The sequence below is a fragment of the Zosterops lateralis genome, assembly GCF_965231275.1.
Source record: "Zosterops lateralis genome assembly, chromosome: 5".
Lineage (NCBI taxonomy): Eukaryota > Metazoa > Chordata > Aves > Passeriformes > Zosteropidae > Zosterops > Zosterops lateralis.
This window is the reverse complement of record NC_139766.1, coordinates 43,681,599-43,742,546: the sequence shown is the minus strand read 5'-3', so window position 1 is coordinate 43,742,546 and position 60,948 is coordinate 43,681,599. Positions and strand designations below refer to the sequence as shown.

The 60,948-nt window shown below is 42.3% G+C and overlaps 3 protein-coding genes across 10 annotated transcripts; 2 read left to right on the top strand and 1 right to left on the bottom strand.

Moving 5' to 3' along the window:
* Window positions 1-1,732: 1,732 nt before the first annotated feature.
* On the top strand, window positions 1,733-15,176 carry LOC310909823 (toll-like receptor 2 type-1). 6 transcript variants are annotated; one of them, XM_083862045.1, is made up of 5 exons: window positions 1,733-1,911; window positions 3,776-3,832; window positions 6,683-6,784; window positions 9,898-9,967; window positions 11,743-15,176. In XM_083862045.1, exons 4-5 carry the CDS (start codon window positions 9,954-9,956, stop codon window positions 14,126-14,128), a joined length of 2,400 nt encoding a protein of 799 aa, XP_083718171.1. In that variant the 5' UTR covers window positions 1,733-1,911; window positions 3,776-3,832; window positions 6,683-6,784; window positions 9,898-9,953; the 3' UTR covers window positions 14,129-15,176. The 6 variants fall into 6 exon arrangements, with proteins under 6 accessions (XP_083718171.1, XP_083718173.1, XP_083718174.1 ...); XM_083862047.1 differs by lacking the exon at window positions 6,683-6,784; XM_083862048.1 differs by lacking the exons at window positions 3,776-3,832; window positions 6,683-6,784 and having other exon boundaries at window positions 1,890-1,911.
* On the top strand, window positions 14,815-21,831 carry LOC310909821 (toll-like receptor 2 type-2). 3 transcript variants are annotated; one of them, XM_083862041.1, is made up of 2 exons: window positions 14,815-14,882; window positions 19,404-21,831. In XM_083862041.1, exon 2 carries the CDS (start codon window positions 19,409-19,411, stop codon window positions 21,761-21,763), a length of 2,355 nt encoding a protein of 784 aa, XP_083718167.1. In that variant the 5' UTR covers window positions 14,815-14,882; window positions 19,404-19,408; the 3' UTR covers window positions 21,764-21,831. The 3 variants fall into 3 exon arrangements, with proteins under 3 accessions (XP_083718167.1, XP_083718166.1, XP_083718165.1); XM_083862040.1 differs by lacking the exon at window positions 14,815-14,882 and adding an exon at window positions 15,500-15,859; XM_083862039.1 differs by lacking the exon at window positions 14,815-14,882 and adding an exon at window positions 15,500-15,871.
* Window positions 21,832-53,463: 31,632 nt separating this feature from the next.
* SFRP2 (secreted frizzled related protein 2) lies at window positions 53,464-58,420 on the bottom strand. The gene is made up of 3 exons (XM_083862049.1): window positions 57,771-58,420; window positions 56,615-56,695; window positions 53,464-55,203 (listed from the first exon to the last, which is right to left on the bottom strand). The coding sequence occupies exons 1-3, from the start codon at window positions 58,261-58,263 to the stop codon at window positions 54,899-54,901; spliced, it is 879 nt and encodes a 292-aa protein (XP_083718175.1). The 5' UTR covers window positions 58,264-58,420; the 3' UTR covers window positions 53,464-54,898.
* Between the last annotated feature and the right edge of the window lie 2,528 nt (window positions 58,421-60,948).

Sequence of the window (60,948 nt, the reverse complement as noted above, 5' to 3'; positions counted from 1 at the left end):
CAAGTCTGGGTTCTGAGAGAGAGCCTGTTAAGGAAGCCTTTCCTGAGAGGAAGGAGTAGGAAGCTTTTGGAGCCTCCCAGGTCTCCTGACGTGTCTGAGTATGTCAGCATCTACCGGTGTTTAGATCAGTCTGCTTACTGATGAGTATTTGCATTAATTCCTAGAAAAATACAGGCAGAAGACAGACCATAGCATGCCCAACATAGATTTGCACAAGCAGGCTCTACACTGCAGCAAAGTCTCTCAGACAGGTTGTATGTATGATGTCTGAGATGACTAAACCCACAGGAACTGCAGCACTGCCTAGTAGCAGGTGGAAATGCTGTATGCTGCAAACTCCAACAACTAGCCTAAGCTGTACAATTTATTCTGAAAGCTGTTTTCCAGTTATATAATTTATTCTGATGGCAGAGGAGGCCATTTGTCACAAGCTGGAATAAACCTTTTGGAGTTCACACTGTGTGGAGTTACAGTTGAGCTAATGCTTGCCCTTGTGCAAGATTCTGACTTTGATTAGTTTGTCTGCACAACAGCTGCTTCTGCTTTCTACAAACACTGCACACTAGTTTACAGTCTGTGTCTCTGGTGCCTTGCTGCTCTGCTTTGAGAGCCAAACCCCATGCCACGGGAGGGGAATGCTGCTGTGTGTGCTGGGACTATTGGCTCGTTTTACCTTACTAAAACTTGCCTTTCCAGGACATGGGTTTCTCTTTTGTTTGCCTGGTTTGTGTGTTACATGAATGGTTGTTTTTAAAAAGTCTAACCTTTTACTTAGCTTGATTGAAAAGCATATTTTTGGCACTGGAGATGGAAATATAAGCACACTTGAGAAATCTCTAGATCTGGTAATGGTACCCTTCCCCTGCATTCCCATCAAAACAGCCTGGAGTTGAGTTTCTGAAAGGTCTATGTATGAAGCTGAATGTCAATGTCACCTCAAAAAATCATGCAAAAAGTCTGTCACAGGGATTTTTCCTTGAATTTCATCTTACACATTAAACTTTATTGTATCTGATGAAACAAAAAGCAAAGAATGTCAGCTCTCTTTTGGTAGGTAGGTGTAGGTTATAGTAGATATCAGCAAGTCAAAGTTAGTGACATTTGTGCAGAGCTTCAAGAAAACAGTCCTACCACATTGACAAGCAAGGGAGAGACTTGGGCAAAATTTGGGATCCCCTGCCTCTTTAGACACATAAGCATTTAGCATTTAGTTCTTGTGTCTCATGTTCAACTGACAACGGTATCTGCAGATCCTGGAGTTTAGATACAGTAATTCCTGTTGGATTTCTGTGTCTGCTTCTGAGTATGCTCAGGATGTCTCAGCACAGCTGGTGCTCTGACAGTATCATCCATCTCTCACAATATCCTGTGGTTAAGCGCTCGCTCGTATCTTCTTCGCCCACATTTTTTGGAAGGCTTAATCTAGTTCCTAATCACCTGGCTCCTTCAGAAGGTTTGTCCAGAAGAAGCACCTCTTTTTGTTCTGTGTCTCAGCTGGAGCAGCATTTACAGAGGTTTAGGGAGCCCATAAAAAAATTTCTCTCTCCCTGCTATGAAACTGGAGCAGTCATAGTGTATGTTCCTTGAATTTCCTTATTGTCCTTATTTGCAGGAAAAGGAGGAGTGGTGACAGTTTGTCTCGGTGATTTCCCCCTGCCACAGGCCTCTGGAACAGAAGGTTACAGCTTCCCAGAGCCAGGCAAAGCCAGTCCCTCTCTGTGCAGGAGTGGTCTTGTCCTGCTGCCCGCAAATATGTAGGGGAGATTGGATGTATGCAATTGTAGGGACCCAGCTCTCAGTTACTTCCTCTGGTCAGGAATTAGAGGATCTTCTTGCCCTTCTGGCTTTCCACCCTGGAAGAGAGGGAACAAGCAAGCCCTGCTCCCAGACAGGCAGCCCTGCAGTGCCTCAGTAAGTTCACTATCTGATTTTCCCTTTAAAATGCATTAGGGGTTCATCTAATTCTAATTCTACTAATTCTAATTCTACTTTAGCAGAGTACCTGCACCTGCTAAATGTGTGGCTGTATCTACAAAGTTGTTTTCTTTCACACCAGAAGTTGTAAGGAAAAGCAAAAGTTGGAGGGGAAGGAAAACTTCTGGCTGAGCTCTGAAGTGGGAAGTACAACCTTTTTGGGACAAACCAGCTCTGAGGCACGATGGTGGGCTTCCCAATTCCCCATGCCTCCAGGGCAGCTGGGTGAGGCTCTTGTTCTGCCTGTGATTTCCAAAGGCTTGCTGAGCTGGTCCTAGCATGGTTGCACGAGACCAGCTGCTTCCTCATCTCTTCCTTCCTTGCTAGTGGTGTCATTCACTCCTGATAGGTTCCCAGGGAGGTTTAACTCCTGTTTGGATGGCAAAAATCTGGCCTGAGTAAGGCAGATCGTTGGAAATACAAAGCAAGATCTATTAATCATTGTCCATTTCTTTATTTATTTTGGATATTTCCTGGTTTCAGGGCTGTACAATGTTTACCAAAGACGAGCAGCCAAAGTAAACCACACAAATGAAAAATTGCAAAGGAAAGAGCCAGCCACATGGCACAGCTGGTCCCATGCCTCCAAGGGCTTCAGTCGTTTCAGATTAGGTGCACACTTGGCATTCTTCTGCAAATATGCTTGCAAGGAATCATCCTGGAACAAACCTGCCTCCATGCACAGCGACTGACAGAAAGCTGAGGCAGGTCTGGAAAGGCTCTCTAGCAAGAGGGAGGATTAATGTGCCTGCTTGTTAACTCTGGCAGAGCGTGCAGTCGTCATTGTGCCAGCAGAGTTAGGGAGAGCAACTGGAGAGGGATTATTTTATGATTGGTGGCATTCCTGGGGGATGGGGCATTTATTTGGGGCCTTCCTGTGAGGAGTAAAAAGCAGAGGGGAGCACAAAGCAGTTCCTTCACAGATGGCAGGCTGTTTCGATGTGAGCAGCCAAATCGGATGGAAACATTCCCTTCTCCCTTAATCCAGTTGCAGACCTGACTCACCCTGCCTGAGTTACTGGTATCAATGTTGTCTTGTTACTCAGTGAGAAGTTATGAGCTCACTGATTTCTTGTCCAGCAAACCAGCTTGCCAGCTCCTTGCTGAGTTCCCTCTGAAAGGGAAAGGGCTGCCCAGCCTGGAGGCAGAATTTCTCCACCTGCAGAAACAGAGAACAAGCCAAACTCATTCACAGGCTGTGCTTCATCATGAGAAGTGTGAGAAATACTTATTTTATAGTAAAGTTTAGACCACTGAACAGTAGGGGAGAAGAGTCCAGCCAACCTTTACTTTATCCATCCCTTCTCCCATTATGCATTGCATTTTTGTTAGCGACTCTTGAAAAATTCTGTTCCGCTGGAAGGCTTTGCACATATCAGAGAGGAGACTGTCAGAGGCAAATGTAGAGACACCAGAGAGATCACCAAGAAAGATGCCTCTTAACAGACGGCTGTACATCTCAGTATGCTCTGCCTGACTCTGCCTTTTGCTCCCAGATGTGAGCTGGGAACAAAGAGTTCAAGGAATGAACCCCAGAGAAATAAAGTACTCTGAAGAATGGATTTTAGAGAAATTTGTTGACATTATTAATCATGGAACATTCAGGAAATTAATTTTAAATTATGTCATAAGAATAGCACATGAAAGAAGTGTAAATGTAACATAATTTCTACAAATAGAAAAGAATATTTATGCTGACACTAGTGTAAGTTATAAGCTGAAAACAAACCAGCTGGCCAGTCTGTTGGGTAGACTTTGGATAATAAGTCCCAAAGAAACAAGGATCTTCTTGTGCCCACAGGTACAAACTTCACTGTGAGTTACTGTGTTGAAGGAGTATCACTGGAATTGATACAAGGTAGGAGAATGTGTCTAATTTGATGTTCTTTCCCGTGGTAGAGCAGATGTAAAGGTAGACAAATTCTATTACCTTATGGCTGTCTCTCAACCAGCTTATTCTGGTCCTGTAATTTGGAGCTCTGGAGATCTAGCTATGGAGCTATGTAGTTTCAGCTATGGAGATGGAATTTGGTCATCGGTTGCTGGATTTTTTACCTGTATTTTCTTTGTTTCCTCTTCCTTTGACAGCCCTTCTGTCCAAAAGCTGTGAAATGCAAAGCAAGTTAATTGAAAGCATGAGTTACCATGCTTTCTATATTTATTCAGACATACACAAGTCTTTCTGGCATTGCTACAACCCTCTCTTGCCTTGCCTCAGCACTGCCATGCTCTTCCTGGCACATCCATGTAACTTACTCAGGGTGTTAGAGACGCATTCAGCTCAAAGTTTGTAAATACAGATATTTCACAGCAGTAGAAAATGCCTTGGTTTTGAAGTTGATCATCTGGTATGATGTGTTCCTTTCTCTACATACTGTGATAAAGACAAAAAGTCATCTGGCAGCACAGGCACAAGTTACATGGTCTTTCCTGAATCTGTCATTACCAAGCTGGTACTCTTACAGTCAGAAAAACTTAAAGAAGAGCAAGAAATGCAATCTGAGGATAATTTAGAAGGAATTATCAAAATAGCTGAGTGTATGCTTGAAAATCAGCTTGGGCTATCTGTTTTCAATCATGTTCAAATTCAGTAAGTTCAGAGAATAGTCCAATATTGGAAATAACTTATTATTTGAAGTTGGTTTGGTGGTCCTATCAGAAACCACACACACTTTTAAAATACTTACTGACATCTTTTTATGATCAGGCTTTCCATTTTCAGTAAAAATTATGTTTTCATGCATGTTACAACTTAGTTTCCAGTGAGTGAAAAACCCCTAGGAAATAGTACCTTAGATACTTCAGTATTTTTAAAAAATGTGGAGTTTTGATAGGCTATAAATCCAGAAAAGCACCTACGCTAAAGACAGAACTTCTGAATTCTTGAATAGCTGAGAAAAATAAATATGGAATTGACTTTTGAAATTTCAGAAAGAGAAAACTTCCGTTTGAAAAATTGGAGTTTTCTCTTCCTGAAATCCACTGTTGTGTCTGAAATATTTCATGGCATCAGATACAGAGAGAGTCAGCAGCTGAATTCAAAGCCTGAACTACCTGTGCAAAATGCATCCTGGCATTATCTTTTTTGGAACAAACACAAAAATCTTGATATTTTTATGGTACATGATAATGAGCTGCTTCATTTCCTGCTCAAATTCTTGCCCCAACTGTTAAACACAATTTTTTTTTTCCTATTGTATATCAAGCAGTTAAATATGTATCTCTGCATCCCAGCTAAGTGCTTTCCACCTCCAAACAGGAAACAAACTCTAGCTGGTTCTGCCATGACTTGGTCCTATTCCCAGGAATGTTTCCCTTCCATTAAAAAAATAACCCAAGAAACAAAAACCCAAAACAAAACAGGAAAAAGAAGCCTTGCTTTTTTCAGCCCATTAGCACTAGATAGGTGTAAGCACAAAATATGTCCATGCATTCCTCTGAATGAGGCAAGACAAGGTTTGCTGGACTTTCCCACACTGGAATGCACCAACATGCATGTCCCTTTGCCCAGCCTCTCTTGAGGGAGCTTTTACATGGAGCTGAGTGAAGCTTTTTTCCTCCTTATGGGAAATTCCAGTGCCAGGATGTTAAACCCTAACTTCCTCACAACAGCCTGCCAGTGATGACTTGCACCCGGTGGGCTGTGATAGGGTGTTTTCTCTCCTGGTGAGATGAGATGAAGCAGAAGCTGTCCAAACAGTGAGCATAAGAGATCCCATTCCTCTCTCTTCCCAACCCTGCTTCCCTGGTAGTGCAGCCTGTGCTGGGAGCCCATAGCCATAAGTATTTGTGGCTCTGTCCAAAAACATGCGAAATCTTTGGAAACAGGAATGACACCTCTTTAAAAAAAAACAATCTAGAAATATGGCTTAGGTGTCCAAATACCATTCTGGGCAGTCCATAGGAGATAACCTCTGTCATCTAGTCTGGGATACAGCAAAGCAAATTGAACAAGAGAGTGAGATAGATGTAGAACAAAGAAAAAAAGTCCTTCAAAACACTCTGGGAGTGGTACTTGGGAAAGCCACACAGAAGTATTTCCTAAAGATCTCCTAAAAAACTTAAGAACTAGCTTTGTACATTGATAATGCTGAACCAATCAACACTATGAAAATTGCAGAAAATATTTTAAAAGAAAATATGATTTCCAGATTATCTCTGTTTTTAGGAGATGTATCCCCAGGTCAGCAAGCTGGGAGCCTATCTGCCCAAGTACATTTGGGCTGAACTCTGAGGTCCAGTACCATGTGTGTTTCAGGTTTCTGACTCCTACAACCTGATTAGGCTCTCCCTCTGGCACGCCTGTGGAGGTCCAGGGTTGTGAACATTACAAAGTATAAGGGCTGGTGCAGCCCAGCTGGTCTGTCAGAAAAGTTGATGTCAAGGCTGCTCTGAGCAGCACGGGTCTTGTCACCTCTCTCCATGCATGGTTCCCATCCCTGCATCTTCTTTGGGAGATGGACCCCTTTCACAGGGATGCAGGAACCTCTGGGTGGTACTCAAAGGAAGTTGTATTCAACTGGATATATTTCCAGACATACCTCTCCCACAGGTGCATCAAGGGATATCATCAGTTGCTGGTACCAACTTTATATTTTGCCTTTCTCTCTGCAGCATGCAGGTAGTGAATCAGTGTTGTGTTATTCTGACTGAATGCTTTCAGAAAGGATATGACAAAAATAAATCCACAACTCTGCTTCCTTGGCAGAGGCAGTGCTGTAGGCTGTCTGCTGAATGACTAACCAGTTATACATCATTATCATGCTCTGCCACAACTGCGGGGTGAGAATTGCCCAGAAGAAAAACAAAGGTAATCGCGTCCTTTCCGTTGAAACTTCGAGTCCGAAGGTTGAACCAGGGGATTGAGCAGCTGGCAGAATGTAACAAAGTTAAAATGGTTTACTTTTCGTTATCGTGTACCTTTTTGTTGTAGCTTGAAGAAGCCCTGCAAGACAGATTAAAGCACAGGCACCAGCATTCCACAAAGAATCTGTTCCAGGACCATGAAGGGATGCCCAGCAATTCTGCTTTCAATTACACGAGTATTATACCTCCTGCTCCAAAGACTGCAAGGACAGGTTTGACTTGTGGCTTTTCCCTGCCATCCTTTTCTGGGGGCACTTAGGGAAGAGCATTCCAAGTTCAGCCTGCCTGGCAGTGCTGCAGCCAAGCTGACATGCTGGCACATCCTGGTTACCAGTGGTAAGTATGAGGAAGCAGTTTTGTGCTGTTTACAAGGATCTGGAAAGCATGCTTTCTGCTTGTGTCACAGGCTGGTCAGCGGATTCATGCCTCCCTTCCTTTTCTTCTGCTTCTGCTTTTTCTTTGAGGCAGGAATCTGGGTCAGGGTGTTGCCCAGGTTGGATCCTTTCAGCACTGCTCACTTGTCCTTTCTCAGAAGAGTAACAGGCAGCTCTCAGTGTGAACACTGACATACAGGAGGAAAGAGAGGAAGGAGGGGGGATGGGCTGCAGGATCCTTCCGTGCGAGACTGGGAACGGGAAGTGCTTGAAGAGTGCATCACACCCAGTTTGGGTACTGCTTGTGCTGCTGTTGGATAAACAGGAACATTTAAAGCAAGACAGCTTCAAAAATAATGACTGTATCTCTATCTTTCAAAAATAATGACTGTATCTCTATCTTATCCCCAGCTACCTGCTGGTAAAGACTCGTGTGGTGTCTCTGCTTGGAGCATCTGCAGTTACAAAAGCACAGGCTTGTTGTTGCAGATCCATGTGCATCTCTTAGGAAAATGTAGTGTAGGTGAAGCCATGTCACTTGTTTTAAACAGTATAAAAGAGGAAGGTTAATCATAGCTTAAACTTGGAAGAGGAGAGAAAGCACCTACAAGGTGCACCTTTGTTCACTGCTAAACATACAGTTACTCTGGAGAAAAAGCAGTTGAAGAGTATTTTCATCTTAAAAGAGAGCAGCTTTCCTTTACTTCAGAGTCTTTGATTTCATAAGTTGTTTTAAGCCATGCTGCAGCTCAATTTCAAAGCTAATGCTCTGGGAGGCAGGTGGCTGGTACCTTGTCTGTGTGTGTGGAGCAGCTTGTGGAGATCATTTATGCTCAGTCTCAAACCTTCCTGAGTCTGGATAATGTGATAAACCCTGACAATCACCCCTATTTCTTGGCATTTTAAGCAACTTGCGGAAATGGACTGCTTGGTTTGTGAACTGTGGCATGGTCACACCAGTCCTCTCTTTCTGAGAGAAAACAGAAACCTGGCCCAATGTAGATCCATCTGTGATGAGAGCTGGCTGAGCCTGGATGTTAGAAGTAGTGGTTTCTTCTGAAAAAACAGCTGGTGCCTACCTCAATTCTCCCCAAATGTGTGGTGATGAAGCTGTAACAGATAGAAGAGTGTACTCATTTCACAATGAATTATGTACACGGTCGTCTCCTCTAAAATTCTTCCCAAATTAATTAAAATTTGTATTGTATCAATGAAGTGCAATTTTGGAGACAAAAATATACAGTAACAAGTCTCACTGAACCCAGAGTTAATATTTTGAAAACTGAAGTCTTCCCTATTGAAGAACAAGAACCAGTTCAGCTGAGAGCTCTGCAGGGAAGAGGAGGCTTTAGGGAAGTTGATGACATCCATTCACTAAAGACTATTTCCCTTCTCTGTTCTGTCCCACAGCTGCTTTGCCTCTATTTTACAATGTTAAATTTATTGGTTATCCCCATAGATAGAAAATACAAGGATATCTCAGTCTTTCAATTTCTTTATCTCTTGACCTAATGTCAGTGCAGTGAGACTGGAGGTTGCTATGAGTTGTATTTGGGCTCTCTGTGGGCTTTGCCATCCTTGATCACACAGATGCTGCTGTGGGTCCTCTGACATGTGGCAGAAATCATTCTGCTCTCAGGCAAGTACTTCTTGGTGCAAGAGGGCAGCAAAATGAGACAATTTCTGAACACAGGATAAAAGGTAACTGCAATAAGAATGTTAGTGTTTGAATTTAATGGACTTCCCTTTCAGAGCTGGTAGGACAACTCTCTGCCCCTTTATGCAAGCAGCATACTTGGCTATTTGGCCAACCATGTATTACTTCAGTCAGGTTAAAACAAATACTATCACCCTTCTCTCTGAAAATTGCCTTTGATGTTTACAGAGTGATACTTTGCTTCAGACTGTGTCTTGTGCTTCAGAGAGAATATCATTCCTGTTCTTATTCATTTTCTGTTGACAACATATGACTGTAGTATCCTAGGAAATTAAAGAATGCTGAGTGTTTATATAGTACGCTCCTTGACTAAACAACTTGACTCCAACACTTAATATAATATATGTATCACTATATATTGATAATATTTTACAGAACTTACGTAACTTGGTTGTGCTGAGGTGTTCTGTTTCTCAGCAGAGTGAACAACCCCCAGTGCCTACCAGACAAGAAGTATCAAAAGCAGAGCTACAGGGGGTGAATGCAGTTCTGCCTGGGAACTATTTCTGCCCTTAATAGTGGAGGAAGTGATTATGAAAGAATGTCTTGCGCAAAATAGTTGCATCAGCCTTTTCAGCAATGGGAGTTGACTGACAAAAAGAGACTGACACTAAATTTTATCTTTCAAAGAAGAGAGTTCAGCCACAATCTGTTCTCATTTTTGTGTCTCCAATCAGCAGGAATGGTAGAATTGGTTGAAATGTGAGTTTGAAGGGTGAGCCATATGTGCTGGGCAATCCTGGGTTCTTCAGAAGCCATGGTTTCCTCAGTGGAGCCACCACTAGAGAGAAGACATGCAAACTGGTATGATGATTCACTGGCTGCATAGTTAAAGGACACTGGGAAACTAGGAACGTTAAGTTTTTTTTGAAGAGAACAATATTTTGAGGCTGAAATATTTTCTCACTTTGGGACCGTCACCTCATCAGACCCGCCAAAAATTTCCAGCTTTTGTTGTGTTTGCAGGTATGAGGTGACCATTCAGATGACATGACCAGGACACAAGGAGATTGAAACACAGCATGCAGTACACAAGATAAGTACTTATCCTCTGCTTACCCAGGGTTTACAGGTACTGCAGTACTGGAACTGTTTATGGTTTGAATTTGGTGAAGTGTTCTGTGGCAGGAAACACAGCCTTTCTTTACATTAACATCAGTGTTGTTCTAATTACATCCACTGTTTATAGGGTAACGGCAACATCCAAATTCCCATCTATTACTGGTGTTGTTTTACAGAAAATCTGATAGACTTCATATCAGCTCGTTCTGCCTTTCCAGTAAAGAATGTGAATTGCTTAAACAGTGTGCAAAAGGGTGTGGCAGGAGCTCTGCTTTTAGAAGCCCTGAGACTAGTGAAACTCCATGCAAGTGACCTCCAGATCTCTTCCAGGAAAGCTTGTGATGTTGGGAACTTCAGCCCACTGGAAGGGCTGAGAGGGGGAGCAGGATCTGTTTGGGCTTCTACCTGCCATGTAGCCATACAGAATGGACAGGTTAACACTGCAAGGGCCATGAGTGTTTGTAATCATAGAATCACAGAATCACTTTGCTTTAAAAAGACCTTAAGACCATTGACTCAAACCATTAACCAGATACTGCCAAGCCTACCACTAAACTATGTCCCTAAGGACCATATCTGTATGTCTTTTTAATACCTCCAGGGATAGTGACTCCACCACTTCCCTGTGCAGTCTGTGCCAGTGCTTGCCCGCCCTTTCTGTGAATTTTTTTTTTCCTAATATCCAATCTAAACTTCCCCTGGTGCAACTTGAGGCCATTTCCTCTTATCCTAGCACATGTTACCAAGGAGAAGAGACTGACCCTTCCTGACTAAAGGCTCATTTCAGGCAGTTGTAGAGAGTGATAAAGTCCCCTCTGAGCCTCCAGGCTAAACAACTATAGTTCCCTCAGCTGGTTCTGTTAAGACTTACATTCTAGACCCCTCCCCAGCTCTGTTGCCCTGCTCTGCACATGCTCCAGCACCTCAATGTCCTTCTTGAATTGAGAGGCCCAAAACTGAACCCAGGATTTGAGGTATGACATCACTAGTGCTGAGTACATGGGGACAATCACTGTCCCGGTCCTGTTGGCCACACTATTCCTGATACAGGCCAGGATGGCACTGGCCTTCTTGGACACCTGGACACACGTTGGATCATGTTCAGCTGCTGTTTATCAGCATCTCCAGATCCTTTTCTGCTGGGCAGCTTTCCAGCCACTCTGACCCCAGCATTTAGGGCTGAGTGGAGTTGTTGTGACTCAAGTGCAGCATATGGTGTTTCATTTTGTTGAGTCTCATACAATTGGCCATTGAGATCCATCCAATCCAAATCCCTCTGTAGAGCCTCCTTACCCTGCAGCAGATCAATACTCCCATCCAACTTGGAGTTGTCTGCAAATTGAGTGTGCATTCAATCCCCTCATCACATCGAGATCACTGATGGTCTAACCATCTTCCCCTATCTGGAGCTGAAACATCCAGCTCTAGCTTCTTTGCTGAGAGGAGGCATAATGTGAGACATGAAAGAAGGGAGAGCCATAGCCAATGTGCATATAAAGAAGTGGGACACTAAGAATGGTACTTTATGGCTCTTGACAAGTGAAATGGCCGACTGCAGGGATGAGCAACACATTGTGGTTGCAGGGCTGAGAAGCTCAAGTAGGAGAGGAAGACTGACACTGCAGGATAACATTAAAAAAACCCATTAATCTGAGATTACTAATAAAATGCTGCAGGATTTCAAGAGTTTTTAGCTGCTGTTCAAAATTAAAATTTGACCCTATGTTCTCTTCTTTCTGTTTCCTACAGCAAAATGTCCATCCAAGCAAAACCCAAATCAAGAACTACACACACCTGGCAAGTGTTGGCCATCTACATGGTCTTAGCTGCAAACCTCTCCAAGCAGCAAGCACTGAAGCAGGCTTGTCCTTCATGTGATGCTAGTCAGCTTTGCAACTGCTCCTCCATGGGCTTGGACTTCATTCCCCTGGGATTCCCGGCCAAAATCACAGTGTTAAACCTAGCCTACAACAGGATAAAGCGCATCCAATCCCAGGACCTGCAGCAGGCTGTGAACCTGAGAACCCTGCTGCTGCAATCCAACAAAATCAGCTCCATAGATGACGACTCGTTTCAGTCCTTGACAAAACTGGAGCTCTTGAACTTATCAAAAAACAGTTTGGCTCACTTGTCCCCTCTGTGGTTTAGGCACCTTTTTTCACTCCAGCACCTCTACCTTCAAGGCAATTCCTACAGAGATCTGGGACAGAGCTCTCCCTTTTCCAGCCTGAGGAACCTGAGCTCTCTGCACCTGGGCAACCCGCGGTTCTCTGTGATAAGGCAAGGGAACTTTGAGGGCATTGAGCTTCTGCACAAGTTGTGGATTGATGGCAGCAATCTCAGTCAGTATGAGCCGGGAAGTTTGAAATCAATTAAGGCAATAAATCATATGATCATAAACCTAAGAAATGGTAATATATTCTCAGAAATTGTTAGAGACACTCTGCACTCTGTCACTTGGCTGGAAGTGACAGAAATCAAATTACCGGTTGAAACAAAAAGCTTGGTGCAGAATTCAACAGGTCCTTTTAGGATACAAAAACTTACTTTTAAAGAAGCTTTCTTCACAGATCAAACTCTTAGCCGAGCAATAGTGTTATTTAAGGAAATCTCCTCTTTAAAAGTGTTAGAGGCAATCAATTGTGTGCTTGAAGGGAAGGGAAGATGGAACACTAAAGAAATTGCAAGGAGCAGGGAAAGTTTTGTTGAAACAGTAACAATAATAAAGGCAATGATTCAGAATTTTCATTTGTTTTTTGACTTGAAAGGTATGGAATCACAAATAACCAAACTAAAAAGACTCACTATTGCAAGCTCTAATGTTTTCATGGTACCATGCAACCTTGCAAAAAATTTTTTATCACTTCTGTATCTGGACTTTCATGATAATTTGCTTGTAAATAATCGTTTAAATGAGACAATCTGTAAAGGTTCCTGGCCTTCATTGCAAACTTTAAATCTGAGTCAGAACTCTCTGAAATCTCTGGAACAGACTGCAGAGTATACATCTCGTCTACCCAACCTGAATAACCTTGATATTAGCCAAAACAATTTTGGTGATATTCCAGATGCGTGTGAATGGCCAAAACACCTCAAATATTTAAACCTCTCCAGCACTCAAATTCCTAAAGTAACAAAATGCATTCCTCTAACGCTGGAAGTTTTGGATGTTAGTGGAAACAACCTGAAGGAGTTTGGACTGCAGCTCTCATTTCTGAAAGAGCTGTACCTCACAAGAAACCAGCTGAAGACCCTGCCGGGCGCTGCACCCATTCCAAACCTGGTGGCCATGTCCATCAGAAGAAACAAGCTGAATGGTTTCTCCAAGGAGGAGTTTGAGTCCTTCAGGAGAATGGAGCTGCTGGATGCTAGTGACAACAACTTCATCTGCTCCTGCGAGTTCCTCTCCTTCATCCAGCACGAAGCCAGGCTAGCCCAGGTGCTGGTGGGGTGGCCGGACAGGTACGTGTGTGACTCTCCGCTGGCGGTGAGAGGGGCGCAGGTTGGCACTGTGCACCTCTCCCTGATGGAGTGCCACAGGTCCCTGATGGTGTCGCTGATCTGTGTCCTGGTGTTCCTGGTCATCCTGCTGCTGGTGGCCGTCGGCTACAAGTACCACCTGGTCTGGTACCTGCGGATGACGTGGGCGTGGCTGCAGGCCAAGCGGAAGCCCAAGCGCGCCCCGCCGAAGGACGTCTGCTATGACGCTTTTGTCTCCTACAGCGAGAACGACTCGGACTGGGTGGAGAACACCATGGTGCGGGAGCTGGAGCAGGCCTGCCCTCCCTTCCGGCTCTGCCTGCACAAGCGGGACTTTGTGCCCGGCAAGTGGATTGTGGACAACATCATCGACTCCATTGAGAAGAGCCGCAAGACGCTCTTTGTGCTGTCCGAGCACTTTGTGCAGAGCGAGTGGTGCAAGTACGAGCTGGACTTCTCGCATTTCCGCCTCTTTGATGAGAACAACGACGCGGCCATTCTCATCCTCCTGGAGCCCATCCAGAGCAACGCCATTCCCAAGAGGTTCTGCAAGTTGCGGAAGATCATGAACACAAAGACTTATCTGGAGTGGCCTGCTGGTGAAGAGCAGCAGCAGGTGTTTTGGGAAAACTTGAAAGGAGCCTTAAAGTCGTAGAAGTCAGCCACCCTCATTTCAATTTATTTCCACAAAATATATATATTTATATCACTGTTTCCTACTGCTAAGAATCTTTTCTTTCTTGTTTTTCTTTGTAACTGCAACTGGCTTTGTTGTCTATAGAGATAATTTTCATTTTACCTGCTGGAAAAGACCCGATTTTGGCTTTCCAGTGATTTGATACTCTGGTCTTTAAAAGTCCCTGCCAACAACTATTATATTTGGAAACCGTTTTGGACTTGATACACTTTTCTAAATACATTTGCTGAGTGTGGGGTATTTCTGTACTTCCTGTTACCACTCTCCCCAACTGCTTTCTAACAATGCCTTTGTAATTTCCAAATGAAATTAAAAGCCATGGGCTTCAATCAGTATTTGCCCACGTCCATTTCTATCTGGGAATGCTTGTTTTTCTCTTCATGATCACCACTATTTTCCTTTCTACCTACCGCAGAAATAGCTGAAGCCTTTTATTTTTGGGTGTGAGACTGTGCTTCTAATGTGTGGGCTAGATGATATTGCAGGCTGCCTCAGTTCTTAGTTTTGCTCTTCTACTTTGCAGAGCATGTTTATTTAATCACTGGGTCATGTAACTCTTACAGTTCTACTTCCTTTGTAGTTGGTGAAAAAAATCACAGGGATAAGAGGCAGCTCATCTCTTTGTTTCAGTGTGAGATATCTCCAAACTACCATAGTGTGTGGAATTATCATATTGCTCTTCACTGGTTACAAAAGAAGTCTTGACAAGCAGGTAGGTACAGATTTTTATATTAAGGTAGTTAGTCCCACACTGAATGCTTGGATTTCTTGTATTTTAGAGATTCTTACAGGAACCTGAAATTGTCTCTGTGGGATTAAGTTAGATGTGGTTTCTCTAACTCAACATTTTCATATTGCTGTTTGCTTGTTTTGCTGGAGCTTAACTACAGGAGAGTCTAGATTTTGATTAAATTTTAGCTGTGCAATTATTTTGTGGTTAAATACTGAAGCCTTGTCATATGGGCTGACCGAGTATTTGAAAAAGAGCAAAATTTGCATATATTATCTGTTGCTATATTTATACATCTTCATGTGTATATATACATGTGTATGTGCTTTTATAAATGTGTATCTATTCACACGCCTCTGTATGTATGTTTACATCTGTCTGCACAAGATAATTTCTGTAGGTGCAGCCTGCAAAAACCACTTTCAGTTCTGTTTTCCTGCTGCAATGTTATCTCCAGGGCAGTCCAAAGTCTGCTATGAAGCAATTTTTCTGTTAACTCTCTTGGAGAAATATAGCTCATGGTTTAATCAAGGCTGAAGTTCAGGAAGGTGATGAGTGAATCATCCGAGATCAAACACTGAGTGCTGATAAAACAAATTAGGAGAAATATGTGTCTAGAGGTAAGAAGGGAAATAAATCTTGCCAGTCATTACAAAGAGAGGTCAAAGAGAGATGTGGGAGAAGCCTTAGTTTTCACTCAGTACACTCTTACCATAGGCCCAGACTTTTGTGTGTTGGCACATTTAAAAGGACTGATAGCATTACCGCTCTTACCAGAGCAGTTCAGCCAATCAGATCACCCAGGTGGGAATTCCCCCACTTATATTGTCAAGGTTGGGAGGTGAAGTGGAAAATGAAACAACGACCTGAGAGGAAGCTGGGCAAAGAACGTTCAGCAAGAGAGAGACAAAGGCACTGGAGCTGCAGGTGGCACCTCTGGGAATCTTTTCAGCACAGAGGTGAGTTTTCAGGTAGGTGAAGACTGGAGATGCAGGGAAAGACAGTGGAGATGCAATGCCAGAGCAAGAAGCAAACAGAGGGCCCTGAGAAGAGGCAACGTAATATCTGCCACCAATCCTCCTCTGCATGGGGGATTCAGAGTGCTCAAAGCTGCTGAGGAGGAGTGTGGAGTGGGGAGGGTTTTATGGCTGCCAGCAGAAGTAGAGCAGGAAAGTGCCATCACAGGCATCTGGCAGGGATGCATGGCAGGCTGTCAGCAAAGGAAGGTTCTCCTGGAGAGCTGTGACATGCTGATGAGACCAATGTGCTCTGGGAAATGGGAGAGAGGAAAGCAGCAGGTGAAAAAAAGACAAACTGGGTCAGACTGTGCCATTTCTGCTCAGTTTCTTCGTGGGAGGGTGCCTTGTATGTACTTTGTCCTATTTGTGTGTTGTCTCACCTTGTCTCACATGGGTGTTGATGCAGACTGTCCAGGGAAGGCTGGGAGTGAAATAGAGTGCCTTGATTTCAGGAATACAACCAGGAAAGAGCTCACTGAACAATGGTCTCGGGACATCAGCTGCCTTCTCACCTAACTCTGACCTGCTGCACATCCTCTGTGTCAGAAACAAGAGGAGGCATGGCTGTGTGTGCGTGCAGATGTGCGGCTGCACATATGTGCTGTTGGGGTGGTGCTGGGGGGTGAGAACTAGGACATGAGTAACTCACACTGCCAGGTGGAGAGCAGCAGCTTTCCCCAGTCTGCTTGTGGTTTGACCTCTTCACCAACCAGTGGCTCTCTTTCTGCAGGCTCCATAGCACTGTTCAAATTTATCAGGCCACATTTAGCTGGGTAGTTCTCCCCAAGCTAGAATCAATTTGCACACTATTGGTATGCTTTATTTTAGCCCTTACATTAACCTTCCCCATTTGTGAGCATTTATAGAACCTCATTCTGTTGTCAGTCATGGTTTTGTTTAAGAATATGTGCATATTTCCTCAAATACTTCTACTCATGTGGGCCAGGGAAAATAACCTTGAGCATGTCTGATGGCTTGGACCCTTTTTCCATAACTCAGAAACATTTCGAATGCCTGGTTCATCACAGCACCTTATGGTATAAAGGCATCTGTGCAAGTTTATGTATTTTTAGTTGCATTTCAGTTTAATTTTCTTACTGCGGCTTTTTAGTTCCCAGCACAACAGGGAGAAGTGATTTCTTGATAGGGCCATGATATCATGGACTGTGGCTTTATGTCTGAGTGGGTGTGGAGAGGCCAGAAATGACCTTGTAAGTCAGGGTCTCAAGCAGAATCATTAGACAGGAATTGGAAGGGGGAAAGTGAGTGAGGGTGGGAATAGGATTTGTCTGGGTGTCTGTTCAGATTTCAGATGAGCAAAAAACTGGAAAGGAACCATCCTGAATCACCAAATGCAGTTCAGTCCTGCAGTCCCTGAATGGTTTCAGGCTGGTAAGGTGGAGAGCCATTAGGTTCTGCTGGTATTTCCTGCGTAGTACCTGCCCAGTTCCCTTGTGTGCTGCAAATTTTCCACCTATAAATAACCTGCCTACAGACAGCTTTTGATTGATCAGGTTGCCTGGTTGTTTTGTAAGTATTTTGATGACAACTTTAAAAATATCATCTAAATCTGTTGCTTGTGAAACTCACACTACTCCAAGATTTACTCCTTTAGCCTACAGTACAACATTATCCAGTTACTCTTGGGAGACCAAAAAGCCCTGCAAAAGAGCCTCATCTGGACAGCAGATGAGCCTAACTACAGACCACAATTTTTTGTTTGGGATTCACGTGGATAAGTATCTAGGTATCTAAAGTGTGATACCCTGTTTTAAGGCAATGGGATAATTTCTCTTGGAGTCATCACATCTTCATCTGGGTGTCCATGACACACTATTTTAATTGCTCCTAAAAAATGTTCTTTCTCTCCATTGACCTTGGAGGACATGATAGACAACCAGTTCAGCTGTGGGCATCTAAAGACAGGGAAGAGAACTTTGTCCTTCAAGATCAAAAGATATCAGAGACAGTCAGAGATAAAAGGAAAGTAACACAAGGGGTTAAAACGTTTATAGTCCTGTGGATGGAAGGAGATGGAAAGACTGAAAAAATTATCCCTAGGTTTTCCTCCCCTCCCGATATGCCCAAACCATCTCAGTCAATTCTGAACCTTTTGGATAATCTTAAGCAGTTGTGACTAAAAATAACACAGCTGGAAGGGTGGGACTTCTCTGTATTAACTTGTATATGTGGGTCAGCTACTATAAAACAAATCAGAATATGAATTCAGAGAAGAGTCAATCTTCTGCGCAGAGTCTCAGTGGGATGAATGAGGGAAAAAGCAGTTCTCAAGGAGTCAATCTAGCTTGATTAATCTGTTAGAGAGCCCACAATGATTTTGTGAACTCATTGATTGGCCTCTTAGGGGATTGTCCACTCCACCCTCAGTAAGATACATACTGAGGTGGGGTTTGTGACACACTGGGGAAAATTACATTTTAAAATGCTCTTTGATCATTGCCAAGAAAGGTTATATTTCAATATACAATAAAAGTTTTAAAGGGAAAAGACCTCTCTCTTAGGGTTCAAAAATTGTTTTTCCAGCTCCTCAGAAAAATAGAGGAGCTAAATGCATCCCATTGGGAGTAAAGACAAGCTGGATATTGCAGGAAGCTCTGTAACAAAAAAAGCCATGCCAAATCATCATTATGAAAACTGTGATAGCAAAGTGGAGTGACACAGGATCCATATCTGTGTGGCTTCTCTTGAATCATTTCAGTCCAGAAGACCAGAAACAGGCTGTGGGGCTGGAAAAAGCTATCTAGTCCAGTCAACTGAGCTGATCTGAGCCCCTGGCTCTTCCCTGTGCCTTGGCCTGGTCTCTCTGCCACAGGTTCCCAAAACAGAAAAAGACACTGGCAGAGGAGAAGGATGTGGCACTAAAAAGAAAGAGCTGGGGCAGTAGACAACGACGGTCAGTTTTACCAGCTTAAATTTCATTAACAAGTATCAGACTGATGGCAACGTGAGAGTCATCCAGGCAAGTGTTTGTTTCCCTGCTCACAGGACATTTACAATTGGAGTAGGAAAAGGCAGATAAAATGAAGAATGGACTGAAACAAATGCATTCCTTTTCTCCCTGTTGTCAGAATAGAGATTAGACACGTGCTTGAAGTAAGTATTAAACCTCAATGTTACTATTTACTGTTAGATGCTGACTCTTCTTGATGTAACCAGGATTTGAAACATGTAGAGGAGACTCCCTCCTCTACGCAAAAATGGTAAGAAAATAATATAAAAAATAATATTCAGATTCAGAAGAAAGTGAAGTGGCTTGGAAGTACGAAGGCTATTTACTAAACAGGAGGAGGATCTGAGTAGTAACTAATCTGTTTCAACTCTGAACTGTGTTTAAACCAAATATTTTATCAGTGCCTTCAACAAGACAGAACAGTAAAACTTATATTTTAGATTTATCCAAAATGTACCTACTCCAAAACAAGTTATGAGCTTACATTTGCTCTGACTGTATTTCATGTTTTAGGCAATATGATGACTACACACACCTGGCAAGTGTTGGCCATCTACATGGTCTTAGCTGCAAACCTCTCCGAGCAGCAAGCACTGAAGCAGGCTTGTCCATCATGTGATGCCAGTCAGCTTTGCAACTGCTCCTCCATGGGCTTGGGCTTCATTCCCCCGGGACTCACAGCCAAAATCACAGTGTTAAACCTAGCCTACAACAGGATAAAGCGCATCCAATCCCAGGACCTGCAGCAGGCTGTGAACCTGAGAACCCTGCTGCTGCAATCCAACAAAATCAGCTCCATAGATGATGACTCGTTTCAGTCCTTGACAAAACTGGAGCTCTTGGACTTATCAAACAACAGCTTGGCTCACTTGTCCCCTCTGTGGTTTAGGCACCTTTTTTCACTCCAGCACCTCTACCTTCAAGGCAATTCCTACAGAGATCTGGGGCAGAGCTCTCCCTTTTCCAGCCTGAGGAATCTGAGCTCTCTGCACCTGGGCAACCCGCGGTTCTCTGTGATAAGGCAAGGGAACTTTGAGGGCATTGAGCTTCTGCACAAGTTGTGGATTGATGGCAGCAATCTCAGTCAGTATGAGCCGGGAAGTTTGAAATCAATTAAGGCAATAAATCATATGATCATAAACATAAGAAGTATTAATGTATTCTCTGAAATTGTTAGAGACACTCTGTACTCTGTTACTTGGTTGGAAGTGAGAAGAATAGCATTCGGCATCCCTGCAGAAGTGCAAGTATTGAGAGTCATGTCTTCATCTTTTGCAAAGAAAATTTCTTTTAGACAGACCTTACTAACAGATGCTACTGTTCCTGAGATTATCAGCATTTTAGAAGACATGCCAAAATTAGCAGAGCTGCAGCTGGTAGACTGTAGACTCTTGGGAACTGGACAATGGACAATGCAAATTCAAGCAAATCAATCACAGACACTTAGAGTTTTAACAATAAAAAATTTATCTATAGAAGAATTTTATTTGTTTACAGATCTTGAGGCTGTGCAAGATCTACTATCTCCTTTTACAAGAGTCACAGTTCAAAACACCAAGGTTTTTTTGGTACCATGCAGAATTTCCCAACATCTTCTGTCATTAGAATATCTAGATCTTAGTGCAAATTTGATTGGAGACCTGAGTTTAGAACATTCAGCCTGTCAGGGTGGTTGGCCGTCATTACAAACTCTAAATCTAAGTCAGAATTCACTGAGTGACTTAGAAATAACAAGTAAAAGTTTGTCTCATCTAGGAAACTTAATTGTTTTAGACATTAGCCAAAACAATTTTGGTGAGATTCCAGATGTGTGTGAATGGCCAAAACACCTCAAATATTTAAACCTCTCCAGCACTCAAATTCCTAAAGTAACAAAATGCATTCCTCCAAAGCTGGAAGTTTTGGATGTTAGTGGAAACAACCTGAAGGAGTTTGGACTGCAGCTCTCATTTCTGAAAGAGCTGTACCTCACAAGAAACCAGCTGAAGACCCTGCCGGGCGCTGCACCCATTCCAAACCTGGTGGCCTTGTCCGTCAGAAGAAACAAGCTGAACGGTTTCTCCAAGGAGGAGTTTGAGTCCTTCAGGAGAATGGAGCTGCTGGATGCCAGTGACAACAACTTCATCTGCTCCTGCGAGTTCCTCTCCTTCATCCAGCACGAAGCCAGGCTAGCCCAGGTGCTGGTGGGGTGGCCGGACAGGTACGTGTGTGACTCTCCGCTGGCGGTGAGAGGGGCGCAGGTTGGCGCTGTGCACCTCTCCCTGATGGAGTGCCACAGGTCCCTGATGGTGTCGCTGATCTGTGTCCTGGTGTTCCTGGTCATCCTGCTGCTGGTGGCCATCGGCTACAAGTACCACCTGGTCTGGTACCTGCGGATGACGTGGGCGTGGCTGCAGGCCAAGCGGAAGCCCAAGCGTGCCCCGCCGAAGGACGTCTGCTATGACGCTTTTGTCTCCTACAGCGAGAACGACTCGGACTGGGTGGAGAACACCATGGTGCAAGAGCTGGAGCAGGCCTGCCCTCCCTTCCGGCTCTGCCTGCACAAGCGGGACTTTGTGCCCGGCAAGTGGATTGTGGACAACATCATTGACTCCATTGAGAAGAGCCGCAAGACGCTCTTTGTGCTGTCCGAGCACTTTGTGCAGAGCGAGTGGTGCAAGTACGAGCTGGACTTCTCGCATTTCCGCCTCTTTGATGAGAACAACGACGCGGCCATTCTCATCCTCCTGGAGCCCATCCAGAGCAACGCCATTCCCAAGAGGTTCTGCAAGTTGCGGAAGATCATGAACACAAAGACTTACCTGGAGTGGCCTGCTGGTGAAGAGCAGCAGCAGATGTTTTGGTTTAATTTGAAAATAGCTCTAAGGTCCTAGACAGAAAAATGAAGGAATAAATATGCAGTGGATCTACTCTGGATTTTTTTCACTTGCCTGTTTGTCCCATCATTTATCTGCCTCTCAAGAACAGAGAGCTGGGCTACCGCAAATTCTAACACTTGCTATGACAGCATTACTTTTTGTAGCCATTGTTCTGAGTAGTTGTACAGGTTTGGGTGGAATAGAGTTAATTTTCTTCATAGCTCCTTCTGTGGTGCTGTGGTTTGTATTTGTGCTCAAAACAGACTCCATAACACAGGGGCTTTTTAGTTATTGCTCAACAGTGCAACACAGCATCAAGGTATTTTCTGTTTCTCACACTGTCCTGGCAGTGAGCAGGCAGGGGGTGCATCATGATTTGGGAGGGGACACAGCTAGTACAGCTGATCCTGGCTGACCAAAAGGATGTCCCACACATAATGTCATGACCCATGACAACACAATCAGCACTAAAAGTTGTGGGGAAGAAAGAGTAAGAGAGGATGTTTGGAGTTACCCTGTTTGCCTTCCCAAGTAAAATTTCTGCGTCATAGACTTCTGCTTTCATGGCAATGGTTAAACATTTGCCAGTTGATGGGAAGCAGTAAATTAATTCCTTCTTCTGCTTTGCTTGTGCACAGCTTTTATTTTACCTGTTGAACTGCCTTAATCTGAACTTCCAAGTTTTCTCACTTTTACCCTTCAGATTTTCTCCCCTGTTCCACTGCAGGGAGAGTGAGAGGGTGGCTGTGTGGTGCTGAGGTGCCTTCCAAGGTTAAACAATAGTTATCTACATGATAATCAGCAGTATGAGCAAAAGTTGTTTAATTTAAATATTTAATGATGAAAAGTTCTTTAAGATATATATCTATGTAGTTTATATGTCTGCATCTTTGCAGAGAACCTGCCTAGACAAGGGTTTTTCTGCATCCTTTGTGTAAACCACTTCTCATCAAATGCTATAAAAGTCAGTTTATGGAGTAAAGAATTTTCTCCTAGCTCTCCTAGTCAGTGGATCTAAGGACTGATATTCTGTATTTCATTATCACAGAAAGTTGAATTCCCAGATCTCCTGAAAATCGTGGCTGCAAGGCTTAATGTAGAAATGTGCTTTCTCACTGTAGTTGTAATTATAATTTCCTTTATGAAAGACATCTATGTAGGATGATTTCTGTCTAATTTCATTGTACAGTATGTGGCAATAGATGCTTCAGAATAGGGTTCAAATACTCTTCTTGCACAAATGGAGTTTAAGTTGCTCTTAGCTACAGTGTGAGAGTCCTTGAGTATAGTCTTTGAATCCAATCCTCTCTTTGTTTAGCAACCTTAGGCATGAAAAGAGTTTCCTACCTTTTGCTCTCTCTGTAAATGTAGTCCACAAAACTAGAGTGGGTGGAGAACATCCTACATAGGACATTGTGTTTGCTTTTAGGTGGGGTTGTGTTTTCTTGAGAAGGTTACTGGGATGAGGGTCCTAATTGGTGGAAAAACGGAACAAATGGAAGACTGGCACCAGACTCATCCTTTGGAGCTGATGTAGAAAGAAAGGGATGTATTTGTGATATTCTCTTTGCAGCCACAGAAATTTTGGGTGAATCCTAATAGCTTGATTCTGGTAGGCCAGCAGGACTATGAACTTCTGGATCAGTTCAGGACCTAGGCGCAGCTGAGGACATTTCCAGGCACATACTGAGGCAGGCCTTAAAAGCTTTCAAATGGAAACACCTACAACATTTGGCTATAACTGTGATGAGGCCATGTCCATGTTGGTGTTTTTATTGCTGTTTTGATCTTGGGCATCTAATATGGTACAAAAACTCTGTTCAAACGCCTCACTGTAACTGAGTCGATTGCATTGGCAGTTTCCTCTCACAGCCGGTGAGAGCTGTGTTACTGCTTTTAGCAAATCCTCTGCACAACCGAAGTGTCAGTGAGAGAAAAGCATCCCTGTTCTCTGCTAGCCGTTGAGAAGGCCAAGGACACACCTGCTTCTGTTAAACTCACAAGCAGGCAACTTTGACAGCACAATGAAAATTAACAGCTTATTTACATTTTTTTTGCATTTATTAATGCAGGCATAACACATAATAAGAACTTTAAATTTTATTACTTCATCTAAGCTAAAAAAGCCACATTCTTTTTATGTATTCAAGATTTGCTCTTTCATTTAGTCGGTTTTTTTAAAGCACATCATTTCCCATTTTTAGCATCTAAAACTTAGTTTCACCTAAAGATGGCTCCATAAAATATCTGCTTTATTCTTACATATATATTAGAGTGTAAGTTACGTAAGTGTATCTCTGATTTTAAATAACAATGTAAAAATTCTTAAAATACTGATCATGTTTAATCTGAATTCAGAAGCTACTTCTGCTATCTATTTCCCCATTCTAGGAAATCTATTTTTTTTTCCTAGCATGAGCTTCCCATTAAAACCATGATTTTTTTTTCGTTCTTACTTTGAGAAAATAAAATATGTTTTCATAGCATGCTGCATAGTCTCGCTGTAATGCAATAAGAGGCAAAACTGTTTCTAGCATACCAGACTTCCACCAATTGTTATTTTTTCTAGTCTTTTAAAATTAAGTACAGAGTATATATATTATTGTAGGCAGGTAAATGTCCAACACTTTGAATTCTCACCAATAATCTGCATATATTCTAGAACCAGTGAGTAAATAATGCCTTGGATGATGCCTGTAACAATTGACTGCCAAAACACCAGATAGGAGAGAGAGTGCAGAAGTTGTCCATGAAATATTTGGGTGTTCCCACACAATCTGTTTATAAGGAAGCTGGAGAGAAAATGCAACCAATTAGTAAATCTTGGTATTTTTCTTAGTCAGAATCAAATATACAGTATTGGGTTAAATTTTTGAAATAACGTGGGGATTTTTTAGTGCTCATAATTTACTTCCTTAGTGCCCTTAATTTACTTTCTTTTTTTAATAGAGGTAAGGTTAAAATTAAGTATCATATGGTTAAAACAGGCTCCAAGAAAATAAGCCAAACTTTGCTTTCACTCAAGTAGTTTTCTACAGACACAGCAGCAGATCTTCAACTATTTTCTTACGTGCTAAAGAAAAATCTTGTTTACTAACTACTAAAAGGGAAAAGACAGCTTGTTCTGAAAGTGCATTATGTAATTTAAAAAAAAAATTGTTAAAGAACAAAATCCACTACATGGTTTTTATAAAATTGTGATTTATATTCTTTAAAGTGTTCCTCTCATTATAAAAATTAATTATGGATGTCTTGAAGTCAAGAAGGAAAATATGTATGTATTTTCCTTTTCCTAGCTTGCTTGGGGTCTTAGATAAGGTAAAGGCAAACAGAAGTATCATCTTCCCTAAATATAATTTTTCCTTAATAATAACAACAGATTTTCTATTCATTTAATGTGGCCATCTCATCCCTCCCCTGAAGATCAAAACAAGAATTAGTAAGTAATCAGGCTATGGTTTAGAAAATCCAAATGAAAAGCACACATGTTACAGAGAGGGTATAGGCTGCTTAACAACCCCTTCAAATCAGCTTTCTCAGGGCAGTCTGGGCAAGTCTGGTTCTTGCCAACAATGTACCAGCTGTGGATGCAGGATTCATGAAACCCAGTATCAGGTGTATTGTTAAAGAATCTTTAAAATGCAAAAAAGACTCAGCGCTTACATCTGCAAACCTAGTCAAACCATCAGCAGATACTTTTAATGACTGAGCGTGGACATTGCCTGGTTTTATAACCAAGCAGTTTCAAATTACTTTAAATATTTCGACTATTTGGAATTACTGTAAAGCTGAATCAAACATCCAGAACATCCAGACTGGTATTCATATTTTCCAGCTTGCAAGAAGCCAGGATACGTTTATGGAGTGTAGAAGTGGGGGATTAGTAACATTGTTCCAGTACATATTCAATACTTTTAATTTTGAGTTTCTGGAATGCAAGATGTGGAGTTGTTTTGGTATCCCTGGGTCACTGGCTCTTCTGTCAAGCTCCAGAGTACAGGACATTGGTTGAGAATAGTTCCACACCTGCCTTAAAACTACCTGGCAAACAGCCCCAAGCACAGATGGAGGAAATCCTCTGCAATACACAGGAGTGGAGCCTGAACTAGCAGACCTGACTGATGGGTCAGCATGCCTGGTCTAATGTCCTGCCAGGCACACCCACAAAGGCTGTGCACTAAGTACTGGGAAGGTGGAGTTAAGCCTGGAACTACAGGATTATGGCCACTCTTGCATCAGTTTGTCAGCCAGAAATTGGCATGGTCCCAGCTTGTGTTACAGAACTGAAAAATAGCTTGTGTTCCTATTTTTTGCCTCTTCACAATGTTGTTTCTGAATGTGGTTTTGGTTCCTTTTTTCTTGGTATTTATTATCATCATTATTTTTAATACAGCATAAAAGAGGAGAAAACAATAGTTTCATAATTATGTGGAAAGGGTATCCTTGATTACAGGACAGCTGTTGGGTATTTTCAATGATCCCTTCTTTTTTTATATCCACAAAGATTTTCTGTCCACAGACTGCACAGATGTCATTGGACAAATTTCTTGTTGGTATGCCACTGATGTTGTAAAACTGTCAAGATGAAATTTGCAGGAAATAAAGAAGCCAAAGAATAAGAAAATATTTGCTTAGTGTCAAGGATGCATAAACACATTTCAGCTGCCATCAAAGATAAGGACAGCATGAAAATGGCTACAATTTTCTAGGTTTACTAGTGCCAGGATTCACAGTTACCAAAGAATAATGAAAATCTTATTGCTGATGCAAGAACTTTAGCAACCATCTGCTTGATGTTAATTAACTGGACATAAGGTGATTAAGTCAGCATAATTCTCTTATTTGAAAGGGGAAGATAGGAGCCATAAAAAGGAAAGGACATGAAGAGTTTTTCCCAGACTTTGGGAAAAGAAGAAACTTGTCTTCTTCTGGCAATTAGGAAAATTGTGTAGTTTCTTGCATATAGGGATCTGCCTGTTGGAAACCCAAATCCCCAAAGGCCTGGCATATGTCAGTGGCTGATGCATTAAGAGTGTTCTCCTAATCATAAAATTGATGAGGGAGTTCAATCATTTATCTGTGGCACGAGAACAGCTCTTCTCAAGGAAAAGAGAGGTCAGTTTACTGCGGGAGTATCCAGTAGACTTCATTCTCATGAACCCAGGGGCACAAGAGATTCAAGAGCTCGCATCTGATCCTTGCCAGTGGCATTGGGGGTGATGTACCCTGGCTGGTACAGCAGTGGTGGAAGCCATGTAGGCAGGACAAATCTCCACAACGTCTCTTCCCATCACTCCCAGAGTACAAGACATAAAAAAGCAGTGCCACAGCAAAACCCACAGAGTCATCTTTTCTGTCATAGGACCATGAAAGATGCCTCGTGTCAGTCTATTCTTCACCAAAACGCCAGAACTTCTTAATGCGGCTGGAAATTTTACCTGCGTAGAATTTGAACTTTCTTTCTTTGTCCAGGATTTCTGCATTCCATTCAGAGCTACTGGACTCAGTTTGAGCTGCTGTCTTACCACATATTCCAGGGATTCCTCAAGAACGAGTAGATCAACCTCATAATGCATCTGATGCTGGTCTAAGACTTCTTGAAGGGGTTGCAGATATTGCACATATATAAATGAGTTCCTTCGAGTCTCAGAACTATTGCCCACACATAATCTGATCTCAACATTGCTGGCTGTCAAGCATATTCCTACTTTAAGTGTTAAGATGTTTGCTGCTGCAAAACAAAATGAAAATTAGCCTGCAATTTGAAGGAAGCAGGAACTCACTGGAGCAAAAATCCTCGCAATAGTCAAAATAAAGGCAGAAGATCTCCAAGCAACATTATAGTGTGGTAGGGTAGGAAATTGTGATCATCAGAAAGAATGATAATGTGGTTTTGATATGAATATACTTATTTATTTTTATCCATTATGTCAAGCCTTTTGATGTCTCATCACCTTCAGGTGCGTAAATGGAGAACTGAGGATTAACTCAGAAGTTAGGCATTAAATGAGTGAATACAGTGGCTGTACAAAGTTGAAGGGTTTTCCCCTTCTCTCTTCACAGCACAAACACAAGTTGTAAAATGACTTAATATCAAACTCCAGGTCAGCTATGCAATAAAAAACCCCCAAGAAGTAAGAGGAGCTAAAGCTCCACAATGCAAAAGGCATTTCATACATAGAGGTGGGTGGTGGAGGGACCAGCCTAGAGTAATTTCACTGCATGCAAAGCAAAATCTATCAAATAGAAAATCCTAACAGTTGCCAATCCCAATTTTACCTGAAGTTACCTACCTAAAGAATTAATTAAATCCAAACATAGTAAATATTATACCTAGATAACTCAAAATTCAATTGTAGTTTTGGATCGTGAGGAACAATTTGTACACTAACGTGGATAGAAAAAAAGAAAGACTGCTCAAGACCTTGTGTATTTGCAGAGTGGCACAGAATACTGCATGTGTAGCTTCTACTGAAGCATTTATATAAATTCAACAAGTTTTACACTTCTGTATTTCACTCTTACTTAAAGGTGGATAAAAATGTATAATACAGGAAAAAATACAGGAATGCACCCCCATTAAACCAAGTTTGTTTTGCTTCAGTCTTCACAAAAAATGCTAATTGTGAACAGATTGCTAACATAATTAAAACTAACAGTTTGGAATTGTGAAGGGGGGAAACAAAGGACAGAACAGGACAAGAAGGGATAGAAAACAACTGAGGTAAGTCAAATACAGCCAAGTCAATGTGCCATCTATGAAACTTATCTAAACCACTTTAAAAACCAACAAAAAATGGGACATCCTGTGGTGTTCTTCACAGAGAAGAGAGACGAGAGGTTGCTCTGAAAGTGATGTAACAGTAATAAACTGAGAGCATTCCTCACATGGACAGGGTTTTCCACCAGCAAAGGTTGATGAGAAATAAAGAGAAACAACCCCATAAGCAGCAGTGGGACCACTGGCAAAATTGAGACAGTCATTTCAAAGTAATGACATCCCACGTTTCCGTTGTGTGTGGTCAGGTTTGATTAACAGACCATCAAAGTGTAAAACTTAGACATGGTATTTGTACAGCATCTGACCCAGGAGTACCTTTGACTCTAGAATGTTAGTCTGCCTTGGACCCTGTAAATAATTAGCAAATCCAATGTAGTAATTGGTTATAACAATGAGATACAACTCATCAGACCCCTCACATCATACGCTTAAAATCTAAATTGTCTATTGATAGATTTATTTTTACTGGAAGAAACATTAAAGTTTGTTTTAGAACTCAAATTATGAGGTATGGTGACCACAAGGTTAAAGCTTTGGGAGCAAGTTTTCTGAAATCAGTGAAGGTGCTTTGCCCTTTAAGTCTTAGAGCTGCTCTTAGGAACTTTCAGAGGCACATTTGGCTGCACTGCTCTGGGTGGTGCTTGGGTGCATAACCACACTTAAGGAGGATTTTCTTAACTCTTTCTTCAGCACAAAGTGCTGTGGCTTGAAGTTTTAAATGCTTTTTCCTAAATGAAATTTCATCAAACTCAATACATTAACTTGAGCTACCCACAGTGATTAAATAATCTATTTATTTTTCAACAAGCACATATTTGATACCACTGAAGAGTTAAAAGCCCTCTAATGTCAGTTCTTTCTGTAATCATGCTAATAGCCATGAATTTAGGAAGCCTGATGATGGCAAAGATAAAGCAAGACTGAGTTTAGTATGTGTTTGTAGAGTTAACTCCTGGATCCTTACAGAAATGTTGCTAAAAATAAAATCTCCAAAAACTCTGAGGGGAGACAGCTTGAAAATTTATGTTTGGTTTGGTTTGGGGCAGGGGGATTCTTTAGAAGAAAACAAAAGGCACAATTCACCTAGAGTAAAAGGATGCTTCTATGGAAGATGAATCTCTTTCCTTAATCCAAAAACTAGAATTCTGAAGGAATGTGTGTTACTCATTGTGAAACTTAAAACAGTTTTGCCACAGATTTCAACTTCTTCTCTAAGCAAAAAGGAGAGACTCTTAAAAATAATCCCCCCAAGCCCCAGAAAGCGTGGAATCTTGAACAAACTGGTATTTTACCATACAAGTTTAAACAAATTGAGAGATAGAAACACCTGTAGAAGATAACAACACAGCTGTTGGGAAAGATGGGACAGGCAGTGCTTACGGCTATGATTGCCTGGCAAGAAATACTGGAGATGTAAAACCTGAGAGTGAAATAGAAATGAAGACCAGCTTTGAGATGTGATCATGGCAGGCAGGAAGATGGTGATTAGCTGGAGATGGGTTGAAGGACAGAAAACAAAAGGACCCAAGAATGTAGCCCCTTTTCATCCTGCCAAGGCATCAGGGAAAAAGTAGATAAGAAAATTAGTCTTTAGAGTTTAGAATATAGGATGATATAGTAATAAAATAGCTCTCATAGGCTGCATGCAAAGTTTGTACGTTTTGTATCTTGTGCCGGTTGATCACTGTTAATTAGAATATTCAACACAAAAGGAGATATAATGTATTGTAATAAGGTGCTCGCTCTCTTACCTCTCTCTTACCTCTCTCTTACCACTCTGACCCCTGCACTCTTCTTACCTCTCTTCCTCCTCTTAGCTCTCTTAGCTTTTTTACCTCCCTCACCTCATACCCTCTCTCTCTCCCTCCCTCTCTCTTTGGGGCTTCCCTTCAGCCCAGGCTGGTGGCTGAAAGCAAAGCCCTTTTTACCCACGACCCTTGCAATAAAACCACGTGTTTCTAGAATATCTCAGTCTGCAGAGTTCCTTCTCCCCACCATCCACGGATGATCCTACACACAGCATCACTAGATCACATCAGTGTTAGGCCTTTCTCCATTCTGCAGCCCCGACTTTAGGAGACCTCAGTCTGTTGTCTGTGACCATAAAAGTGACAGAGCTCCTTCCATGCCCTGCTGCCCTTCTGACATTGCTGTCACAGGTCAGTGGCCTCTATTCATCCCTGACTGCAGATCCTGAGGTTTCACAGCCTTCACCAGAGGCCACTGAAGGTTTTCTGTTGCCTGCCTGGCTACTGTCAAACAAGAACCCTCACCACTGTGCTTATGTGGGTTGCTTTTTTTGTTTTCCAGTAAAGTTTGAATTTATGTGGCAAAGTCAAAACTGCATGCATACAATATTCAGTAAATTGGCTACTTTCTAATGCAAAATTGTAATAGAATTTTGTTATCCTGTTAACTGCAAAATTAAATGCTTAATCAATTAAAAAGTGGTAGCACAACCATCTCTTGGGTGATGCTGTTATCAGATCAATTGGTATATATTACTTGCAGTAATTGTTTCAATTTTCCTTATTGATTTTTATGTCTCCCAGATTGTTAATTTTAATACTATTAGCCTCCACATGAAATGCATGAGTATTTCATCATGTAAATGAGAATAAAGATAGGAATCTTTGCATGCAGATGCAAACCCCAGTATTGATTTATTATTAATACTGGAAGGTCACCATCTGGACAATTCCATGAAATAATACATTTGCATTGCTGCTAAATAGGAGCTTTAACATCTGGATCATATTATTCCAAATTTTCCTCATCCACTCATCATAGCAAGAGGAATTTCCTGACAAATTAGATTGCTGCCCAAAGGTAAAATGTTTTTCTCATTACCATACTTTAAATGAGCTCAAAAAGACTTAGAAGTGAAGTCAGCATCAGCGTCATAGACAGCTTTCCCATTTTCTAATTATGCAGATTAAATAGGTCATACAAACACCAACTGAAAAACATCCATCTGACCTCTGCTTCCCTCACAATGCTCTGAGGAAGTAAGAATGACTGTCACCAGGAAATTCCACATAAGAGCATTATCCCACTATACTTTCCTTCTTACAGCATAAGGTAAAAACCGTATACATAAAGAAAGTAACTGTGTAATAATTAGATTTAGTGTAAGAGATTGACCTTACCAGAACTTGTTAACTTTGCAAGACAAGATAACTGGCTCCCTAAATATCTAGTTTTTGATGTAGGCATATTAAAATACCCAAAAACATGTGCATTGAAGAAATAATAAATCAGGCTGTTTGGAGTTTTTAAAGTTTAGTTAATATGATTATATTTGACAGCACATTGAAAATTGGCAGAAATTTCTATATTAAGTAAATCAACCAACCTTTTTTTTTCAAGATTTGCCTCATTACTTAGGTACAGAAATCAATGCTGTCAGGACTACGCTGTTTCATTTTTCAACTACATTCCCAAGTAAGTTCTTATTCTGTGACTTCCATATGATACAAGTTATATAATCAGTAAAATGGGCAGCCACCTATGGTACCAGATGCAAGACTTTTTTGACTTTTTTGTTTGATCTACTTCTCTATCTGAGATGTCTATGATTAGTGTTATGCCAGGGAAGAACAACTTTGTTCCTATATATCATATTTATTTAATTTTCACCAATGGACAGCTTCCAATGGCAAGCAAATTGCATTATGAGAATGAGTTGAATACCTGATAGTCAGAATTTCCTTTGGGAAAATACAGAGTCAGCATACTAATAAGCTTTTTCCTTCCTTCTCCAGTTTCTATATTAGACTTCTGTCTTTATGTTGAGAAAAATGGATAGGCTAGGCTAGGCTAGGCTAGGACAGGATAGAATGTTTTTTCAAGGATGGTAATTCTCTGACTAGCATTCTTTGTTGCCACCCCACATCCCAGAGTACATAATACACTTGCGAGCAGTTGCCTGCAACTTGCTAAGTGCAAAACTTATCAATAAAATGGAGAAATGAGAGTGTTATTACAACACATATGCAAACCCACTGGAAGTCAGGTTTCCACAAGGTGAATTAGCAAAACACAGGCTCCATGTTCATTTTTCAAAATCCAAAGTAATGAAATTCTCAGAAGTAACTTGGAAACAATAGTTTTCTCTCATTTGCTTTCTTTTCATGTGGAAGTTAACCCCAAACTGTCAGCTACCATCTGGAGGAAAAAAATACAGGTATCATAATGGCCTACATTTTATTTCACACCAAGACTTGATAGGAAAAAAACCCAAAACACACAAAATAAAACAAAACAAAACAAAAAAACAAACAAAAACAAAAACAAACCAAACAAAAAACAAACAAACAAACAAAAAACCCCAAATCCAATTCCTTCTTCTTTTTTTTTTCTTTTTTTTTTTTTTTTTTTTTTTTTTTTTTTTTTTTTTTTTCTCCTATCCCCTTCCTTTGTACTACTTTATATGTGGCCATCTGGTGAAGGGCAATCTCTTCCCTATTGCCCAAAATTATCTACAGCTGAACCTTGGTTGCTTTGCTGCAACTGTTTTTTGCTCTGGCCTCTTTGAAATAGGAGCCTTCCCCAGCATGCCTTTTTTTTCAGGAGACGTTTTATATTCCCGATAAGCCTGGATAAGGCTCTTTTGGAAGGTACAGGCTGTTGCTGTTTCTCTTGCATCTAGTAAGTAGTTGCTGCTTTTTATTTTTTGTTCTTTTTGAGAAAGCCAATGAATGCCCTTTCCATTTAGGGCTGATTTTATGCTCCCTTTGACCTTCATTTCCTTTTTCTTTCAAAAAGAAGCCAAGCTTTTCTTTTTTCACATGTTTGCAAAGCACTTTGAAGGGAAGGGTGGGAGTCAATCATTGCAATCCTTTGCTTTATTTCTACTAACAGGACTGTGCAATTCTCTCTGGGCTCTTACTATGTCTGAGAATAGCATGACTATCCAGAACAGAGATGTATGTGTACATGTGTAAATACCCACCATGACCTCAGACTCAGACAGAAAGTTTTGCCTGCTGTCTACCAAGCCATGATATCCCATGGAGGGCTGGCTACTTGCTTCCTTTAGGCTCTTGGAACAGAAAATGGAAAATAAAGCAGTTTTTGATCAGATAAAAGGAGTCCTAGGTTTACCCCTCCCAGTGAAAATAGCGTGTTCTACCTCTTCATTTGATTTGCCTTCTGTTTTGCTCCTAAAGGTGAAAATGTTGTTATGGGCAAAGGAAAGTGTTTGGTGTCTTCTCTTTCAGTATTAGACACTCTGCTGTGTAACCTGTATGTGAACTATATAAGCATAAACCAAGTAGGCAAAGGCTGGGTGGCAAGTAAAAAAAAAATAAAAAAATCTGTAAGCAAGCAGAATCAGAGGGCTGTTTTTAATGAGTATGTGGTTGTTTCTCAAATTTTTACTTATTTCTCACCAAACCAAACTAAAACTATATGCACATGAATGCAGGAATAATAATTGCCACCTGCAAAAACAGCAATGCAGAAGTTGTAGACCTGCCTGTACTTAGAGAAGCAGTAGATTTTTTTGTTTGTTTCCATCTCAAATGGAAAATTTCCTGTATGCATTAACTACGCTTTTAAGTCCTAAATATGACCATCATTACATTTTCTGCTCCTGAATCAGAAGGCTTTCTTATCTGATAAAAAAGTATGCTAGTTATATTTCATTTATCTCATTAATCATCCAGCTTTGTTTCTTACTGTTTGTCCTATTTGCTAGTCTTTGAAATATAGGGATCAGATTTTGGCAGTTACTTTACAGGTAGAAAATTTTAACTTCAGCATTGCTTTATGACATGCTTTTAAATAAAGTAAGCTCATGCAAGGAGACCAACAGTGTGTTAGAAAACTGTAAAAAACTATCTGGATACAAAACATTAGGGCAGTTACTACTTAACACACAAACTTGAAGTTGTTTTGGTGACTCTTAAATTATCTAACATGGAATAAATGCAATGAACCCTCTACTGGCAGAGACCCATGGTGACTGGTGTTCACTGTTATAAAGTCACTTCATACACAGATAGTTGGTAGGTGTGACTGGTACTTTACTCTCCCAGCTAAACAGACCATGAAGCGGAACTGGGAAAACACAGTGCAAAGTGAACTTCAGCTTCTGGTGATGCTATTTTTACTCAAAGAAGCTCTGCTGCAGTTCCTCTTTTGCTGGAGAAGGAGCCTTTGATGCTGTCATGCAGCTACACGCTGGAAATGAGACCCCAACAGGTTTCTGGTGCAGATATTTTGTTTATTTTTAAATGCAATACAAAAACTTTCACAAAAACTTATTAAAGTGTTGTGTGGGTATAGTCGTATGGGATGCTCCCTAAATTAGATTAAACATATTTAAAAATGCAATTTTTTCCGGTATTGCTTATGTCACCTTGTTGGTGTGATTGGCTCCTGTAAACTAATGGCTGGGAATGAAGCTTCATTTGCTGAAAACTGAGTTACACAAGTAATAGAACTGTAAGAATTGTAGGCTATAGGCATCTTTTTGACAGTGGCTGATACTCTGTAGTACACATATTTGCTCTTATAATTCTGCCTGTGTGCATTTACCTGTGTCATCCCCATTATTTGTTTAACATTTCCTTAAAACTCACAAGTTGCTTTTTAAGAACTGGTCCTCTCTGAGATGCCTTACCTTTTTTAAAAAAAACTATTGAATAGAGAGGTCAGGTGTGGAAAACATATTACTTTCGTTTTCTCAGGTTTGCAGATAAGCCTATGGCAGAGGGAAGGAAGTGAGCCAAAGCACCCTGAGCCCAAGTTTTAGCACCTTAACTACAAAACAAACTTTCTCTCTAATTAAGCATGTGCCTGAGTAACTCAATGAATAGAAGTCTTCAATTATTTCACTAAATCCTCTGTAGCAATATTTCATTTAGATAAGGGCAGTGACTTTTTTCTCCTATATAGTCCATTATTATATAGTTCAAAAACTCCAAGTATTTTCTTTAAAAGTTTGAACCTACTAAAGACTGACAACAGCATCAACACACGTACACAGAAAACAAAACACAATTTATTTTTTTCTTCCTATATAAAAGCTATTTTCCACCTGACTGAAAGCCATGGGTTGCTGCTTTCCACAGAGGCTTGGTTGTCTTGCCAGATGTAACCCCTGATGACATTGTCATGACTCCCACCTGTAACCTGAGAAGGATGTTGTCTTAAGCAAGAGCTCCAAAATGGCTCTTTCTGACAAGCCATTCACATTGAAGGACCAACGGTGGCTTTGTTTCCACTGAACAAGCACAATCTGGGCAACAGCCAAGGCTGCAATATCCAAAGTAAATGGAAACTCAGAAGAGAGCTTAAAGCCCTGTTTCTGCTTCCTTCCATATAAAGTGAGAAGTGTAAGGGGTAGTTCTCTTCTTTCCAGAGTTAATAAAAGTTTCCTTGAGCCCCTAAGGAAGGAGGGAATTGTCTTAGAGATATAAATCAGTCTCTTTTCATATCTAAGTGTGAGTAAGCTTCTGTGTTAGATTAGAGTCTCATGTTCTTGTAGTTAAGAATCTTGTTCTTCATCTGAGCTTGACTCAAATTAACCTGGATGTTAATTTCCCTCTGACCTAGTGCCTTCTGGACCTACATTTCAGGAGTCAGCAGTACCTCCTGGCTTACAGATCTGTGTGTGCATCGACTACACCTCAACTACAACCTGAAGTCAATCTAAAGAGACTGACATTCACTATTTTACATTCCTGGAAGGGAGCTGAAGCATTCTGTGTGATGCCTGCCTTGGATGAGCTACAGATCCAGACCTTGTGTCATGGTGGCTGATGGGCAGCAGCTTCTTTGTTCAGACACAGCCAGTGTTAAACCAGTTGAGATCCAGACTTGAGCAAGCAACCAAGCAAAAGCCAGAAGCCATTCTTTGTTGCTATTAGTTACTATCTCGTGTTAGCCAAAGTCTGCATCCAATTAAAACTTTTGACTTTGCAGAAATCTGGATATGGACTTCAGGCATGTGGCTCCTTCCCATTCCTTCTTCAGAAGAAAAAGTGCAGTAGCCACCCTTTTTTCCATTTGGAAAGCAGGTCTTAAGAAGATGGCTAAAGGATCGTTTCTTTATGTTCCACTCACAAGGACAGGAAACATTACTTTTATTGCACCTTGAGGAAAACGTTGTACTACAGCAGCAATCTCCATAACGATCACTGTAAAGCCACTCCTGATTTTGTTTTTCTGAGGAACTGATTAAAATGACATAAGAGAAATTCCAGTTGAGTTTTTCGAGAAAAGAAAATTCCTTATTAAACATACTTCTTTGAACAAAATGTTAAATGTTTCTGGTATTGCCACAAACATAGAATTTGATTATCAAAATATTTGCAAGCAATATGTAAATTATCTTACTTCCCTTGTTCCTCTGATGGTAATAAATCACTTTCCTGAAATGCACTCAAAACAAATACTGTAACTTCAAGTTGAACTGCAGCCAGATAAGGGTTTTCTTCCCTTCACCATCACCACCCCCTTTGTCCTGTGAGCTGCTGGATACATTGCTGAGTTCTCTCTGCCCTTCTTGCACGGAAAGGGCTTAGGAACTTGCAGTATATCAGGAATAGTGGTCATGCAATTCTTTCAGAATGACTGACCAATTGGAATGATGGGGTATTCTAGAAACCTACAGTTACAGCATGACTTCCACCAAAAGGGACCTTGGCAGTTGTCTGGACCAGCACAAAACAGAGTAAGGACATCAGGTTGCTCAGGGCTGAGTCCAGCTGAATTATTAAAATCATCATGGATGGGTATTCCACTTTGTCTCCAGACATGCTGTGGCAGCAAATTCTCTTTTACTTCAATATATAGGGAAAAAATCAGTGCAACAAAATTAGTAAGCTGAGGTTTAAACAAAGTGTTTTCTAGGCTTAATCAAAAAGGTCTGGGTCTGATCTTCCAGATGCTTTAATCCAGCAATTGTACAGGTACACTGTAAAGCCTGTGGTATAGCTCACATAGAGAGAGGCTGAAAAGTTGACTTTGAGTACTCAATGAAGTCTAAAGGTAGTACTTCTGGTTCCAAACTGAGTTTTCTTAGAGAAGGTTATTATCAGAGATGGTGTTTGGTTCTTATTTTTCTTCCCTAATCTTCCAATTCTGTATATGTCTTTAAATTTTCTGTAGAAATTATAAAATTGATTATTTTTTACAAATATTTATTGTTGAGGCTTTTTTTTTTTTTCAGTTGAAATGTCCATATGTGGTGGTTGCTGTTACGGTTAATAAGAATTGAAGTGTTCCTCTTTACGTTATTTTTTGCCATATACACCTCAGCCCTCTGGATGAAGTGCCCTTGAGTTTTGCTCCTGAGTACTGAGCAATACGCTACACTTTTACCATCTGCCTTAAGGGACTGCATGGCACCTTCTACTCAGCTAAGGGAGATACAGGGAATCCAACTCACTACTCACTTGGGGAGAGAAGTACACCTTTAGAAGGATTTAAGTATGAAAAGATTCAACTTCACCTAGCAGGAACTTCAAAGCCATCCAAGCTCTTTTTGCTGTTTCTGTCAGAAAAAGTGTAAGGCAAGAAGCTCCTGATCTCATGTCTTTTGAAGGTCATGAGGATCAAATTGAGGAAACAAGGGTAAAGAAAATTCACTAAACTTTTGCAGAGTCAAGTAAAGGTGTTGACAAGTCAGCAAATATGATAAAACAGACTTGCTTTTGTAGTTCAAATGTATGGTAATGTGTCTTTACAAAAATACTGGATTACACATCCGCAAACTCTAATCTCATTAGAGCTGAATTAAATTACAACAATTACATTATATAGCTCCAAGCAGAGATGTGTTTCAATTCACACTGCATAATTTATTTGTTTACCAGCTAGCAAGTGATAAAAACTTGCAGATCCTGAAAATGCATTCATGTCTTGCTAATTGAATCTGATGTCTGTTGTCACTCTGCAATAAAATTGGAAATTGCTTGAGATAGTTTAGATCCCACTTTACTCAACATTGCACACCATAATTTGACTCTGTAGCCACCTAGGGACCAGTTGAGAATTAACTTAACCCAGTTAACTGGGTCTTTATAAAATTAGTTGTGTTTCAAAGACAGCACACCATTTGCTAGTATTTCATGGTATTGTATACTCCTTTCCAGCTTATTAAAGTGAGGAAGTTATAGAAAATACTGCCTTTTTTGTTGCTTAGTTTGTTGTTTTGTTGTTGTTGGGTTTTTTTTTTAACCCTACACATTCTGATAATGACGTCTTTTCTTCATGTATAAGCCTATCTGTGCCAGAATTTAGATGTGACAGTGAAAATTTTATTTGGCCTCCAAGAAAAGAATGGATCTCTGGATGCAGCAGGGATCTGTAACATCAGTGTGCAATGGATGATTAGTGAATGTATGGCCATATGCACGACTTGCCCTCACCAGTGTCCACTCAGTAGTGGCAAACTCACCTGGCAAAAAAAGTATTTGCTGTAAATGCTAAACTCTCCTGTAAACACAGTGTCTGTCAGCAACAGATTCAGATAAAGACTAGATACCCTTTGTGCAGTCAGGGCCTCTCTTCTGGTGGCTGGGTAAAAAGTACTCGCTAATGAGGGGTAAATGAACGTTACCCAAAAATTGTGCCTGGGCTTTTTGATACTACTACACTTGTAACAAAGAATGATAATGATTAATGCATAGTGTTGCACAGAGACCTACCATCTCACCCTTGCCAGCTGCTGTAAAATTTTGTGAAAGCTGTATTAGGTCAGGAAATAGTTGAAAGTCTCTTGATGGCTCTATTCTTCAAGAACAAAGGAAAAATGCACAGAGGCAGAGGAGGGCCTGACAGTCCCAGGAGTAAACTGGTAAGAGAGTGGCCAGTCCTGCTGGGCTGGCTAGGGAGGGTGGGTGATGCCAAGCCAGTGGGCTGAGAAACATGAGTGCCTCTTCAGGAGCAGGAGCACTGGTCTTTTGTTTAGAGGTGCAGGCTTCTCTCTGCCTCTTCTTGCAGATGCCTGGGGTGCATCTGGCCTCTCCCAAGATCTGTGCTCCCTCCCACCCTGTGGAACACTAGAGCTGAACATGTGGCTTTCATCACACAGCCAACACCACCTCTTAGCCATGGACCTGCACATGCACACAGAGCTGCAGCCAGACACTCCCCCACAGCAGCCCTGCACCTCCTGGCCAGCCTCTCTCCAGCCACTCTCTGCCCTCCTCTTCCCTCTGGCCCTGCTGCTGCCCCTCCAGGACCATGCCACAGCCATGGGGACAGTCACTGTGGGGTGGGCAGGAAGGTGCCATGCCAGGTGTCCACCCAAGCCTGTAGTGTCTCAGTGGCAGTGTTGGCAGCCTGGCATCAAGAGCCAACAAGGCTGCCCCCTGTTCCATCTGACCCAGTGCAGCCCAGCCCATCTCTGTTGGCCTTTCCACTCTGTTCTAAACATGAGGGAGGACATGTGTCTTTACTACTCTTCCTGATGAGTTTTTTGCTTCATGCACCTGATGAGCAGCTGTGGGGAAGCAGCTTGAGAGATCTCTTGAGCAGCCTCCTCAAAGCCTTACGAGGCAACAGCAAATCGAACTTTGTTATTCTTTGTTGTTGCCATGTAATGATTTAATTTTTTTATCTGATGCATAGAACACCAAAATGGTGGTGGGCTGTGGTCGTCTGACCCCTTCTGAGTCTGTTATTGAAGATTCTGAAGAGATGGCCACTCTTTACAAGTCCCTAATCACCGTGGTGAACCTTTCCTAGATATTTCCCTATAAGTACAATTTTTTTAAAATATGTATATATTTCAATACAGTAGGTTGCACGTCATAATGTAATGCAGTTGCATTGTATAGCTTCCATTCTGGGCATTTAACCCAGAATATGAATAAAAATCTTTGCAGTAATCTTAAATCATTAGATGTTTTAAAAAGTCAAAAAAATAGTTGGTTTATATTTCTAAGTGCTCTTTAAAAACAAGCAAACAAACAAACAAACAATGCAAGTCTAAAGAGAATTTACCTCTGACAAAACAGAAAATTTCAAGGGAGAAGTTAAATGTTGTTGTCCTACTTTTTCCCTTTCTTTCTACAGTGTTTTAAGAAACAGGAGTAGGCAGCCAAAATGGGACTGGGTGATAGAGGAATGTTTCTGCATAAACCAACAGCACCCAAGTTCAGTCTGTGCACACTGTGCCTTTGTAGCACTTACCAAACAAGAGTCTGAGCACTTGGCAGAAATCTAATCAGAAGCAAGGAGCTGTGTAAGATAGCCTAAGCCAAATTTAAATAGTGTGCAATTAACATCAGGGGCTCTGTTTTTCCATCCCAACCTCTTGATGACAAGGCAGCCCTGTAAGTTATCTTTAACCCACCAGTCAACAGAACACAACAAACACTTTAAATTTTATTCTTTGAGCTTTTCCCTGAAGAATGTTTTTCTGGATTTGTCTATGTTTTCATAAACTTGATATGCTTCAAAGGCTTGCTTTAGCCTTACAAGACAACAACTTTTTTTCTGACTGACTGGGCTGGATTCTGAGGCTCCTAGGAAGTCAAAAAATAGTGGATTGTTTTTTCTTCTTGGAACTTTTTCAGGGATGTCAGAATTGCTGAAGCTCTAGGCTGGGTCTGTCAGATAACTTTGGCAATTTCTCAACGTGATTACTACAAAATAATACTGTACTGGAAAGGAAAACTCATTAGGAAAATAATAGTAACTAGTATATTTTTTATCTCATGATGCATATAATTTACCAAAAAAACCCCCAAAACAAAACATAAAAATATTCATTGGATACATTTATGACCAAAGAATAAAGCAATACAGATAAAGAAAGATGGAGATTGGCTGGTTTCACTATAAGCTCAAATTACTGAAAATTGTTCCCCTCTACAGGCAATAAAATTTTGTTTTTCTAACTACCCCATAAAATACAAAAATGGAGACCTCTTTTTGCAAAAGTTGAAAGACTATTGCTTTTAGCTGTCATTTGCACTGATTAAAATTAAAAGTGCAAATTTCTATGCACTGAAACATGCACACCAACACACTGCTCTGTACATTGTCTATTTTATGTCCAGTTTCTGGATACTGTCAGATAAAAGAAGAACACTTTTAGCTTGCAAAGGTGTTATTAAAAAGCACCAAAACGCACCAGACAAGAAATCGTAAATTAATCTGCCAAAAAGCCGGACATTTAAATGTTTTCTCCTCATATCTGCAAAATTTAATGAAGCAAGCCTCTTTATTTCAAATAATGAAAATTCAAGAACCAATCCCCTTGTTTCCCCAATGATGTGACTAATTTGGGAAGACGAAATTTTCTGTAATAACAACATATTTTGCCTTAGTAATTTTTAATTTTTTAGATACTAGTTTTCTCTATTTCATTTTTTTTGTTGTTGTTTGAAAAAGGAAATAAAAAAAGAGTGCATTTTATAAAATGAAAGCAGGTGAGATATTTATCATCCCAGAACCCCAGAATCTTTGCACCAGTAAAATGTTCTGAAAGACTGGTTGTAGGCCCTGGTAAATGCAGCACATGCAGACCTACCTTCCGCACCACTATTTGGGACCTCTCCCACTGTAGAAATAGGAGATGGTTGTCACAGAGAAGTGACATTAACTTTGCCTCTGGTAGTGCTTATTTTGTCTAAGGCACCACTGAGTTGGATGATGGTAGTGGAGAGTGCTGGAAGGGCCAGTGGACAGCATGGCCAGTGGGACAAGGGTGCCATGGCCTCGCAAACTTAAAATCTGGTAATTGAAGAGGCACAGAGCTGCCATTTGGGGAAGCTCAGGAAGGAGTAGGAAGGAGGAAGCTGAAGCTGGATGATAAGGTGCTGCACTAAAGAATGAAGATAACAGGGCTGAGGGATAACAGGTGTATTTCAGTCAGAGTTTGGCAAAGAAATGAGTGATACACATGTACCCTTAATGGAACTGCTCTCTGATGTGGGAGATTGGCCTGAAAGGCACAGAGTTAGTTCTCTAAGCCCTTTGTGCCTGCTCAGCTGGTGGTTCAACATACTGCGTCTGTCACCTCAGTATATAAAGCCCTGGTGCTGCCATCACTCGTTGAAATGCAGTGTTGCTCCTGCTGAAGCCAACAGAGTGAAGCAATGTGGCTGCAAAAGCCTTTGTGGTGTGGGCAAGGAGCAGCCAGCCCATGGCGCACTGGGGAGGCGGCTGCTGAGCAGCCTGGTGTGTGTGCAAAGCAGCTTCCCCAAATAAAACCTGACAAGTGAAGCTGCTGTGAGGCCTCTGGAGCACTGCTGTCTGCCTCACCTCCTGGGTCACAGGCTGAAATCCATGCCACGAAGCAGTCGTGTGCGTGCTTTAGTCCTGTGGAAGTCAAAGGGAATTAAACACATCTTCAAAGTTTGGCATGTGCTCCAGCACTCCTTTCCCCCGGAGGCACACGGTCATTGTGCTGTCCTGCTGCAGGGAGGTGCATTTCTATCTCACAGCAGCTTGCAGACAGCAGTAATCAAGTCAAGGGCTCATAGTACTTACTGCTGCATTTTAGCTGTGTTCAGAAGGGAGCACATTCCATCTGAATGTGTATAAGGTTTTACACCTTGGAGCAGCGACTGCCCTAAAGCTCCCAAATTTTCAAAGAGTTACATGGGGATTTATCCAGCCAAATCCCATTATAATCAATGGGAGCTGCGTGAATAATTACACTGCAGTTCTTTATAAATAGTGGGGAGGGTTGCCAGTTATTGCTGATTATGATGCTGACTTCTTGTAGATATAGATCCGCGTGTCTATTGGGAACTGCACTTAGACCACCAGGTTATTTCACATATCGGTATAGTTTCCGTATTTACTGTGCATATCACTTCAAAGAACCGAGGCTGATGACTTCTGGTCCACTGTGTTAGCAGCCCGTCTCCTCTCCATCTCCTGTTGTTTCCTTTCACAATCCCAGTAACAAAAAATGGTGGTGTAAATAGAGCTCCAACAAAGAGGTCTGTTGAGCCTGTAATGCTCCCCTGAAAGGAGGCTGTCTAGGGGATGAATGGAGCGGCCTCAGCCGAGCAGTAGCGGGGAAATAGATGACTTGGCATTGGACAGTGGCAGCCAGCAGGGTGCATATGCCCAGTGTAGTGACAGATAATGGTTAAGCTAGTCAGTTGGAGGGCTAAATGAGAGTACATTGTCTAACCCTGTAACCGTAACTAAATTGTAACCTGAAAAGAGTTTATAAACATCTGGCTGCTGGCCCATCTCTAGAGCTTAACAGCTAAATTGGAGGTGCAGAATTTTTTAAGGCTGCTAATCGTTATTGGAAGTATTACAGTCTTTTAACAAATTAATTGCATTTCAAGATAGTAGAGAGTATTAAATTGTGGTTAAAGCATCTCATTTATGATTGACACTATTTCCATATGGAAATAGATATTCATTTGGAAACTCATTTTGGTTTCATGATGTCTTATTACTGATTTTACAGCTCTGCTAAGTATTTCATGCAGAACTCTATTTCAGTGGTACACCTTAACTTCAATAATTATTATGTTCATGACTTTACCCAGAACCTCATCTGTTTAAACTTGAATGGAGTAAGTGACACATCTATATCTTTAGATTTCTCACAAATGTAGCAGCACAGGGGCACATTTCCCGGTATGCTCCTATTTTATTTTAATATTGCTGTTCAGTAACAATGAGAAGCATATACTGGTTAGACTAATAATAAGCATGCAACCTCCTCTGCAGACTAGCTTTTCAAGCTTTTTATAGCTTCCATTATTAATAGGACAGCATCTATGTGGACCAGATTTGTGTTGCAAATACTTACAATAGTTGGAATAAATTTCTAATTACTTAAATGATGCACTGTAGCAGTACCAACTGAAATTCCTGTAAGCTACAGGCTTGCTAATTGTTTCCTTTAGTAAACCTAATTTATAGGGTTGTGCAAATAGTTGCTGGGTTTAAAGTATTTTGGCAGCTGAGCTGCAAAGAAAATGTTATGGACTGAATGGAAACTTAATTTCTTTAGAATTGTTAGCACAGCACAAGGATTGATTTGAGGTTATAGAAACATTTTTTAACACCTGGCAAACTGTTTCATTTGGTTTTCATGTACATTTAATAAAAGAAAAGGATTGGATCATAAACATGAGAGGGAAGTAGTCCCAGCTCTCCCATTTTATCTGCTGTTTGAGTGAGTAGGGCAATTTACCTGGGAGGTTAACAACTTAAATTCAAGACTCCAAACCTCCTCAAACTTTTTAGTAAAATGTTTGCCTAACACTTGGATGAAAGTCTTAATGCTGGAAATAAAGTATTCTGAGGTGGAGCACTGTTTATTTCCTAGGACATCTAGCTTTAAAAAAAAATAATCCAAATGGATCAAGCAAGTTAATCAGAATTTGTGGGTCAGGTTTCTTGTGCTGAATCTTCTCTGATGTGGGACCATAGCACACAACTACAGAGGCAAGAGAGAAACTAAGGATCAGAGAAGGGCTCTGACCCTTCTACTTCATGTCCTCTCAGTGCTGTGCAAAATGAGTAACACAGTCATCAGGCCATAGGCTTATTCTTTCTCTTTCCAATTGATTCTATACTTTTATATAATTTGGAGCCTACTCCCCATTCGAGTGTGCAGTCACCAGATTCTCTGGTTACTGGTTAAGGTCTCAATGTGCACTGAGACACAGAACACAGAGGGGCAGAAAGGACAGATTTGAACCTGGATCTCCCACAGCCTGGACAAGTGTTTGCCATCTTCTCTCACTTACCTCTCTGAGCTTGCATGAGTGAGTATAGCTAATGACAGTGACTGTCCAAATCTGTTACCAGAATTGGAATATATAGTTTCAGAAATGTCCACTGCCAACCTTGGAAATGAAAGGGAAACAGCACTAGGTGAATTTCCCCAATTTATTTGAGTCATCCAAACCAATAAACCATATAATGAAAAAAATGGTCAGCCAGCTGTACTTGATTAATGAAACTTCTTGTAGTGTGAACATTGACAAAGACCTTGGGTGTTCCATTTATCTGAAATTGCTATCAATACTGTAACTTTTATAATGCTTTTTGAAGAGGCTTTTGCTCTGGAAAATCTCAGAGCAATATTGTAAATTTGGAGAAACTAGTTAAAAAAAAAAACTTGCAAAAGGATTTATATTTTTTGTTATTTTCTAGTTTTTTTACTGGATCTGGACTGAAATGATCAACTAACAAGGTTTTAATTTTCAGTCTTTCTGGAGACTGTGCATTTTTGATAGAACTTGGGTTTTCTTCCTCTTCTTTAACATACTTACGATTAACTATCCCAATAATAAACTTTTGGGTCTTTTTTCTCCTCTATTTTTTATAGGACCAATTAGGATTTACTTGAGGACAGATCTGCTATGTCTTTGTTGTTTTGCCCTGAATGTATCTAGAGAAAAGCAAAATACAAAAAGAAGGCACTTTGCCAGGCACGGACATAACTTTCATCATTCAGGTTCTCAAGGTCAGGTCTAACAAATCTAATTCTTCCCAAAGATGAGTATTTTCTTCCCCACACCCCTTGCTTTCTTCCTCATCTGCAGCCTCCCTGCTAGCTGTAGCATTTATACCATAACACTGAGAATGAGCATGAAATGTCACACTAAGAATTCCCTTCTAGGGTTAAGCTAGTGGCAGATGACTTGAGGACCATGCAAGGCCTTGCCCCAAACTGGGGGTTTGCAGTGACCTTTTGTATCCCTATCACTAAAGATAAAGGTGAAGAACCAGCCCTCCTCCGCCTTCCCAGGGATCTGCGCTCTTATCTCCAGTCATTGCTCACCAACACTTTTATCTGTCAAAACCCTCTCTGCTGCCCTAGCAACAAGCATCCAGGCTCTTTTCCAGCTGACATAAGCTTCCTGCCACCTTTTGATGACAAGTGCTTCCAACATTTCCAGCTGTCAGGCTTTCAGCATCTGCTCCACATGTCACCAGGCTGACTTCACTGAACTTTGGGCAGCTTTGCACTTAGCCAGTTGCCTGATACTATACTATGAGAATGACTTTATCCTGACCACAGTTACTTCTCCAGCTCTTTATATGTCCACACAATGACAATCAGGGTTGATATTTTTTCTTCCCAATAGCTTTTGCTATTGCATTTGTATATAAACGTATGGTTTATTTGGACTTAGTGAGCTATTGCATTTTAGCTATCAGCTATATTAGAGCAGTGGGCTCCATTAAATCTACTCACAATGCTTCTCTTCTCCGTGGAGTTTGAGCAGGAGTGGCTCTTCTGAATCTTTGGTGTCCTTGACTTACACATAGCATGAAAATTAGAAAATAGATTCTCTTGCTGTTGAACATTCAGACTCTTCAAAATAGTCAATGCTGGTACCTCTGTTTCTATTAATGTATATGGAATTTTACTGCCTATTTCCCTAAGACCAGCTCTAGGCCATCATTTCACACTTCATTAAGTCCACCTAGAATTTGGTACCAAATTCCCTGGCAAATTTTGCCTTTTTTTTTTTTTTTTTTTAATCCCTGTCTCTGCACTATCCTTTCAATTGTGTGTCAGAAATGAAATGCATCAGCCAGACGAGAATCTCCCACTGAAGGAGATTATGCCATTACAGTATTCACCAGCACCTCCTTCTTATCTCTTTTTTGAGTACTGCTGTATGTAAAGTTTTCCACAAGTTCTTCTAGATCCTTTTTCTCCTTGAGAGGATCAAAGATAGAATGAGTGTGAGAGACAGACAAGCAGGAAGAGAGTTCAGCTGGCAAATGCTGCAAGCCTGGGCCTCGAGGTACTCAGCCTTATCAAGACTACCATAAGACTGAAAAGCCATATTTTTCATGTCCAAGATTCAGGTGTGCTGAACCCTGCCCTGCAGATGGTCATTCAACTGGCATTTCCTGCCTGCTGCTCTCTTGGCTTGTGAGAGATCAAGGGCTGGTACAGCATCCCAGCCCTGGCTCCTTGCCATGAAGGGTAGGTCCCTGGGGGACCCTTTAATGTGCTCCAGAGACAGGCTATAGCAAGATGAAGTTTATACTGCAAACACTTTAGTTGCCCTCACTAACCTTGGTGCTGGGCAAGCCACAGCAACAAATCAAGACTGAGCCTGCTGTAATATACTTGTTTCTTTGCAAATGTCTGGGCTGAGGGCCTGCTTTTGAGGTGCACTTTATGTGCCCTCCCTGCATCGCTTGGTCCCCAAGCAGACATGGAGATAGTGCAGCCATGGAACTAGGTAGGTCCCCTGCTTCACTGCCAAACTCACCACAAGCCACTCATGGCATCTAGCTGTTTTCCTTCAGGGCTCATTTGGGGCTGGGTGAAAGAGCTGAGCCCACACTCTGTCTGCCTTGTGTGATCAGGAGGATGATGGGAACACACAGTTGGTAGAGGGGTGCAGAAAAATGGTTGCTCACTGGAGCAGCTCATATTTGGATACAATATGCAAACAGTAAGTGCTGGGTGAACTTCACCCTAAGGTAGGCTGTGGCATGTTACCAGAATGGATGTGCTGTATTGCAATCCATGTTCTAGATGTCTCCGGTGATTCTTTTGAGTTTCACATGTGAGGAAATGCATCTCTTTCATCCATTTTGAGATCAGCTCAGCTGGTTAGAACATGGCACTAATAATGCCAAGTTCACTGGTCTCATTCCTGTATGAGCCATTTACTTAAGAGTCAGACTTGATGCTCCTTGTTGGTCCCTTCCAACTCAAAATATTCTGTGATTCTGTGTACTCTAACTATACTTCTGACTTTTATACTACTCCTTGCTATGTACTAGTGAGTTGCAGCAGTTGCAAGGTAAGTCTTAATAGTTAATGTAGTTTCCAGTTGTATTGTGTTTTAGACAGAAATATTTAATACAAATCTTTTCTTGTTCATCTACTGTAGGAGTACAAAGTTGTGAAGGATGCTAATCTTTCCAGCAAGGTTTCTAAAGCTTAGTTCTGAACTGAGGGATTGATTTCCATGCAGTGTTTTCTTGTGAAGGCTGAGATAGCTTTAAAATTCCAGAGGTACCTTATGAATTTACAAAGTCTGTTTTGGTGGGGAAGTAGAGATGTCTTATTTCAGTTCTTTGAGCAAGTATCACATTCTAGTCAAATGTTGAAACAAAAGAGTAAAGACAAATTTATCATTTCACATGTGTGGGATAGATTATAATACCACTACTTGCTAATATTTTCAGCACTCTAGGTCCCATTTCCAAAATCCCTGGATGTCAGGTACATTAAACTCTCTAAGGATGTCTTGCAGCCAGATTTTTAAGTATCTCTGGGTACCTCAAGAAACAGATAACCTTCTGTAGGCATATAACAGGATTTTAAATGCCTTCTTACATTGTTTCCAACCAAGTTATTTTTTCCTGCTTCTGTTGTGTAAGTTACTTCAAAAATCAAAACCTAAGAATAGTTTTGAAATCTTTGAACTTGTGCTTTAGTAGATGCTTTTTAAAATCCACCTCTATTTTAAACTCCCCATTGTGTGAAAAAAACCCCAAATAATCCATTCATGTCACTGGGATGATTGCAGTGCTACAGATCACAGAATGTAAATGAGACAACTTTTCCCTTATCAAGGAATTCAGCATCTGAAAGTAACAGGCTGTGTGAGGCGAATAGATTATCTTGAAATTATTTTTCTTCCCTAGTTGAAAACAAATTATTAAACCTCCTAACTCTTAAATTACAGTCTATTTTCTTGTCTTTCCTGATTCTTTTTTGGGGGGTGTAGCCCTAGTTCCTGAAATTCTACCTCTCAAAATGCCTTTGCCTTACCTGTTACAATTAAGCTATTGTTTTGCTTAGGAAAGTAGCCTGATTTAATTCAGGTTCGTGCCTCAGAGTAAACTGAAATGATTAATAGCTCTGCGTGTGCCTAATGATGTGAGCCCTGCAGCCACTAAAGCACCTGTCTCAGTGTGTAACCAGCCAGGGTTCCCTACGGTGCATGGCTGGAGATTCACATAACAAAAAAGGCAATTAGACAATGTTAGGGATTTGAATTTAACTAACAATGCAGGGAAATTGCCAAGGAAGGATTAGTTATCTCTTGCCTGATAAAAACAGGTATCACTGGAAAACTCTTTAATTGTCCTTCCATAGCAGCACCATATGGAAAGTTTTATGTCTAATGAAAACTGTCAGGGTTAAGCTCTGAAAACAAAGATTTGGAAGTTGAAAGGGTTCTTAAATTAGCATTTCTGCTACCTTCTTAGATCAGTCCTAAATCTGCCAGTTGCTGATAGTTTTGGCTGTGCCTCTAATGGCAATCTGTTGTGTCCAAACAGAAAATCCTCCACAATCCTAGCATCACTTTTGTGGTCTGAAAATTACTCCAAAAGGATGATCTGTAGCATCTGGGTTTTAAAAGAGCTGCATTAACAGTATTGCCTCATTGTGAGTCTTAGAAGGTATATAAGTTCTTTCTTGTGTCTGTCCTGTAAGACACTGAGCATACCTCTAACTTTGTGCTGGTCCTTCTGGCTGGACAGCTGCTCTGTGTGGGTGGTGATTGGTTTTGAAGTTTGCGCCATCAGCTGCTTCACAGTGCAGCTTTCTGTGTTGGTTGATTATTTTGATCAGTTGTGAGAGCAATGGGCTGGCTGGCTGATTGCTGAGGTGTTCCTCCTGGCTGGGTGACAGGCTTGCTGGCTGACCCTGGCCAACTGGCTTTAACTCCAGCGGGGGATAGTGGATAATATTTTCCAAGGCATCTAGGTGATTTAGGAGCCCATGGCTCACCCTGAAAGCAGTTGATGCATTTGGAAAATGTTACTATATTAAACTCACCCCAAAGGAATATAGTGTGGGCTAATTTATGTTTGTAAGAGAGCTTGGGGTCTTGGATTCCTGGGATGTGAATATCTTGCACTCTCCTCCTTGTACAGAGGCAAACAAGATCCATTCCTGTGGTTGTTCCACCAGACAGTCAGGCTGTACTAAAACTGCATCTGCTGATAAGAAAGCAACTTCTAGATAAATCATATAGGCAGGGCTCTGAAGCCTAGAAATAAGAACTTCTGGCCCCAGTAACAAAAGCCTGGCTGCCCAGCCTAAGGAAGGCTGCCTACTGTTCTGGTAGCAATCAATCCACCACCCTTCCTCTGGCACTGCCAACTGCGTCCACATCACAAAGGCTGCCAGAGCTGGTAAGGTTGGAGAGGATGGCAGTGGGCTGCCAAAGCATCCAAAGCCAAACTGCTCTGCTTGCTGCAGGGGGTTGTTCATGTCCCAGAAGGCACTCAGGGGACAATGTGGTGGTCTTTTCCTGAGTCTTGGTGGCTCTGGTCTTGGTTGATACCCTTGATGGCTGAAGAAAAGTAGTGAGACATCTGAAAGAGTGTTGAGAGAGGTGCTTCATGATCCAGGATTGAAGAATAAAGGGTTGTAACAACAGGGAGATATGCAGGAGTGGTCAGCAAGGGGAGGTGTGTTCTACCTGTTTATTCTTCATTCTTGCTCACATATTGCTTAAATATCTTTATATTCTTCTGCTGCAGAATAAAGTATAGTGGCCTGAGCCAACCAGCATGTCTGTGATGCTCCTTGTAGCATCTAACTGCCCTCCTGTCCTCACAGAAAATCATTAATTAAATTTACATGTCTCTTGCTGGATTTTCCACATGGGTCTTTTTAAGTCTTGAGCTGGTCATTAGGATTTTTGTGGCTTGTGTGTAGTTACATTGCATGAGTTCTTTAAAAAACCATTCTGAGGACAAAAGGTCTACATGAGAGGGGTGAGAGATGGGTTGGGTGGCTCCTCTGTGGGTGTCTGAAGTGAATGAGAAGTGAAGGAGAAAACAAAGGATTAAGAAATAGTTAAAGAGAACCTCAATAAGAAAAAAAAAGAAAAGACTGTGAGGAATATTGCTGATGGGTTTTAAATTTGAATTTGGGCAGACTTTTTTTTACTCACTTAAGGGGAAGAAGTTGGAGGCAGCCTTGGTTGCTTTTATGCTTTCAAATTATAATCTAAGCGCTGCCTTGATTATACATCAGTCTGATTGCTGTGGGCTAGTGATTGGAGCATAAAACTTAGAGGAAAAAAATACTGTTTTTCTTGACTGTAAAAGACTCGCTGGGTGGTTTTGAATGAGTTATTTCACTTCACTGTGCCTCATTTTCCTGATCTGCAAAAGAAGGATATTAATGCCTATTTTTGTGAAGGCAGTCTGAGAAAACTAAATGGAAACTTCTGTATAAATGTCAAGTGTCATTATTATTGTTATTAAACTAATCCATTGTAGTGAGCTGCTTTTATAGTTTTTATGGAAGCAAATACAATGGAAGCTACATAATTGGCTTCATAAAAACATTGTTTTATTTAGAAAAAGACAAAAAGTGTCTGAAAAAATGCAGCAGTGGGTTGCCATTTTCATCAATTGCAAAAAAAACACTTTGTTAGGAGTGAACCATACCAGGTAATAAAGTTACTCTGAACTATATATGGCAAAATTATGAGAAGTAACAGGCTCTGATAATTTTTGTTATATGTTCGGCTCACTATTTTCCTGGCACAGTCAAGATTTTCAGTTATTTTTTGAGCAAGTAAAAATGTATGTGTTTACTTCTTTGCCAGTATCCAAGAGGTGAAGTTTCTGACTTTAAAATCCTAATTTTCAGTTGAATAGTTTGTAATGTCTGGCTTTTACACCACTAAAACAGTACAACAAACATTGGCACTTCTTGGTGAGGTGGACACGACCTATTTTTAAATACAATACTGTTAGAACAAGGTAATGGAACTTTGGGAAAAGGTGAATCCCATTACTCCTCACATTTGCCTAAATCTTGTTTATCTGAAAGGCAATACCACTCCTGTCAGTTCATCTTGAGAGTGGATAGTCCCAGTGATTCAGCCAAGGGCCACATGCAGAAGGCTTTACCAGTAGGGCATCTCTATGGCAGGGTGTTCTTAATCCAGGATGTTGATTATACTAGCAAAATTGAATGTTTGCCAGTTTAGTTTGATCTTTTTCTCCTGAATTTGTCCTGATATGAACAGGATTTTGCTGGTGTAATTGTGTTTATGTTGCGATAGAGGAAGGGGAATGTGATATGGGGTTTTTCTTCAAGACAAGGCACTGTTGATCATAGGTGATATGTCCTCATACATTTAAGTAATTAGGCAAAAATCTGTTATATGGTCTTGTCCTAACATGACCCCAGAGTAACTTGTGACCTGTCTGTCCTCATCAGCATCAGTACTGCTGCCTTCTAGGACAGCCCAATTAAGATAATTTTATGGCTGCTGTAGGACAACTTAATATCTGTAAGCCAGGCTGTGTGCAACAGTCCCAGCTGCTCATTTTCAGTCCCCTGTGACTGCATTGCAACAACTGCCTCTTCAAAGTGCTTCCTCCACAGGGCACACAAGTCTGTTTTTTGCAGGTTCATCTTCAGACAGCTCCTCTGTGTCTTTGAGCAGGTAGAGTGATAAAACACCTGAATGCAAATGGCATTCAGTAAGATGATGGACAGAGTGCTGGTGTTAAAATAATTACAACATAACATGAAAAGAGTCAAATCTGTTTCCTGATAAGTCAGGTTCATTCAGAAGAAAGGTTTTAATGACATTTTGGCAGGGTATTAGCCTTTAAATACAGATACCATTTCACAAAATAATTAAGAGGCAGTTCGAAATGGGGATTTCATTTGGTGACTGGTTAATTCTTTCCCTTTTAAAAATTTTTAAAAGATTTTTAGTACTTTTGAGGACACTTCTGAAGATCGCTCTTTTCTTGCATGGTCAGCATCCTACCACTGTTTGTACCAGGTGTAGTGAATGCATTAAGACTGTGGGAGAGGGCAAATAACTCATTTTTCTAAAACAGTGTACATGTTAGATCTTTTCTTTTCATCCTGATGATGAAAAATAACACTAAATTTATGAAAATAGTGTGATTTTTTTACTTTATGGAAAAGTCTAGAGTTGGATTTGTACTGTCAGTGAAGAGTTAACATAAAATGTTGGTTTTGGGAATATGGGATTGCTCATCCTGTCAGTGAAGCTAAGAATTTTCTATGTGTAACAGCACTGGAAAGCAAGACTATTTTTCAGGGTAAGTACAACAAAATTCAGGTAATACTCTTCATCAGAAAACATTTGTAAGAAAAATGCTGAAAAACATTAATTTAGTTACACTATTAGGTAGGCTTTATTTTCTTTCTCAATAAGAATAGTGAGTGTACATACACACACAAAAAAAAAAAAAAAGCCTTGCTCTACCATTTTTCTGAATTGCAAGTCCAAATTACATTTTTCTCCTTAGTATGTCTTTTTCAAGACATGGAAAGATGGATTTAATTTTTAAGACAGTGGTCTCATTGCAATTCCATGTCAGGAAAGTCCTCTGAGAAGACAAGAAAATGCAGGCAGTCGAACAAAGGAGCCACAGAAAAGAAGCCTCATCTCCAAGAGCTCAACAGACAAGTATTAAAATGAGCTGACTGAACCTCAGTCCTGTGTCTCGTGGGCTCATCTTCGGGGAAATGGGGTCCACTACAGATTTGCTGATTGCAGCACTAGAAGCTTTCTTGTGCTTTTCTACTGGCCACTCAGGGTGGAATGACAAAATCTCTTCTGCCATGACAAAGTCCAGTTGGACATCTTTCTCCCAGTTCTCCCAAAATGGATTAAAGCGAATACAGACAGAGACAATAAGTAAACTATGATGTAAAGTTTATATACAAGAATATAACATTTATCTGGAGTATTTACAAGGTTAATTAAAGCAATATTTTACAACTCTTTCAGATTAACCACTAGGTATATTACAGTTAGGCTACAGGTGGTTTAATTTGCAAAATAATAATAAAAAAAAAAGTTGCTTTCAACCAGCTCCAAAACTTGGTTTTTTTTTTTTTTTCTTTTCCTAAGAGAGAAGGGCTCAGACTTGTGGAAAATAATATGTGAGAATGGTTAATATACCCTTTCTGGTGCTTATGTATCACATGCAAGAGTCATAACGTGACCTTTATAGTGTCAATGCAGACGGGAAGCCGTGTCACCTCAGCAGAAGTGCCATGCCCTGGTGACAGGCCAGCCGTGGAGACAGCCAGCCACACGCTTGGCTTTCTCTGCCTCTCCTGCTGTGGCACAACAAACATGCACGCATACAGAGAAGCAGCAATATAAATGAACCAGCTTTACCCAAATGAAGAGGGAGAGGCCTCAGACCAAAGTCACATTTGCAACCATAAAAAACTCCCAAGCTTTAAGCGAGATACTTTAATACTTCCCAAAAATAGTCATTATTTTTTTTTATTACATTTTAACCTATGTACAAAAAGGGAGGGGTTCTTCCCCTCTCGGAGAGCGGTCACTGTGTCTTGTGCCCACGACATCTGGAGGCTCACAGGGGCCAAAGCAGGAAGGTGCAGGAGGCCCAGAGAGCTCGGGACAGGGGCGGCTGCTGGAAGCCAGCCAGGGACGGAGCCACTAACACTGCAGTTTGCGGATGCTGCGGGAGAACCGCTTGAACGCCCGCTGCCCTTTCTGCCACCGCTTCAGTGAGGTGATCACCAGTTCCCCAGCTTGCTTCTGCCCCATCACCAAGTAGGGGACGTTGATGTCGTTCATCTCATCACAGGTACACTGGAGGCCACCTTTGAGCCAGAGCACTATCTTCCTCAGATCTCTTTCTGTCAGCCCATTCAGCTTGTAGATGGTTTTACTCTTTGTTTCGGGGGTGATCTTGGTATCCCCATTGATGTAGGCAATCTCCTTCACTTTTATCTTCAAGGCTAATAGAGCGAGGGGAGGGGGAAGTGGAGAGAGGGAGAGAGATTGAGAGGTTTTTTTCCCATTAGTGCACATAAAGAGGACCTGGGGAGGGAGGTGCTCTATTGCTAATTAAACTGTCAGGGCTGACAGAGGAGGCAGCAGGTGGCTCCATTTCTAAAGCCACAAAGGGCATGCAAGTCATTTCAGTTTGAATCAACCTTAGGGTTGAGGTTTTTTGGATTTCTTTTCTCCTCTCTTCCCTCCCCCTCTTTTCCCTTTCTTTCTAAATTAATATTTTTTCCAGCTTTTCTCCTGTTTGCAACAGAGAGAGGGCACGTTTGCTACATTAAGCAGAGCACCTTTTTTTTTTTTTCTGCTGGGAGACGACAGCCTTCCTGAAAGTAGTGTTTGAAGGGGAGGTGGGGAGGCAAGTACCTAGACCTAATCTGAAACCTGATCTCTGCTGCAGCTAAAAACTTCTACACTTAATTTATTAGGCTGGAGAGGATTTTAGGCAAACCTGTAAGGAAATGATATTTCACATGCATTGTTTTTTTGAAAGAATAGATCCCATGGAGGGCAAATTGGTCCAACAGCTGCATTCAATTTGGTAAAATAACTAGGAGGGGGATACAGGGCCCTGTTAGAAGCTGTGGGGCATGTTTAGCTTTAGGAGGATTTATCTGAGTGCAATTTGCCAGGCCAAAACTATTGATTGTTTTAGCAATTATGTGCCACAATCATGGTTTCAGGATTTCGGTGGGTTTTTGTTTTCTTTTTCTAAAGAAAGACTTTTGAATTGATATAGATACTTATACTACAAATCTGTTTCCAGGTATTAAACGCTGACCTATTGTAAAAGGATTCCCCTCCTTATTCCCTTTTGCTCTTGAAATGCTAATGTGTGGATAATGTGTCCTTCAGTTGTCTGTGTTGAAGGGTCTTTCTTGTCCTCTTCTAACCCCAGATCTTCCCATTAAGTTTATATCCCCAATTGTCTGTGCATTACCTTCTCTGTCAAATGATATATAGAGCTTCATTCTTAATCTGTGGAGAGAGTCTTTCTTACGATACATTGAGATTGGTCATGCAGCTCTGTCTCAAACATCTAAATGAAGCTTTGCTCTACTTCTCCCCAGGCAACAGTCTGCATGAAAGATTTTTTTTTTTCATTTTACTTTCTATTGGGCTCTCCAGCAACATCCACATAAAAGAGCACTACTTCAAAACAGTAAACAGAAAAGGACGATAAAAAGAAGGATGATAAAAAGGGCTACTTTTTACTCCAAGGTGGAATTTTGTGTTTCATAATCCAACGGTCAAAGCCATCCCTTTATTCAGGCACATATCTTACTGACTCCACTGGGAGTGGAAGGGTACCTCATCCTTTACTCTTAAGTTCCAGGCTAGAGGAGCTCTGCTTCCACTTACCAAAGTCGTTTTTGCAGAGGTTTTCCACGATGTCATTATCATCTTCATTTTTGTTTTTGCAGGCATCACAGACCTTGGGTGCTGGAAATGCAAGAAGCAACAGCCCCCGTCAGACCCGGGGAGAAAGGAACAGCAGGTGGCGTTGGGAACCCTTTGGGAAATGCCAAAGCTTTCCAGCCCTTCACCCCAGAGCCCGCTCCTTCTCCCCAGAGCCCGTTCCTTCTCCCCAGAGCCCGCTCCTTCACCCCAGAGCCTGCTCCTTCTCCCCAGAGCCTGCTCCTTCACCCCAGAGCCTGCTCCTTCTCCCCAGAGCCTGCTCCTTCTCCCCAGAGCCTGCTCCTTCACCCCAGAGCCTGCTCCTTCTCCCCAGAGCCTGCTCCTTCACCCCAGAGCCCGCTCCTTCACCCCAGAGCCTGCTCCTTCACCCCAGAGCCCGCTCCTTCACCCCAGAGCCTGCTCCTTCTCTTCAGAGCCCGCTCCTTCTCCCCAGAGCCTGCCCCTTCTCCCCAGAGCCTGCTCCTTCTCCCCAGAGCCTGCTCCTTCACCCCAGAGCCTGCTCCTTCTCCCCAGAGCCTGCCCCTTCTCCCCAGAGCCTGCTCCTTCACCCCAGAGCCTGCTCCTTCACCCCAGAGCCTGTTCCTTCACCCCAGAGCCTGTTCCTTCACCCCAGAGCCTGCCCCTTCACCCCAGAGCCCGCTCCTTCACCCCAGAGCCTGCTCCTTCTCTCCAGAGCCTGCTCCTTCTCCCCCCAGCCCCGGAGCCACCCGAGCACTTTGTGGCGCCTTATCCCGCTGCAGACCCTCTACAGGGCTCACGGTGGGCTTTTAAGGTCACGCTTCAACCAAAAGTTTTTGTTTTAACGGGTAAAAAAGTACAAGGCGATGGAGCCTCTGGATGCCGCGCGGCTCCAGGGCCGAATCCCAGAGCTTTTCTGTGAAGATGGGGATGGGCGCGGGCCGGTGACAGTTCCCCGACGGTGCCTGCGGTTTTCCCCTTGGGAAAGCCTCGCTGAGCCTGGTGGGCGGTCACCCCCCTGGTTCCCCCGGCCCAGAGCCCCGGGGAGCGCTTAGCTCAAGGCAGACGCCTTGGTTCCCCTATGGAAAGACCCCGCTGTCGGGGCGCCCCATCGGGGGCAGACGCTGCCGGCCCCTCTTACCTTCCCTGGTGACCGGGAGGATGTGGTCGCTGCTGGCCAGCGGGATGCACAGGTCGTTGTCCTTGGGGAAGCGGCTGCAGTCCAGCATGTCGGGCCAGGGGAAGCCGAAAGCGGACATCACCGGGGCGCAGCTCTCCTTCACCTCCTCGCAGAGCGAGTGGCAGGGCTGGATGATCTCGTCCAGGTCGTCGATGCAGACGGGGGCGAAGAGGGAGCAGAGGAATTTCCTGGTGTCGGGGTGGCACTGCTTCTGCACCAGCGGGATCCAGGTGGACGCCTGCTCCAGCACCTCCTGCACCGTCTCGTGGCCCAGCAGGTTGGGCAGCCGCATGCTCTGGTACTCGATGCCCCGGCAGAGCAGCATCGGCGCGGGGATGGGCTTGCAGTTGGAGCGCTTGTAGGAGAAGTCGGGCTCCCCGAAGGGGAAGAGCCCGGCGGCAGAGCCCATGCACTGGGACGCCAGCAGGAGCAGGGCGCACAGGCGGCGCTGCATTTTGGGGCGCGGAGGAGGCGGAGGGGGGCCGGGGTGACGGGGCGGGAGGCGAGACGCTCCCTCAGCCTCAGGCAGCGTCCCCCAGCCCGGGCTCCTGCTGCCAGGCGGGGACGGAGAGTCTGAGCGAGGTGCCGGGGCAAACGGCAGTTTTCTGGATTTTTTTGTATGCAAATAGCAGGGGGAGCGGGGGCTGGGAGGAGCCTGGTGACAGCCATCCAGAAAGGATTGGTCACTACTTTCTCGCTCTGCTTTTGCTCAGGGGGATTGTCTTTTGGCAGGAAATCCTTGCAGGGAGCATTACCGTGCGAGCGCGGAGAAGGAGGGAAAGATCCCGGCGAACAAAGAACCCCGAGGAGGAGCTGCTGTGCCGGGCAGGGGGAGCTGGAGGTGAGCTTTGCCTCTGGCACAGCTGCTCCCCCCGGCCCACCTTTGGAGTTTTGGCTGCCAGCGGACGGGAGATGTGTCTGGGCCGCTTCCCAGGCAAGGAGCGAGGCTGGCGGCTGCCTCATCCCCCGGGGGGTGTCTGGCACCTCCAGCCCCTCCCTGCGATGCTGGCGGGGCTCGGCCCGGGGCTGGAGCCGCAGGCAGCTCCTGGGGGCTGCGGGCACTCCCGGCCCCACTGCAGCGCCCAGCCCTGGGGGTGCCAGGCGGGGCCCTCCTGCTGCCCCCCAGCCCCTCCTGCTGCCCCCCAGCCCCTCCCGCCGCCCCCCGGCCCCTCCTGCCGCCCCCCAGCCCCTCCTGCCGCCCCCCAGCCCCTCCTGCCGGCCCCCAGTCCCTCCTGCTGCCCCCCAGCCCCTCCTGCTGCCCTCCAGCCCTTCCTGCTGCCCCCCAGCCCCTCCTGCTGCCCCCCAGCCCTTCCTGCTGCCCCCCAGCCCTTCCTGCTGCCCCCCTGGCTCTCCTGCTGCCCCCCAGCCCCTCCTGCCGCCCCCCAGCCCCTCCTGCCCCTCTGGCTCTCCCCTGCCAGGAGGGGGCCCTGCAGCAGACCCGGCCCCTACAGCCCCTGGATGGCCCCCGACTGCCAGTGGAGGATTTCCCCCAGTGGAAGAATCCAAGTGCTTTCGAAATAGTAGCACGTTTTCCTGAGGCTAGAAGGGCAGGCCTGGCTCCGTGCAGCATAGGCACATCCCTTTCCCTTCACTCCTGTCTTCACCTAGAAACTCCCTTAAAGAATTGTGTTTGTGTTGATTTAACACCAAGGGGAAGACAACAGGCAGGGCGCTGGGATCACAACTCAGCTTCAGTATGCTTTGGATAATTCTTGGATATTTAGTAATATTATTTATGGGATTATTATTGAAAAGAGTAGGCCTGTGTAGTATCATTTTGTGGTAAACCACATTCATTAATCAGCTACTGAATATTTCTCCTTATAGAGATGTTTTATGGGAAGCTGGCCCCAGCCATGATGACTTCTGTAAATTGCAGGATCTCTGTACATCCACTTTCCCTACTGGGCTTCCCAGAGATGTGACTCATTGCTTGTGGCATAAGAAAAGGATGGGACCTCCAACATTCCCACCAGGAAGGCACAGGTCTGCCATGCTGGAATGGCTGCAGTGGTGCCCCAGGCAGGCTGCTGTTGACGCCAGTTGCCAGCTCTTGCAGAAGAGATTCCAAGCTTCACATGTTGAAGCCAGTGCCAGCTCTTGCAGAAGAGATTCCAAGATCTCTTCCAGCAGGCCAAGCTGATGAATGTAATCTCCCTGTCGCCCAGCTTCTCTCCTGAAGTTGTTTGATACCTGGAAAATAAATGTCCTGAATGTCTAGTATCACTTGTGGTAAGGCTTAAAAGTAGTTTATTTCCTTGCAGTGCCACATATTCTTGCCATTAATTACCTTTAAACAGAGCACATGTAAGCTGCTGGCCGCAGCTGCCTTCCATAGGACTGAGCCCCACTGATGGCTTATGGTGCCCATTTTAAGCCTATTTTGCCAAGTGCCAGAGGTTGTAGCCTTTGTCACTTCCCAGGAATGTCACTTGCAGCTCCTAGTGCTGGTTCTACAAGCCTCTGGCCCCAGACTCATCTTTGGTGGAAGGAAATCTACCAACAGGTTTGTTCTTACCCTGAATGGTCTGGCTATTCACCAGGTCTTTGCAGGATGGACAAGTTTGTGCTTTGTTTTTCTCTCTCCTTTTTTTCACTGCTTCTCATTTTTTTAGAGTCATTGATATGCCCTCAGGTGGATTTCCACACGATTGGAAGAAAATTTGCCTGCTCTATAAATTCCCCTTACACTACTTTCCACGGATGCAGCCAGCTGGGCTATGTGGAAGCAAAGACTGTTTAGGCTAGAAATAATAACCCTTCTCTGTGGTGGAAGATGAGACACTTCCGACAGAAACCTGCTCATTCTTTTCCCCAGAACTGTTTGCTTGTTTGTTTCCAGCCCACAGGAAATAAGCAGAAAACCCACACATTTTCATGCATTAAGCTTTGATTTGAAATAAAGTTTTATTGAGACCTTATTATTTCCATTTTTAATGACCCCCGGTGAACTCATTTACCATAAGTTTGAAATGACTCAAGATCACGTAAATAAAACAAGCCCACGCTGGCAGACCCGAGCAATCATATCAAAGCCATCGGGTTGGAGGCTTGGGAGACCTGGTCTGACTGGCAGGAGCCAAGCAGGACTGTACTCCTAAAATAAAATGATGTTTTAAGGTATACTTTTTTTTGTTTT

Bases quoted from the DNA above. Each gene is read 5' to 3' on its own strand.
- LOC310909821 (XM_083862039.1), top strand. From the start codon at position 15,754: ATGAAACAACGACCTGAGAGGAAGCTGGGCAAAGAACGTTCAGCAAGA. The intron at 15,872-19,403 runs GTAGGTGAAGAC...TTCATGTTTTAG, and splicing joins GCACAGAGGTGAGTTTTCAG to GCAATATGATGACTACACAC.
- SFRP2 (XM_083862049.1), bottom strand. From the start codon at position 58,263: ATGCAGCGCCGCCTGTGCGCCCTGCTCCTGCTGGCGTCCCAGTGCATG. The intron at 56,696-57,770 runs GTAAGAGGGGCC...TTGCATTTCCAG, and splicing joins CCTCCCGGTCACCAGGGAAG to CACCCAAGGTCTGTGATGCC. The intron at 55,204-56,614 runs GTAAGTGGAAGC...TCGCTCTATTAG, and splicing joins CCTCTGCAAAAACGACTTTG to CCTTGAAGATAAAAGTGAAG.